At 44.1% G+C, this 72,089-nt stretch overlaps 2 protein-coding genes across 2 annotated transcripts in view; one reads left to right on the top strand and one right to left on the bottom strand.

Moving 5' to 3' along the window:
* Nucleotides 1–13,161: 13,161 nt before the first annotated feature.
* On the bottom strand, nucleotides 13,162–52,870 carry Arhgap19 (Rho GTPase activating protein 19). The gene is made up of 12 exons (XM_038341997.1): nucleotides 52,815–52,870; nucleotides 37,078–37,343; nucleotides 33,382–33,462; nucleotides 31,727–31,936; nucleotides 28,749–28,975; nucleotides 26,990–27,076; nucleotides 25,972–26,037; nucleotides 23,363–23,554; nucleotides 22,114–22,212; nucleotides 18,182–18,292; nucleotides 17,234–17,312; nucleotides 13,162–15,144 (listed from the first exon to the last, which is right to left on the bottom strand). The coding sequence occupies exons 1-12, from the start codon at nucleotides 52,868–52,870 to the stop codon at nucleotides 15,134–15,136; spliced, it is 1,485 nt and encodes a 494-aa protein (XP_038197925.1). The 3' UTR covers nucleotides 13,162–15,133.
* Nucleotides 52,871–71,365: 18,495 nt separating this feature from the next.
* Frat1 (FRAT regulator of WNT signaling pathway 1) overlaps nucleotides 71,366–72,089 on the top strand; it is a 2,420-nt gene continuing 1,696 nt past the window's right edge. The window contains exon 1 of the mRNA XM_038341878.1: nucleotides 71,366–72,089. This exon is cut by the window's right edge and continues 1,696 nt beyond it. Within this exon, the coding sequence (XP_038197806.1) occupies nucleotides 71,446–72,089 (644 nt within the window). The 5' untranslated portion in view covers nucleotides 71,366–71,445.

A 72,089-nucleotide genomic window follows, 5' to 3' on the forward strand; every position in this document is an offset into this window, starting at 1 on the left:
TCACAGGGGTCATCTAAAGACCGTTGGAAAACACAGATATTTACATTACAATTCAAAACAGCAAAGTTATAGTTATGCAGTAGCAAGGAAAATAACTTTATGGTTGGGGGTCACCATAACATGAGGAACTATATTAAAGGGTCTCAGCATTGGGAAGGTTAAAAACTACTGTCTTAGAGGGTGTGCAAATCCTTTGAGATATACTGGAAATTGTCCCTGCGAGCCCTCTGCTGCTTGCCAGTCTTTGCAAGTCCTTTGCCTTCATAAAATTATTTTTGTTGGCCGGGTATAATGATGCACACCTTTAATCCCAGAACTTGGGAGGCAGAGGCAGGAGGATGACAAGTTCCAGGCCAGAGTGGATTACATAATGAGACTTCACTTAAAACATACACAGACACACACACACACACACACACACACACACATCAATATTCTGAGATACAAGGCAGGGAGATGGCTCAGTGGATAAAAGTGTTTGCTATACAGATATGAGATAAAGATATGAGATCAAATCTTTAGCCTCCACATAAAGACCCAGGTATGGAGGCTACATTTGTAATCCCAGCACTGGGGGACAAAAACAAGAGTATCCCAGGAGTTCTCTGCCTGCCAATCCAAATGAAGTGATGAGCTCCAGGTTCAGGGAGAGACTTTGGCAAAAGTGGGTACCATGATTAAAGAAGACAGCCCAACACCCCCTGCCTCCACATGCACATGAATGGGCATAAACGTATACACAGGCATATACCTGCATGCACACACATATACACAAGCGTACACCTGCAGGCATGCACACATATACATAGACATAAACCTCATGCACACATATGTATACACAGGCTAATACCTACACGCTTGCAAATGTATACACAGGCGTATACCTGCGTGCACACACACGTATACACAGGTGTATATGTACACGCGTGCACACACGTATACACAGGCGTACACCTACACGCACACACACATATACACAGGCATATACCTACATGCACACACGTATACACTGCCGTATACTTACACACGCATACACGTATACACAGGCATACACTTACACGCACACACACATTTACACTGGCATAAACCTACATGCACACACACGTATACACAGGCTTATACCTACACGCACGCAAACATATACACAGGCATATACCTCTATGCACACACACGTATACACAGGTGTATACTTACACACACACAAATGTATACACAGGCATGCACTGACTGCACATTAGCTGGGGCCATTGGTTGTAACATGGCTTCTCTCCAGTGGCCAAACTGTCAAAGAGCTTTTTGCAGCTAATTAACAAAAGCAGAATGATCAAATTAGAACAACACCATTTTGAACGCACCAGTTAATTAATGGCTGTAGGCCCTGAGCATCAGCAACTGTGAGCCTCCCTCCCCCACCCCTCCACATGCACAGTAACAAGACAGTATGTCCCTTTTGATTAAAGAGAACACCACCACCTCAAGTTGCAAAAAATAATCAAAACCAGACTCTGATGACGCCTCCAAAAATACAGGCAGAGGACATGTTGAGCTTGCCATTAATAAAACCCAGGATTGGGGACAGCTACCAACCGAAAGACCCACGTTCTCCAAGAGACGTTATAAGTGGGAAGGCAGAGCTTTGCATAATGAGAGGCTTTTACATCAAGCTAAAGCGTATGTGGACGCAAGCCGAGTTCATAGGCACATTCTTCACAAGAGCCCAGAGAAGCCTTGTGTCCCAGAGCCGGTGAATGAAGAAAGAAGTCTGGGAAGCACGCACAGCTTAACGTCATCCCAGCATCACAAAAGCGGGGAACTCTGGCACGTGGTGCACTGTGGACGGTCTCTTAAAGGAACAAAAAACAGAGCTGTGTATGTCGGCTCACACCTGCAATCCCAGCACTCGGGAGGTGGCTCTCTGTGAGTTTGAGAAGGCACTCATGGGTGATAAAATCATAAAAGCCCAGAGGGGAGTTAGTTGGTGTGGAGGAAAAGGAGAGAGCCAGGGAGGCTTCTTAGCTGCCATTTCCTGATCAGGATGCTCCCTGGCCACTGTGATTTCCTGATCAGGATGCTCCCTAGCCACCGTGATTTCCTGATCAGGGTGCTCCTTGGCCACTTTCAGTAACTCAGTAGCTGTGCATGAATCTTCAGCAATTTTTCATATCATCCCAAATGCAATTAAAAAGTAAGAAAAAATAAAACTGAAAAGAAAACACAATAGGCAGGTACAGTGGCCTATGCCTGCAATCCCAGCTCTCAGGAGGAAGAAGCAGAAGAATCAGGAGTTCAAGGTCCTCTTGAGCTACTTAGGAAGTTTGCGGCCAGTCTGGGCTAAATGATTCCCATCTTGACTTAAAGAGGGCATAGAGGGAGCTACTGTGATCCCCTCAACAACCACACTCTGAGGAAACAAGCCATTTATACGGACTAAGAGAGAAGGATTAGGAGTGGGGGACCTGAGGCTGAGTCAGCTACCCCAACCTCTCCCTCTGGGTTCTTACAAAGCCTTCTGCTATACCTTTTCCACCTTGGGCCTGGACCCCAGGTGCCATGAGTACCTGTACAGCCCACCTCCATCTCTAGGGACATTCTCATAGAGCCAGCACAACTGAGCTCTGCCTGGGGTGACCAGAGCATGACAACCCAGGGGCTCACCCACAGGAACACAGCAAAGAATGACTGGGAGGCCTTGTTGCCAGCTGTCAAATCCCATTTTCTGAACCCCAAACTCTCTAATGGGAACTATGTTTTCAGGATAGCTGCCCCATGAAGGTAGAATCATGGCCACCAGAAGCTCTGGTTTCATACCTAATAGCTAGGACTCAAAAAGAATAGGGATTCCCCCACCCCCGCTCCTTTCCCAGCTTGCGGTTCACTGGCCAATCCTGGATCCTATTCTGCCTCCTCTAGCTAACCGCTATAAGTCTGAACTGGGTGCGGCTTCCTGGCTCTGTGACCTGGGCAAGTCAACCTCTCTGTGATCCCTCGTGCCTAACCCCATGAGCCATAGGGACCATGTTTCTACTTCATGGTTCCTTGAGCTCATTCCTTTATTCAGAGAGCGCTCGGTGCATGCTTACTACGTACAGGGCAATATGCTGAGCATCGGTTACAAAACAGAACAAAGAGGCCCGGTTCCTGACCTTGAGGCATGTTCACCCTGGCTCTAACAAGACAGTCAGACAGACATCACAAAAACAAATATGGAGGGGGGGGGGAACAGCTAGTAATGGTGGCTTATGCCTATTAGTCCCAATACTTGAGGAGGGTCCAAGAGTTCAGGGCCAGCCTGGGCTACATGTAGACTTTGTGTAAAACAAAAAGATATGTCAAACCACAATAAGTGCTGTGAAGGAAAAGTGTGTTGAGTGGAGATGAAGAAAGGGGACCAGTTCAGATTTCAATGGGAAACATTTAAAAGCCTAACTGGGCTCTGCAGCAAATGGTCTGTCCTAGAGGCTGATGCTCTGCCTCCCGCCCGCCACTGTCCGCCCCCCCACACCGCCCAACCTTCCCCAACTACCCAGCCTCCCCCCCCACCATCTACCCCACCCCCGAGAGTGATTTCCAGAAAGGAGAACAGGTTGACTCTCCTCCATCCTGGGGATGGTGAAAATGTGTGAGGAACGCACATCTTGAGACAGCAGGCATCTAGCCTGCATGGATCCTAGAACCTTCCCTGGCTCAAGAGTCAAGCCACAAAAGAAAGGGAGAGGGCTCCATGTTGGATGTGGTGGTGCACTCCTTAAATCCCAGCACTCAGGAGGCAGAGGAAGGCAGATCTCCGAGTTTGAGGCAGGTCTGATCACCTGAGCAAGTTCCAGGGCAGCCAGAGCTACACAGAGAAACCTTGTCTCAAAAAACTAAAGAGAAAGAGAGGAGGAAAGGAGGGAGGGAGGGAGGGAGGGAGGGAGGGGGGGAGGGAGGGAGGGAGGGAGAGGAAGAGAGAGGGAGGGGAGAGAGCGCTTGCTTTGGGAAAAATCCAGTGACAAACAGCTTTCTGTACTTTGTCTGCCTTTGCCAAGCTCCCTTCTCCTTGGCAAAGGTCCCCAAACATAGAGACCAGGCCTGGTACCAGATTGGCCCCAGGTGGCCAGACTGTATCATCACTTCCTAGTGACTGCCTCTGGAGGGACCACGGGCAAAACTGAGATGCCAGGATGTGGAATACTCCATCCCCACCAGCCCTCTGGAGATCCCCCCCACCCCCGACAGGAGCCTAGGAGCCACAGTGTTGGACCACTGCCACCAACTCTGATCTTACCCTGTGGCCCCACGCGGACCTCCACTCAAGCCCTCAGGACCCAGTGCGGCCAATCTGGTTGCCACACCCCCATGCCTACCTTCCCACAGAGGGGCTACATGTACTCATGTCCTCTTGTGGGGAACATCAAAAACTCCCTGGGTCTGGGAAATCAAAACCAGTTCCCTGGTGCTGCCACCACGCCTCCACCTACCATTTGCAACCGTGTGTTCTCAGCAAGCCAAGTTTATGATGCAAGGTTTGCCAGTATGTGATACACTTTTGGCAGGCACGCCCCTTCCTGTGCATTCATTTCCCTATGCTGGGCTCTGTGGTGCAATAGCAAGCTGCAGACGCGGTTTCAGCCTTCAGGAAGGTCCTGGCTTAGGAAGCAACTGTAAATGAACGGAACCATTCGCCGGAGTTGCTATTAGCAACCGCAGTGAGGGAAACCTACGGGATGCAGAGGGCAGGTGGCCGCCTTAGCCTGACCTAGGTGAATGTGTGGGTGGAGCATGGGGAGAGCTTCCCCCACAGAGATGCTGAGGCCACAGGGGCCTCTGAACCCAGGGTCTGAAGGCCTGGCTGCAAGGTGGCATACAGAAAGGAGGTGAGTTGGTAGGGTCAGCCAGCAGGCGAGTTTAGCAGTGTGGAGGGACCAAAGCATGCGAGCAGGGACTCAAACGTGGCAGGAGCCCTCTGCAAAGAACGAAGGTCTTGAGAGACATTCTAGGGATTACAGGGTTTCCTACTGAGCTGAAGCCTGGGCAGTGAGCCTCACTAACTTGCCTTTCCTCAGACCTGTTATGGTCCTTACAACGACTTGCTGTCCTCTCACACAGTCAGGACCCCAGAGTGTTAAAAATATAAAAACTGAATAGATGGGTTCCTGAGTTTAGACTGCAGCTTCCTCTTAGTAAGCCGGAAGAATCTACAGTTCTAGAACTTTCTGCCTAGTCTCTAACCAGTCTTTGTCTGTTCAGGTATGACTTCCTAGTAGAGCCTTCTACCCCAGCTTAACAGGGGTAGCATCCTTCTAAGGCCTTCGTCCACTTGCTGGGCCCTCCATGAGCCAGGCCTGGGAGATGGAAAGGCCAGAAGACTCTAATCCTGCCAGAAAGGAGCCCAGCTCTGCAAACACATGCATAGAAGCCAGAGCAAGGTGATCACGGCTCAAAGACAGGTTTGTCCAAGCTGCAGTGGAACCCTACTGGTAGAGCTAATACCTCTGCTTGGAAGAGGGAAGCCTGCTTGGGGAGGAATCTTTTGAGCTAGGTCTTAATGAAACTGGACCTGACACGTTCTTCAGACTCAAGCAGTACTGCCTCTTCCCACATGCTCCTTGCCCATTTCTACCCTTTTCTTTGGATGGGGTTAAGAATCACAGGGTCTTGCTATGTTTGCAAACCCATGACTCTCCTGCCTCAGTCCCCAGCCTGGCCGTTTCCACTTGCATCTCTTCCCTGAAGGAACATCTGCTTAGATCCTTTGCCCACTTTTGTATATTTATTTAGTTTTTTTTTTTATTTTATTTTGGGGGGTTTTTTTGAGACAGGGTTTCTCTGTAGCTTTGGAGCCTGTCCTGAACTAGCTCTTGTAGACCAGGCTGGTCTCAAACTCACAGAGATTATTTTCTGTAATTATTAAATTTATAAGAGTTCTTTGCCCACTCAGGATGCCCTCCTTTGATATATGACTTGCAAACACTTGGTCTGTTTTGTGGGTCTGCATATCCTTTTACATCTTTTCAATCTGGTATATGCATAGATGTTTTAATTTTGCCGATAGCTACAACAAGAAAGTGAATGGACACCTGCACATATATGAACACATGTGCACGCACAAAGAAAGAAACAGGAACAGGTGAAATTTGTTTTAAGGAAGGTATTTCATTTAACCTAATATATCTAAAACTTTATTCTTTCAACATGCAACACGTAGTCAAATTTAAAACTATTTCTTTGGTACTAACTTCAGAAGTAGACACGCAAACATTGCCCACATCAGCTTTCACATCCATCCTCCAGCTTCCACTCAATATACCGCACAGTGCAGCTATCGCTTGTGATGCTCTTCTTCCTCTTTCTCAGAGGGGACCAGACGATGTGCAGAGTCCCCAGAGTAACTGTGTCCCGCTCTGGCAATGGTCGCAGTCTCCAGCTCTGAGGCTTCAGTTGTCACAGACCCCCTTGAAGGCATCTATAAGGTTAACATACAGAGAGCAGAGGGCAAAGGTCCACAAGCCTGGCCCCAAATCCCCAGTTTCCGTCTTCCTTCCAAGCTCCAGGCTCCCCTGCTCCTCCAGCACACCACTGACAGGGCTCGATCCCTAGCTCCACCCTGGCCAGCAGTAGTCTTCCATGACCTGGCACTGTTGTGGAAACTCTGAGCAGTACCCCATCATTGCTGGGCTCTCTCTTCCAACTGTTCAGGGCAGTCTGCCCTTGACTCAGAGGCAGCACGAGTCCGCATGGCTAAGCACAGCCTCCACAGAAATGTGTTGTCCCTGATAGACACCCTCCCCGCAAGACAGCAGAGCTACAAGCTCTCAGGTAGAAGCAATCCACCCAGAGAGTGAGACAGTAACTTAACAGCAAGGGGAGCCCCTCTGAACCCACCCTTTGATTTCTATGGTGGGAACAGTGAGTCTCCAAACACATACTGCATCCTGTAAAACAGAACTCGGCTTTTTCAGGCCAACTGGTACCAGCAGCGACTCTTCCGTCAGTCGTCCCATGGCACCCTCGGGCTGCTTCTGGGATAGGGGCATGTGGTCAAGCTAGTAATCTGCAAAAGCACCAATCTGTTGCTGAATGGGGGCGGCTCTGAAATGAGATCCTCGGTCAGAAACATGTTGTATGGAACAGCATGCTGGTGAGGCACTCCGCAAGTACCCAGATGGGCTGGCAGAAGTATTTCAGACAGGATAGCAAATAAACACCTCTCTCACTAGGACAAACCATGTTCCCTCCATGACGGAAGGGGGCCAGTGTGACCAGCCTGCCAGCAGAGGGCTGGCTGCCTGGCCTCTCTCCACCAGAACAGTAAGCTTCTAAACCACCTGCGAGATACTTTCCTGCCTTCTCCCACCCAGGCAGCTCTTTTTCTGAGGATCTCCTCTGGGCCCAGCAGCGATAGGTAAGTCTTCAGTCTCAAACCAGCTTAGCAAGAGTCAAGCACCCAGGCTCAGAAGTTTGTGTCTATGCTGAGCTGGCTGTAACTGCTGCCACCTCTCAAGAGACACCGAGGCCGGGCTTCCAGCCTCCACTGTTGGACTGGATTCCTCAGACAGGAGAGAACTTTGCCTCTCCGGGCTGCTTCCTCATTATTGATACAGAACGAAAACGCAAGGGGAGCCGAAGCCAGCAACGCTTCATTGCTGTTCTCTTTTTTGTGTTCACCCTCCCCATTGGTGACCTCTGGTCCCTTTGCTCCCCTAAAACAATTCCTCTTCTGTTTTCTACTATTACATCTTAATATGTAAGCTTTAAGTTTGCACATTTAATTTTTTGCCTTTTAGTAAAATGTCTTCTGCGAGGATGTTATCCTGCAGGGCAGGAGGAAACAGGTGCTTTATCCCTAGACTAAAAGTTTTTTCTGTGTGTGTGTGTGTATATATATGTGTGTATATACCAGAGGACATCTTGTGGGAGTTGGTTCACTCCCTCTGCCATGTGGATCCTGGAATGACAGCTCATCTGCTCTAGACTAATTTTTAATGCTTTGGGATCTTTTTTTTTAAATTCTTTTATTATTTATTTCTCTTTATTTTATGTTCATTGGTGTGAAGGTGTCAGATCCCATAGAACTGGATTTTCAAAAAAAAAAAAAAAAAAAAAAAAGAACTGGATTTTCAGACAGTTGTGAGCTGCCATGTGGGTGCTAGGAATTGAACCCCGGTCCTCTGGAAGAGCAGTCAGTGCTCTTAACCGCCGAGCCATTTCTCCAGCCCCTTTGGGATCTTTTTTAATTCACGTCACTTCTGTCTAAAATAAGCCAAAGACAAGAAGATTTAAGGGGCGTTGCCCCGCTTTTTACCGCTTATTGCCTAATGCATTGAGTGAAAGGTCACTTCCGCCATCTTGTGGCTAAAATGGTGATTACAGCCACACAAGACAACTTTATCCCGGAGGCAACATGTAGCCTATTGAGTGAACGCTGGAAATTAAATGTGGGCTTTCTGAATCGAGATATAATGCCTGCGCAAATGTAAGATAGATCTTGAAGACTCAGTATGGGGGAAAAGTTAAAGCATCGAACAATTGTTTCTACTGACTCTAGACATGTTGAGGTGGAGGAAGGAAGCAGACCTGTAAGCCCAGAGTTGACTGCACTAGAGGTCTGCCTGGGGAGTTCTCTAGCCCCCAGGGTAGCCCCTCCTCCGTGACACGGGATATCAAATGCCTCAGGTGCAGTGGGTGCTCAGATTTTTAAAAAGGTGCTATTCCTCCCCTCAGAACTGACAGCTAGCAGGGTCTCGTGGTCTGTACGGCTTACTTCTCTTTTCCTCTTTTAACCCCAACTGATTAGCATCCCTCATAGTTGGAGAGCAGCTCAATCCGGGCCCTGCCCACCCCCTCTCTGTGCCCACTGTGCTTACTGCACAGGACACCGGCTCATAGCTGCTCTTCCTTTGCTGTCCCCACATCACCCTACCCACACTTGCCCCATGACCTTTCTCTCCCTCAGTAGCCTTTAGTAGACCCCGCCACTGCACACAAAAGTACCCATGTACTGCTTCCCCTACATCCACACCTCTCAGTGTGGTCCCTGGAACAATCTGTTCATCTGGGAACTGGTTAAAAATGACCCTTTGGAGCTTCAGACAACCTAGGCCAGGAACTCCTGGAGCTTCGCCCAACCGTGTTTCAGGAAGTGCTTCAGCTGGCGTCTGCTGCATTCAAGCTTGAGAGCTGCAGCTCTGCACCCCTGCGTGCTAGCCCCACCCCTACCACTTCCTGTGTTGCGGGCCTGCTCCCATTCCCTTCTACCACTCACTGTGAAGATTTGCCTGCCCTGATTCCCCTGCACCTTGGCATCCATGGCAACCCTCACCAACTTAGTCAGGAGCTAACTTCTCATGTTTCTGTCACAAATGCAGACTGACTGTTTCTCATGTTTCTCCAGTCATTTCTCAATGCATTTTAAGTGTAGGGTGTTTCTCTTGCATGTATGTTTGTGCACCATGGGCCTGCCTGGTGCCTGTGGAGGCCAGAGAGGACATCAGAGCACCTGGGACTGGAGTTACAGTTGTAAACTGCCATGTGGGTGCTGGGGCTCGAACCAGCATCCTCCAGAAGAGCAGTCAATGCTCTTAACTAATAAAACTAATGAGCCATCTCTCCAGCCTCTTAATTATTTTGACACTAATATAAAACAGTTTATTCTGGTCCTAAACAACCTATAAATTCAAATGTAATACATAAGGCCAGTTTCCACTATACATTCTATGAAGCAGTCCTCTTTCCATTCGTGCTGGACCCCTTTATAGAGCAGTGGCGTTTACTTTCAAGTTGGCATTCCCTCACAGCAGCCACTGCTCACGGGTACAGCACAATATGGGGATGAAACTGGATAGATCTTTAAAAAAAAAAAAAAAAAAAGCCAGGCGATGGTAGCACATGCGCCTTTAATCCCAGCACTCAGGAGCTCACGAGGCAAAGGCAGGTGGACCTCAAGGCCAGACTGGTCTACAGAGTGAGTTCCAAAGCTATACAGAGAACCCATTTCGGGGGGTAAGGGGGGAGGCCACGCTATTTGCACAGTGGAGTCAGTGGAGTTTCCCAGTCACCCATGGGTCAGGTAACATCTCACACACACACACACACAAAAACACACACATACACACAGCATCCATAGGTGTGAAGCACTCCAAAAGCCCATCAGGAATGAAGGAATGGCTGGCCCCTGCTTTTCTCTTGTTTACTGTCCTCAGTGATGCCATCTGGCAGGGCTGAAGCTTCCTGTCTGGACTCATCTTCCCTGTGTATGCTGCATGTGTGTGCACGCGTCAGAAGGTGCCCACATCTGTGCACAAGCAGAGCTAGAGGATGACGTTGGGCATCCTGCTCTAACACTCCACTCTGTGCTTTTGAGGAGGGGCTCTCACTGAGCCTGGACCTCACCGTTTGTCCACCCTGCCTCAGCACTGTGACTGCAGCCGCCCAGTGGACACTGACTTTATGTAGGTGCAGGGATCTGAACTCAGTTCCTCATGCTTGCACAACCAGCGCTCTCACCCACTGAGCCCTCTCCCCGGCTTCTGCTCTTCTGATGCTTACATCCAAGCATCTACATTTATGACCCCTTCTAAACACTAGACGTAATGCTTGTAATGCATGCAGTCACATGCCGTGGGTGACATGAACAAGAGACTGTATGCAAGTGTGGTCCATAGAGTTATCACAGAGCTGAAACCCCACTGTCATCCATAGAGTGGTGTGCTACATATCTGCAATGGTGCTTATGGAAAATGACTGACCTTGCCATCTGCTACAAGTGCAACCCATACAATTATGAACAATACACACTGGGCCCTGGCAGTAAACAGCCACATTACTGCTTTACCACTTACTATGCTATACTTTTTATCATTATTTTAGGGAGGACTCCTCTATTTACAGAAAAAAAAATCTGTAAGGCATCCTCACATCCTGTTTACTGTATCTCCTGAGGCCACATATGTATGTACACTCTATGATGTCACACAACAGCAAAATTGTGTAACAATGCATTTTTCAGAATGTATTCTTGTCAAAAAACAATGCATGTCCGCTTCATATTACCCCCGAGGCACTGCCATAGATACTAGATATTGGTCATAAGCACGATGACCGAGACTGTCTCGAGTACAAACTTAAGTCTGTAACTGCCATAGCTGTCATGTGTCCAGAGATCCCCAGCTGGGTCAGTGTGTGCACCGATGTCTTCCAAGTTAGTCTCAACTAGCTCTTTTCAGCACACTGGCCATGATGGTTTCCTTTCCCTCTTTTACTCACAGATTTGGTTTGCCTGAATTAACCACTCCTTAAAAACAAGCACAAAGAGTAAAAACAATCTATTTCTAGCCATTTAAAAAGGGAGTTGGGTGTACTTTGTAAAACGGAATCTGTTGGGACATACAGTTCAAAGCTACTCTTTCCCCACAATATGGAATATTGTGAGGCAGTAATTTAGAAACCTTGCTCTCCTCAAGGAATAGGCCACCTACCCCAGGGCTCAAAATTTTGTTGTTTTTGGTTTGGTCTGGTTTTTGAGACAAGGTCTCTCTATTATGTAGCCCTGGCTGTCCTGCAGGACCAGGCTGGCCTCAGACTCACACAGATCCACCTGCCTCTGTTTCCCAAGTGCTGGGATTAAAGGTAGGTGCCACCAAGCCTGGCCTCAGCTTTGTTTTGTGTTTAAATGACCTTGCTTATATAATCCAGACTGGCCTCAACTCACAACCTCTTGCCTCTGCCTCCCAAATACCAGGATTAGAGGTGTGTGCCACCTCATCTAGTCAAATCTCTATCACTAAGGACCCACTCCTCCTGAACCCTCCACCCCAGGAAACACACCAAAGAAGAGCACTTTGCAGAGGTTTCATGTCCCTTAGAATAAGAAGCCACCTCTCTTCAAAGTAATGTCAGCCAAGAGACCAGTCAGAACGCACAGATAGGAAACAGAAATTTAATTTCAGAATATTACATGAATATAAAAACAATATATTTGGCTGTTTCTTTATAATTACATATATATATGCAAAATAACCAAAAGTAACAAACAGCTGCAACCTTCTCTTAAGAAACCTTTTGGGGGTCAAGTGAGCGAGCGCATGGCAAGCACAGGCAAGCCTTGCTGAAAGGCCCTGGGTGAGAGAATGCCTTCTCTTCGGCCCACTGGTCCACGCATGTCAGAGGCTCTTTAGCTTGGGCTATGGCCTCATGTACTCCAGTTTCCATGGTGACACAAGCACTCAGGCTATTTATCCTCCATCTCCTTACTAGCTCACCTCCATCAACTGCACACTGCTCTCAGCATTAGCTGTTAGTAAAGCCTGCTTTTGATGATGAGTCTGCCATGGGTGCTTCTTCAGTGGTCCTGACTGCTCTAGGAGGACCTTCCAAGTGAAGCACGTTCTATGTGGAGGGTCAACTGTGGCTTCCCTCAGAACTCATCAGTCAGGACTCCAAAACGTTCTGGAGCTCGGATACAACCAATGTCTCCCAATTCTCGTTTCCTTCACAGTAGGTATGAGCTGAGGAAGGGGAGGTTCAAACCTGATTACTGATTTCAGTGAGAAAATACACTTCTGTGAAAGATTAGGTAAAGGGCCCAGCCTCCACTCATTCACCCAGTGTAGATCCAAATCCAACATGATCTATCTCTTCATTCTTGCGGCCCTCTGACAAATATACTAGCCTATGTTGACACAGCAGCAAAGCCTGTGGTAAAATTAACCCCAGAAAGAAAGGAAAAGTACTTCCAAAGAGATTGCTCCAACATTAAAAAATAAACACAACAAACATTTTTTAAGACACAGGTTAGCTGGGCAGTAGTGGCACGTGTCTTTCCTTTCTTTAATCCCCGGCAGAGGCAGGAGAACTCTGAGGTCAAGGCCAGCCTGGTCTATAGAGCGAGTTCCAGGACAGTCAAGGCTACACAGAGAAACCCTGCCTCAAAAAAAAAAAAAAAAAAAAAAAAAAAAAAAAAAAAAAAAAAAAAAAAAAAAAAACCCAAAAAACAAAACAACAACAACAACAAAAAAGACGTATGTTAAAAACCTTAGTTAAATACTGGCTCAAAAACAGCAAGTGTACGCCCCGTCAGAAGGACAACAGCAATCTTCTGGAGCAACGATGGAGCTTTTGTCTGAGGTTCCCAGAAGACACCACAGGATTATAACAGCCACATAGTACATGACACAGGAGGCTATGCTGTTCCTCAAGTTTATTCTGCATTGGATCACAGCTTCAGAAGAAAAAAATGACCTATAATACCCTTAAAGCAAGAGAATAACTAGCCAATAAATAAATAAAATACACATTCCCGAATACACATGGTAACTGCCCAGGAGGCCAGCTACAGAAAAGCATGTGCATGGGGTAAACTCTCTCACCACCTCACCCAGACCGCCCCAGCACTCACACTCGACGCCTCGTCCTGCTCGCCCTCTAACAGAGCCAAACTCCTGCAGGCACCAAGGCACTGCTCTGCTCCTGCCCAGCGCCACAGTACAGCACGGTGGAACATACTTACAGGAAGCTTCATGCTGGGAAGAACTTCTTTGATTCGGTAACACAAAAGAATTTCTGTTTGACCTTACTATATACCTAACACAAGAAATTTATTTAAAAAGAAATAAACCTTTTCTTAGTAACAACAAAAAGAGTCAAACAGAAACCTAGACAAATAAACTTGCTAATGAAATCTTTAAGGATGACCTAAAACTCCTTTCGAGAAAGGAACTTAAACACCTCCACTGTTCCCAAACTACCCAGCAGGAAAGCCAGTTACCACACTTCCCTTTACCATTGCTGCTACAGCAACAGAATGAACAGAATAGGATGGCAGAGGCTGACAGGCAGACACGAAGTCAGCCTCTGCTGCCCTGAAGGTGGCTCTCATTTCAACAGTGACACAGCATTTTCAACTGTCTATCACTAAGTTGGCAAACCGTATTTTGCTGTGTACCTGGATCCCCACAGTGGGGTGAGGATGGTTGCACAGTTCTAGAGAGTCAGCCCGTACCTCAACATCCTCACCTGCCACCTGATCTCACTGGGCAGTGGCTCCTGTGCCCATCCTGACAAGGAGAGGGGCAGAGAGCAACTGTTCTAGATGACTGGGGGAACACCACAACTGCTCCTGTGGGGACTCTTCTATTCCATATGGGCCCTGCAGAGACTGCTATGTATGTCTTTCCTGGTTCCAAGCTGCTCTCAGGAGATAGTTGAGTGGCATATTTGATACCTAGGGATGTGTGACAGGATCCTACCAAAGCCAACCAGCCCCTCATGGGATGACTTCAGAGTCTCTACCACATGCAGATTGCAGCAAGCTCTATGGATCAGTTTGTGGCTCTTCTCAAGCCCCAGGAGTCTGTCACAGAGGTGGCAGTGGAGCCAGAGGTGTTCGGGTGAGAGGATACTAATTCAGAAAGCAAGTTAACAACCACACAACCATTTTCAGATCACTGAGGGGAAGACAGTGAGGCATGGGGGTGCAGTTCAGTAGCTGAAATCTGTTAAAATATACTGTACAAATTCTTTTCATTGCCAGGTCAAATCCCCTAAATTAGACACAAGAAATAATATACTGTCTAGGAAAGCTGTAAATTCTTTGAACATAATATGATACAGAGGTTTCTCAAGCTCAAAATGAAAAGGGGTCAAAGGCATTTAACTTAAAATCCATGTAGGTTATGAATCTAAATGATAACTTTTAAAACAAGTAAATAAACAGTCATTTACTCACTACTAACAACACAGAGAAAAGTCCCAAATACCAGTTAATATATCAGTCCACTAAGACTGACAGTGCTTTTAAAAAATATTACTAGCTATTAAACATAAAATTTCCTATTCTTAAGAAGAAGAAACAGAACCGACCCGAGCACACTGATTAGGCATAGCTGGGGCCTGCCCACCTACTGCACTGTGTAAGCTGGCAGGTGTCGAGTGGCTTCCTCATATTAAAAGCAAACACAGAGAACAGAGCATTCTCTCAGAGGCACAGCTTCAAAGACATCCAGTGAGTGGGTTAGAGGTATCAGTCAGTCATGGTTTGATTGGCTTTCACAATTCGAAATGCAGGGAGCAAGCTGCAAGCTTCACTGGGAACAAAAGTAACACCTGTCCCACTGAAGAAAACTTCACTGTGGATAACAGGGGAACTCTAGCTGACCCTTCAGAGAAATCCTAGGTTAAAACAGAAATAAGAGGATTAGACATTAATTAAAATATTCATTTTTTTAAAAATACCCCATCTAAAAGCTACAGAATCTACACTTGTATTTTCTCTACACTTAGGATTAAATATGAGAGAATGTGACCCTCTACCAAGTAACCATCATCGAGTCTAATCCCAGTTGTTAGGTCGTCTTAGTGACAGTAGCAGTCATCACTCGGGGGCACGTATGATGACGGCTGTTGCCCCCAGTTCCTGTGTACATTGTCTCGTCTATCCTAACAGCTGCCTAAATGGAGAGGTAGTATGCTGTCATTTCACAGATGCACAACCTGCAGCCCAGGATAAAAAGCCATCAAGCACTAACATGGAGAGCTGACCCAAGTCTAAGTGAACATGGAGCTTGTGCTATTACCAGCACTGCCCTGCACACCAGAGAACATTTACTAAAACCAAGAGCGGCAAGCCACTGACACTACTGAGACAAAGAGAAGAGCAAAAGGACTGAGGGCAGTTGGGTGTGCATGCACATGTGTTCGCAGGACTAGGGCTGAACCCAGGGCACTGTATATTCTAGGAAGGTACTTTAACTGATATTATAGATCCTTAAGTCTGACCCTTGCCTCCTCAGACCAGATGCAGAGATATGACAATACAGATAAAGTAAATACCATAAATCATAGTCAGTGCCCATACTTTAGAAGTGCTGATAAAAGTTCAATGGCTCAGTTAGCCAGACAAGGCCTCAAAGAGGACAGGGAGGGAAGGTTCAGCTGGACTTTAAAGAATTAGAAAGATGGGACTACTAAATATAATGCCCCTTGAAGAGTGGGGGCTCTACCATGTGCTTTCATGGATAATTTTGCCCCCTTATCCCGAAGGGACACTGGTAATAACTGGAGGAATTTTCAGTTATAATTGAGGGCAGGATGCTAGTAGCATCTGCTGAATCAAAGCTGCTAGATATCACCATTGCACAAGGCAGCTCCACACAAGGAATTATGACCCAAAGTGTCAACACTGGCCAGAATAAGAAGTCCTTTGCTAAACAGAAGACACTGCACTATCTTCTTCTGGAGGTGATTTCAGCATCAGTATCAAGAACAGCTAGGATTGTATCCATTGTCCTGTAAGAGAGATACATGGCAGACAGGCCCTGAATTACAAGCGAGGAGACCAGAGAGTTCAAACCTAAAGATGCTTTTTGGGACTAAGCTGTGAAAGCAGATCAAGGAGCTAAAGATGCAAAATGCAAGAGAGAAGAGTGGAGAACTTAATTCAATAGGCCACAAACAAGCCAGATGTGGTGTTATACAATCCTATATAATGCCTAAAATCCCAGCTACTCAGAAGGCAGAAGAAGATCATAAGCTTAAGACCAACCTGGAAAACCTAAAAGAAATCATGTCTGAGATCTCCTGAGTAAATTGGGAGCATGGGGACCTTGGGAGAGGGTTGAAGGGGAGAGGAGAAGCAGGGAGGGGGGCAGAGAAAAATGTAGAGCACAATAAAAATCAATAAAATTTAAAAAAGAAAGAAAAAAAGAAATCTTGTCTCATAAAAGGAAGAAAAGCTGGGTGGTGATGGTGTTCACCTTTAATCCCAACACTTGAGAGGCAGAGGCAGATGGATCTCTGAGTTCAAGGCCAGCCCAGTCTACAGAGTGAGTTCCAGGACAGCCAAGGAAAAAGAAAGAAAGAAAGAAAGAAAGGAAGGAAGGAAGGAAGGAAGGAAGGAAGGAAGGAAGGAAGGAAGGAAGGAAGGAAAGAAAAAGAAAAATTTTGGTGACCAGGTCTAAAGTCTGCACGTAAGAGCAAGGTGACTTGAGCGGACTCCCAGCATGGCCGTTCTCAGCCTCACACAGCATTTGTACTTATTCCACCCAGTTTAACACATATTGATGTGTAGGTCCTGTCTGTCCAGTAAGTCTGTATTTGAAACAGTCCCTCAGTACCTAAGGGCAGTGCTAAGTAGAATAACCATCCAAATTCTCTCTGACTACAGTTACAGCACCTTGGCCATTCCAAACAAGAAACGCTGCTGACAAAAAACAGACAAGAACGGTATTCAGTAAGAGCAGAGGACAACCATGACAATTACCTTTTCTCCCATCTTTCTTCCCCTCAGACCATTTCAATCTTGTTGGTGTCATTGTGACAGTTGGAGAGCCAGAAAAGAACTGTAATGAGAAAACTGTACAGTGGCTTAAATGATCAAATATCAGTGCCTCTTTACAGAGATGTAAGTATACCTCGCTAATCTTAACTGGCTATTCTTAGCTTAATGAAATAGCCTAGGTGCATTTTCTTGATTAATGATTGATGTAGAAGGTTACAGACACTGTGGGGATGTCCCCCTGAACATATAGTCCTAGGTTCTAAAAAAAAAAGAAAGAGAGAGAGAGAGAGAGAGAGAGAGAGAGAGAGAGAGAGAAAACCTTAGAGAGCCATGGGGACAAGCCAATATGCAGTGTTCCTTCATGGCCTCTTGCATTCCTGCAATGACTTCCCTCCATCATGGACTGTAAACTGTAAGCTAAATAAATAAACCCTTTGTTTCCTGAGTTTTGGTCAGTGTTTATCATAGCATCAGAACACACATTAATAATACACATGCTATATCTTTCTTGAACTCAAAACATATCAAATGGCTGAGCGGCGGTGGCGCACGCCTTTAATCCCAGCACTCGGGAGGCAGAGGCAGGTAGATCTCTGTGAGTTCGAGGTCAGCCTGGTCTACAAGAGCTAGTTCCAGGACAGGCTCCAAAGCTACAGAGAAACCTTGTCAAAAAAAAAAAAAAAGAAAGAAAAGAAAGAAAAAGAAAAAAAAGAAAAGAAAAGAAGAAAAGAAAAGAAAAGAAAAGAAAAGAAAAGAAAAGAAAAGAAAAGAAAAGAAAAGAAAAAAACCCACAAAAACATATTGAATGATTTGGTGAAAACCTACAGAAAAGGCCCTAAGCACCGCTGACTGAGCCAGAGACTCAGAACAAGCGCCAGCCTGCTAGCCTCCTCCTTTCCACAAAAGGACAGGGAAAGAACGTGTTCTTACCAAGCTCATATTTTCTTTGCTGACTCTCTTCAGTTCACCCATGGCCACAGCCTCTGGAGTAGGGGACTTGTTTTTCTTTTCTGACATCATCTGATTGCCCAGGACTTTGCGCTGATTTTGAAACAAAAAATATTTTGTTCATGAGCATTTACTCTTTTGTAGCTGTAATGATCTTCAAAACTACAACTTCCTCAATTAAAAAAACTCAGAATCCTGAAAACTTCTGCACAGACCCAGGCCATGTCATACAAGGGAAGGGAAGACTTATAGCAAACAATAAGAACTCTGTTTCTCTGGGTGACTTAACCTACCTAATATTAGCTAATAGTAGTATACCTGTGAGCTTGAAAGAACTAGCCACTCTTGAGGGTTGAGCTTTTTTGGAGGTGTGGGGCTTGTGGAAAATGTGTTCTCCTGGCAGCTGTTAAGGGTCCCTTTCTCTCCCCACTAAGGGAACCACAGACTGGGTCCTCTAGGATTCTGCTTCTCTGTCCTTCCTCACACATGACTAGTAAATGTCCAGAAATTGTCTAAGAGTTTCTAATACAGCCATAAAAGGCCCCAGGCCTTCTCGGGGGGAGGGGGTAGGTCACATGACCACTGACCCACAGTAAGAATACAAGGTCTTCTGAGCAGCCTGGTAGCTGATGTGACCTGCTGCAGCAGCTCATGGTAACAACTCTATCTTAGAGAAGCCCCCCTCTTGCCCAAAGAAGAAATCTGAATTTCAAAACAAGAATATCATCAAAACTAAAGCACCAAAGGAAAAAAATACTAAACAGAACTAAAAAACTAAAGCATTAAACTCTACATTATAATATCAACAGCGGGGTTCAGAATAGTCTGATGTGATCGGTTATTTATGTGACATACCCCAGAGGAAAATTTTCTTCCAAAATAAGAGGCTGATGCAGAACCCACTGCCAGACACACCTCTGTAAAACTAGAAGAAAAGCAAATTTCTACAAGTCTTAAATTTGTTTTAGACTTTATTTTTATTAGTGTGTGTGCATGCACACGCACATGTGAGCTCTCAGCCTGCAGAGAGCAGCAACATCAGATGCCTTGGAGCTGGCATTGTGGGCGGTGGAAAACAGCCCAAGGTGGGTGCTGGGAACTGAGCTCTGGTCCTCTGGAAGTGCAGCAGTTCTCTTATCTGCTGAGCCATCTCTCTAGCCTCCAAAGTTTTAATTTTTAAAAGACTATTAAATATTAAATAGCTATTTTTTAAAGAAACCAAATAGCTAAAGTGTATGTGTGTGTGTGCGCATGCACACACACACACACACACACATGCATGGCGCGTGCGCACTAGAAAAATAAGGCCTGTATATCGTCCCTTCAGAGGGAAGGAATCACCTGAGGATGCTGAACTGGGAATGCCAGGATCCACAGACTAGCTATAAAGCTTCCAGGGAATTTTCAAAAGGGCACTCCAAGTTGGATCTACCATGTGTAACACCCCAGTACCACTCATAAATAAAAATATATAGAGGTCTAGAATCCATTCTCCATCCTCATGGACGGGCCAGTGGCCTGTGGGACGTGACACTTGCTGCTGGCGAGTTTCCTTTGCTCTCCACAGTGGAGTGAAAAGGCAGCTTGTGGGACAGGAGACAGCGTTTGCACATCACCTATCTGGTCAGGAGATAAACTTCACTGCAGAGCTACTGAGCAACTACTGAGTTTCTTCATTTATAATGAAAACACCTTGTCCCTCTGTTTTATAAAATTTACTAGTATAACATCTGTGTTTAAAGCTGTTGTTCTGGGCTTGGAATGTAGCTCAATGACAGAGTGCTTGCTCACATGTATGAGGCCCTGAATCCAGCTGATAGTGCCACCAAAAAAAGAAAAAGAAAAAATAATGTTCTAAAGTGTTTTATCTTAATAACTTATGAAGTTCAAGTACTCCCTTAGTAAAGAGATAAGCAATAGCCAATAACAACACCTACATTTCAGGCAATAACTACCAATACCGTCTCGAAAAGAACTACAATTAAGTTTACGACCTTACCCATTTCAGTGGCATAAAACACAGCCAGCTCACCCATTCGCACACGATTCCTCCTGAACAAAAGATAACGCCTCATTCCCTCTTTACCTCTGGCCACAGGTAGTCACAAATCATTTCCTGTCTCCATGACTTTGACCACTTTAGTACCTCAAATAAGCAGAAATGTACAGCATTGGCCTTTAGTGACTGGCTTATGTAATTCAGTGTCAGGTCCTCAGGGCCCACCACAGTGAGGAGTGCATCAGACTCTCCTTCCAGACTAGGATAAACAACCTTCCACTCTCTCTACACTTTGCATCTTCAGTCCTTCAATGGACAGTGATTCTGCTTCAGCTTATGGCCACTGTAAATGATGCTTCCGTGAACACTGGCATACTGATAACTCCCCAGACCCTGCTTTCAATTCATTATTATATATACACAGATTTGAAATTGCTGGATCAAGAAGTAATTCTGCTGTTGATTTCCCGAGACCGTTGTACTGTTTCCCCAACAGCTTTGCCGCATTATATTCCTAGCAGTAGTGTACAGGGTTTTCATTTCCCCACATCCTCATCAACATTTTTGACTTTCTGTTTGGGGCAGCAGTCATCCAGGGTGTGAAGTGGCACAGCACTGTGCGTTTGCTTTACATGCCCTTAATGATTATGAAGATGAGCAGCTTCTCGTGTCTTTCTTGGTCATGTGTCTCTCTTGAGAGAAATGTCTATTCAGGTTATTTGCCTGCTTTATAATGAGCTTAGATTTTCAGCAATCCTGAGCTACACAAGTTCCTTCTATTTTCTGGATATTATCTCCTGACCAGATGGTGACGTGCAAACGCTGTCTCCTGTCCCACAAGCTGCCTTCTCACTCCATTGTGGAGAGCAAAGGAAACTCGCCAGCAGCAAGTGTCACGTCCCACAGGCCACTGGCCCGTCCATGAGGATGGAGAATGGATTCTAGACCTCTGCAAAATATAAAAAGGATCAAAAGGAGGGCTAAATGAAATTGCAACTGCTAAGGACCAGCAAAAAGGGGAGAAAATTAAATGGCACACATTTGTTAGAGAAAAAAATGTAAGTTTTAGTCAAAAGGCTCCTTTATATTTGTAGAATTATATACTTTAACAATGTTAAAACAATTTTTTCAAGAAAAGTAGAAGTAAGGATAGAGCTAGTGCCCCTGGATTAGCAGCTTTAGTTAGGCATGGAAATCAGAGCCCTGTGACTAGATCACCTACTGCCACCTGATGGCAGCATTCACTAACTGCACCCATGTTCAGTCATCTGCAGACGGGGACAGCAGCAGCAACACAGAAATATATTTTCTGTTTGTCCTAAAAACAAGATTTCTAATAATTCTGACACATGGAAAGAGACTAAAACAGCAATGAAATCATTAAGTTCACCAAAATTAAAGATATCAAAATCCACTGAGGTATTAGAAAATCCGTATGTCCAACAATTTCCTTAGTCCTCAGCTTGCTCACTTCCCCACACATGCAGTAAACTGCATAAAGAAGTGTATAGTGTGGCTGTGCAGTGGTGGTGGCACACGCCTTTAATCCCAGCACTCCTGAGGTAGAGGCAGGTGCGAGGACAGCCTGGTCTACAGAGGGATTCCAGGATGGCCAGGGCTATGACACAGAGAAACCCTATGGGGGGGTGGGCAGGGAGATAAATTGTGAAGCAGGAAGCCAGACTCCCATCCTTAGACACAGGGAGGAAGAGCAGGCTGTTGCTGCTTTCTCTATAGAGTTCCTTTCATTGGAGACACAGTAAAATGCTTTGGAAAAAACCTTCCCAAACTCTGTCCCCTCACCAATGAACCATTTATAGAACTCCAAGAAATAGAATTAAGCACTTTGTGCACAAGAAAATAAGACATAAACTTCCTGAGAATCGATGTGATAGCAGCAGCACAGCAGGCTCACCTTAATAAGCCCACTAAAGGAGCGCGAACGGGCTCTCTTCTGGACTCTGGGAGTAGAAGGCTCTCGCCCTGGTGTTTGAGTCAAAGACTGCTTATGGAACTACAAGAAAATACAGAGTACATTTTACTAATATTGTCCCTTCAAGAAATGACAGTCTAGGGCAAGTAACAGCTAAATGTAGATACCCAGAGAGCCAAAGAGTCTGTGGAGATGGAGAAGGTAGGTTGATAAGCAATCACAAAAGCAGAAGTGACATTCACTATCTCTGTTTACAGATAGGAAACCAAGATCCAGAATATTTATGAACTGGTCTAAAATCTGACAGTAAATACTCTGCATCAATTACCTTGGAAATAGAAAGTTACTAGCACAATCCATGACAGTCCTCAGTTTAACAAACTGTATGTCAGGATTTAGCTTTAGGACAGAATCTCATGTAGCAGAGACTGGTCTCAACTCTATATGGCCAAGGATGACCTTCAACTCCTAATCTTCCTGCCTCCATCTTCCAAGCTACAACATTATAAAACTAGAAGGCTATACCCAGTTTATGAGGTGTCAGGGATCCAGCCCAGGGCCTCGTGAATGTAGAGCAAACACTCTACCAACTAGGCTACATTCCTAAGCCAGAATGTTCCAGAGGTATTAAAGATCTTGTCTGCCAGCGCTGCTGTGAAGGGAAAAAGACTGACTGCAGACTTCCAATGCTGTCAGTTCTTGGTGTAGAGGCAGCTCCAGAAGAACAAGGGAAGAGTGAAGTCAGTGTATAGTCTTTAACCAAAGCTTTCATTCATTATTTAAGGTGTGTGTGTGTGTGTGTGTGTTGGTGTGTGTGTGTGTGTGTGCACACAACATTATGCCCATCCTCTCCACTTTTACAAGTGTGACACATGCATGTTAGCTACTACTGCTGTTTTTACAAACCTGAAAATTGAAATTCAGAAATTAAATTATTTACCTAGAAAACACAAAGCATTTAAATTCTGGACCATTGGAACTGCTGGTTCTCTCCAAGCAAACTTGGTACATGCCAAAATTACAGATATTCTAAGCACAGTTAACTGCAGAAAGTCAAGTACTTCCACACCTCCCTCCAGGACAGGAAGGAGTACACTGCGATTCCATGGACAAGCCTGCTATTTTAGCTGAGCCAAAGCTTGCTCCACATGAGAGTGAAACCTCAGTGAGATTCTTAGCTGTGCTCTCCGGTGACTCCTAGAGCCCACCCAATTTCCCTGCATCCAGGCACCTGTCGAATAAGTTGTTTCTTCTTTGTTGAGTCTGGCATGTTATGAACATGTTGAAAGAGTTCTTTCAGAGCCTCTTCTGTATGTTGCTGGGTCTCCTCCTGCTGAGAACAAGAATCTACCCTATTCCGTTTCTGAGATCTTGACAGCTGGAAGGACATGGCATGACATGAGGTTGTCAAATCAAGATCATCCTACAGAAAAATTTATATAAAAAAACAAATTAATACATCCTACTGGCTTTGTTTTGGGTTCTTACAATAACCTTGATCAAAAGAAGTGGGAAATAGAAACATGACATAAAACTATATCCAAGAACAAGGAAAATCCTAACACAATTACCAGATAAAGGAAAAACAATTAATAAAGGCCTCTGAATAATCTACTTTCATTATCTTCCCAGAAAATCAATGTGCATTTAGAATATTGCCATAGAGAATTATAACTGTTTGATTTCAGTTTTCAAAACACTTTTTAATCTCAAGTAATCCTTGTTGCTATCCAATAGGTAAACTCTAAAGTATTAGTCCCAGCAGACAGAACAGTAACGATATACAAACAAACAAACAAAAACCTAAGGTGAAAGTTAACTTCATCTAGACATTTAAGTGATAAACTTACCCTAGAGCCCATGGCTACTGTGCCTTTGCTCAAACTCTTTTCCATACAAACTACATGGAAGTAGTAAAAGAATAAAGGCTACAGTTCTCCAAGGAAAACAACACTCTAGTTAAACTAGTTTTTAAAACATTGTTCCTGAGGCTGGAGAGATGGCTCAGAGGTTAAGAGCACTGACTACTCTTTCAGAGGACCCTGGTTCAATTCCCAGCACCCACATGGCAACTCACAACTGTGTGCAACTCCACTTCCGGGGGATCTGACACCCTCACACAGACATGCATACTGGCAAAATATCAATGCACATAAAATAAATAAATCTTTTTCTTAAGGCAAAAAATGCTGTTTCTTAGTCACACCAAATATTTGCTGGATGAGAAAAAGAAACAGGAGTAGAAAACACAGCATAAAACACAGTCTCCAAGTCTCTAACACAGGTTAAATACAAGTCAGTCAGGTGCTGGCAGGCCTTTCTCAGCTTCTCACGGCTACAGTCAATACTCTTACATAACTTTCTGTCATAAGCATAATATATTTCTCTAAGCTCATTTGTTCTCAGATGTTGCTGGCTAACTTTCATTGTCAACTTGACACAACCAACAGTCACCTGAGAAGAGGAAACCTCCACTGAGCAATTGCCTTAATCAGACTAGCCTGTGGCCATATCCTAATTGATAACTGCTGTGGGAAGGCCCAGCTCCACTGTAGGGGGCAGCATCTCTAGACAGGTGAGCCTAGACTATCCAAGAAAGCTAGCTAAGCAGAAAGCAGCATCATCCATGGTTTCCATGTCAGGTTTCTGTTTAAGCTACTGGCCTGACTTCTGTCAATGATGGATTGTGACCTGGAAGTAGAAGATGAAATAAACCCTTTTCTCCCCTACGCTGCCTTGATCATAGTGTTTATCACAGCAACATAAAGCAATCTAGAATACATTTTTTCTCCCTTTTATTGAGAAAGAGTGAGAAAAAATTGTGTGTGTGTGCGTATGCGTGTGTGTGTGTGTGTGCATGTGTGCGCACGCACATGTGTCACCTCTCTAGTCCATGGGCTCAAATCTTTTAACTACTTGACAGTTTAACCATACCAATGGACTTGAATAACAATGAATTATATAGGACTAGATATGGGCTGGATATCTGGCCTCTGGTGGCACCCATGCACAAACCCATACACATAAGTAAAAATTAAAAGCTGGGCATGGTGACACATGCCTTTAATCTCAGCACTTAGGAGTCAGAGGCAAGGAAATCTCTTTGAGTTCAAGGCCAGTTTGTTTTATATAACCAGTCCCAAAACAGCCAAGGCCACACTGAGAAACCCTGGGCTTAAACCAAGACCTACCACCACCACCACCACACACACATACATACACACAAAGAAATAAACAAACAAATCAATAAATAAATTTAAATCAGGGTTGGAGAGATGGTTTAGCAATTTAAAACACTGTCTACTCTTCCCGAGCACCCAGATTTGATTCCCAGAACACATGGCAGCTCACAACCACTTGTAACTCAAGTTCCAGAGGATCCAACATCACCTTCTGAATTTCATAAGCTACTGCACACAAGTGGTAAACTTACACACACATAAAATAAATATTTTAATTAAATTAAAATTTTAAAAAAGAATGAATTACAACCTTTGTTATTATAATGTAATTGATATTTACAGGTTGCTTAGATCATAGGCTATAAAAATACAATAGATTTTACAGAAAACTTTAACTATGATCTATGCTGTGACATTTATGTAGAGAATATCATCCACTAGTGAGGACCTCTGAAAGCAAGCAAGCAAGTATATTATACATAGGGGCATTTTAATTCCACAACTGTCTTCTTAGTCTTGGCTCCTGCTAAAACAAATGATTAGGTAAGTTTGAGCTGTAACATTAAAAGCACTGATTTAATGATGATGTTACACCTTGTTTAAAAACTTCACTAATCTTAATCCTTCCCTTGTTTGAAGACCAGTTTCCTGTTCTTACCTTTGACACTTGAGTTCTGGAGCCCAGATAGTACAATCTGGCACATTCCCGAATATAAGCAGGAGCCTGAGGACATTAAAAAAACAAAAAAACAAAAAACAAAACAAAAAACAAACAGGGCTAAGTGATTAATATGACTACAATTCTTTAAGCAACAGAAAAAGAATCATAACATTATCAAATGGGTAGAGTACTGTGCAAAGTCAAACACTTGTACTCACTCATAGGTGGTTTTTAAACATAAAGCAAAGAAAGCCAGCCTACAAACCACAATCCCAGAGAATTTAGACCACTGTGGACACTAAGAGACTTACATAGATCTAATCTACATGGGAAGTAGAAAAAGAAAAGATCTCCTGAGTAAATTGGGAGCATGGGGACCTTGGGAAAGGGCTGAATGTAGGAGGGGAGAGGCAGGGAGGGGAGCAGAGAAAAATGTAGAGCTCAATAAAAATCAATAAAAAAAAAAAAGAAAGAAAGAAAGAGGTGCACTCTAACGACCATTCCTGAATGCTTAGCAACAGCAGTGGGTCAGCGTGAGCAAAGATCTTATCTTGAGGACAGTTGGGATCCTCTCCCTGAAGGGAGTCTTTAGGAAACTCAGACATTGCAGCTCAGATGCTCAGCAGGAGACCAAAGTAGAGGACTTTACTTTCAAAGTTTAGTACAGGTGGCTTTTGTGTAATGAACTAAACTCATGAAATCTACAAAAGACTTAAGAAGTTCTTGAGAAACTTATCCCTCAGAAACACTGCCTGCTTGTGCTGAAAGAGACAGAGTGAGACATGAAAGGCGCTGTCATTGGGTAGGCAGGCAAGAAAAGAGTAGGCAGCCACCAGCTTGTGCTTCCTTCGGTGAAGAAAGCCAGTTAGCCAGAGGACAGAGAAGACTTGGCTTCTATTTCTAGCCCTCTCCACTATCCATTCTGCTTTACAATCTCAAACAGCGCCTCTCATCCAGGATGCCACTCTGCCACCTTCCTTGTCCTGTTACCAGCCAAATGCCATCCCTTACTTACCTTAAAAAGCTTCTGGGAGTGTTTGATCATAAAAGCCATCCCAGTATTTAACTTGGTGATATTCTCCTGAAGGTCATTTGCAGTGACCTAGTTGGTGGGAAGAGACCAAACAAAGGGCATTAAGAACTGGGACGTGTTCACCAGGACATGTCACTTGAAATGACATAATAGCACAGACATATGTCCCTAAAGTGATCAGAAAATCTTTAAGTTTTCTTCATTTCCTACTCTGCTCACAGATACCTAAGCAGAAAATCTAACCTAGGATTCAAACCACACCCAGCAGAAAGGCGAGTCTGTACCAGCTGTCAAGGACACTGGCTCTGCAGAGGTTGGGGCATCCATCCAGAGAACAGGCTACTAACACTACTAGAGCTGACATCTTTCTACAACATCTGTATATGCCACGCCTTCACCCTTGTTATTTTATCTGTTTTCTCTTCCCACGGCCCCTCACACGCTTCTCTTTCTAACCACAGCTTGTTTCTTTTCCATAGCATTGGAGGTTTTGTCTCCATTGGTTGGTTGTTTGGGAGGGGTCAGATCCAGGTTGCAGCACATGCTCTGATGATAAGCCTCATGCCCTGGCCTCTAGAACTTGGTTAGCTAATTCAAAAGCCTTCACAATGAGACTCGAGATCCCTGATGTGGATAAATGTCAGTGTATCTGCTCCTCATTAACCCACTCCAGGCTTTTCCTAGCTCAGAGCAGTCCATTCATTTTGACTTGTTACTTACTAAGATAAAATGTTACATATAATCTCTCTCTTAACTTTCCTTTCCTTATTTTTGTTTGTTTGGTTGGTTGGCTTTGGTTTTTCAAGACAGGGTTTCTCTGTATAATAGCTCTGGCTGTCCTGGAACTTGCTTTATAGACCAGACTGGCCTCAAACTCATGGAGACCTGCTTGCCTCTGACACCCACATGCTGGGATCACAGACATATGTCACACCACTCCACCCCACCACCCCACCACCCCACCACCCGGGCTCCTTATTTCTTTTACTCGCAAACCCTCCCAACAGTCACTATAACAATCTATTGCTATTGTTTTTCTAACAACTTATGAGGTAGCTAGTAACAGCTACTCCATGCCCACTTTACACAGAAAGGACAAAGATACAGGTAACAAATCTATCTGGGTTGTGGTTTCCAACCCAGGTAAGCTACTCATAATCTCATTTCCCATCAAAGCCTATTTTGTGAAGGTAAGCGAACCCGAGCTTCATGTGTCCAGGGCAAACCTTTGTTTAACAACCTTCTTTAAAATGTAAGCCACTAATGAAGCCATAGCCCCAGTAAGAAGCACATTTAGCTTTATAAAAGAAAACTGAATATATGGGAGTAAAACTGCTGGGACAGGTTAGACTGCTCTGTCAGCTCAGAATATTATCTCACACAATCACACTACTTTGTTCTAAACCTTTAGAAATTGATTTGTATTAATCCTTCAATTATTAGAAATCAATTTGATTTGCCAAGGAGCATCCCTATTAAGATGTCTAGTCAAAACAAATAATTCTAGCTTCTTTAGCAGCTAGAATATTCCAGAAAGAAGTGGTCATGCAGGATTCCTAGAGACTGACTTATCAGCGAGGTTACAGGAACCAGGCCCCTCAGCTTTGATGACTCCTAAGCTCCTAACATCATAAATATGAAGGCTGGACCTTGGATCCTTGATAATCTTACCAATGTACAACCACAGGAGGGGCCCAGCCTGAGAAAACCAAGCCCTGAAGATCTTTCCCTCAATACTAACATTTTTGGGCCACAGGACATGAGGTGCAAACATAAGGGCAAGGTTATAGGCAGACATCTTATTCTTGTCTTGCTTCTTCGCTGTTTGATACAGGAGATCAAGCAGTAACTTGAGCAAGTTACGATTGGCTGGAGGGAGAATGAGGAAAAGCAGCTGCAGGGCCTCAATCTGCCGCTCCTTGTCGGGTATGTTGGTCTTATTTCCTTTATCATCAAACTGCATCAAATCTTGAAAAAAAATTATTGAAAAGGAAGGAATAAATAACCAGCAAGAAAAATCAATAATATTATTGATTATTATTTCCCACTAAATTCCACTAAAGAAAGAGAAGGAATAAAAGAATCAATCATAAAGGAAATTCAAAACTGCTAATATCTTAGGAAGGTCCTAGATTCAAATACCAATACTATAAAAAGAAAAGAAAATAGGCAATGGGCTTTGCAAAGTATTTCCCGTGTGACTATGAACATGTTAGCAGGCATAGCATGAGCCCTGGCACCACAAGAAAGAAAACACAAAACACAAAAAAATAAAGTCACTCTAATTTAACTAAAGACAATCCAATTTTAAAATGTGGGAAAGATTTAAGTAGAAGATTAGGTGTGACGATGTATACTTATGTGCCTAGCACTCAGGAGGCTGAGAGGCAGCCTGAATCATATAATGGCACCTTATCTCAAAAGAAAAAACCAAACTGAATAGACATCCCTTCCAAGGAAATAACATACATAAGCCAGGCACAGTGACACACACCTATAGTTCTAGCTACTTGGGAGGCTGATATAGTAGGATTGTTTGAGGCAATGTAGCAAGCCGTGTCAATTTAAAAAAAAAAAAAAAGAAAGAAAGAAAGAAAGAAAGGACGGGGAGGAAGAGAAAGGAAAGAAGGGAGATGTTATACGAGAGGTCAGTAATCCTGAGCGTGCTTGAATCATCTATCAGTAAAACCACAAGATACCACTTCACCTCTACTAGGATGATCTGAACAAAAGTACTGACAATACAAATATTAGAACATGAGCAATAAACCTTCTACTGCAGGCAAGAGTTTTAAAGGGTGTAATAATTTTGAGTCTTTTTTTTAATCTGTATGGGTCTTTTGCCTGCATGTATGTCTGTGCACCTTGTGTGTGCACTGCCCACTGAGGTCAGAAGAGCACATCAGATCCCCTGGAACTGGAGTTACAGATAGTTGTAAGCCACCAAGCAGATGCTGGGAATCGAACCAGGGTCCTCTGGAAAAACAGCCAGTACTCAACCACTGAGCCATCTCTCCAACCCCAGTGTAACCACTTTGGGAAACATTTGGGCAGTGCCTCAAAAAGTTAGTTACAGCTATGTCTCAGCAATACCCAACAGAATTAAAATCAAGAGGTCCACACACCTCTAACAATGTTAGCCCTTCTTCTCTTCCCTAGTCAGATAGGTTGTGGCTAAAGGATAAACCAGAGGGAATCACTCACAGGATGACTCTCCAACTGTGCCACACCTTCATATGTTCTCAAGAGCAGTGAGTCACCGGACAGCACAGTGGAGGATGCCAGATAATGGACCAAATGAAGAGCGCAAAAGAAAAGTAAATAAAACAAACACATATCATAACATTTATACTTTCCAATCTTTTTTAAGGTTCTAAAACTTTATTTCTCTGAAATGTAACTGCAAAATTCCATGCATATTAGTAATGTATCCTTATTTGTATTATCAAAGTCACCAGTGAATGTGACTTTTAAAGTCTCAGCTGAAGGGCTGGAGAGAGTTCAGAGGTTAAGAGCACTTATCTCACAGAGGGGGTAGTGAGAAAGAGAGGGAGAAAAGGAAAGAGAGAGGGAGGCAGAGAAGGTGAAGGGTGGAGGAAAGGGGTGGGAAGAGAGAGAAGCAATGCCATGGGTGGAAAACTACACATGGATTTTGTCACTGTGTGCACTTAGAGCCTACTGTAGCATAATAGCTGTGCAATTTAAGAATGAGTTCTCTAGCACATAGACACAAAGAAAGAAAAAAACTATGAGCTAAGAATAGAACAGTCTCTAAGATACAGTAAGTAAAAAAGCAAACACAGAATAATGTGTATAATATTCTGCCTTTACATAAACAGAGGAAGAAAAGAATATATATACATAGTGCACAAAACACCTCTGGAAGGCTACATTAGACATCACAGCACTGGTTGCCTCTGGAAGGAACTGGTGCTAGGGAACAGGGTGAGAAAGAAGCTTTTCCATATTGATCATGAAGGTAGACTGCCTACTCCATAAGCAAATAAAGGCAGAGGTGACCTCAGTTTAGGCATGGAAATACCTGAAAAACCTCCAAACCAAGGCAAAAGCACAGAACCAGCAACCATCTGAAAGGTATAAACCCAGTGACACACCCAACCCCATGGGAAGGCACACTTTTATTGAGCAATTAAAATGTTCTAAGTACTATGGTGGACTACATCTGAGATACGAAAATCAACAGGAAATTTATCAAAAACATTTATGGGAATTTAGAGATGACTCAGATGTTAAGAGCACTTTGTTACTCTTGCAGACAAAACACCCACACATATAAAATAAAAATAAATAAAAGTTTACAAAATATTTTTTAAAAGGAAAATATTTAAAGTCAGTAAAATGTCTCAAAAGGTAAAGATGCTTGCTGTCAAGTCTAGTGACCTGAGATGAATCTTCAAGACCACACGGTAGGAGAAAACTCCCAAAAACTGTCCTCTGACCTCCACATGCATGTCATGTCATGTACACATGAACACACAAAATACTTGTAATTTTTTAAAAAATGTTTTAAAAGGAGAAGAATGAAGAGAAAGAAGACAAGTGATCAAATCAAACTTAACTAGTCAAGATTTATAAGTACATTAGGATCATGAAGTCCGAGGCATCAGCACCACAGTGAATAACAAACAATAGGAGATCACAAAGGACTTCACTAAATTGAAAAAATATTTTCATCTCTTTCTTACTTCTTATACCCACCAGCAATTTTGAGGTGTACATGGAAATGTTTATGGGTCAGCAGAGGCTCTGGTAACTCTCCTAGAAACATCTTCAGTAGCGTGGCAACATCATTTGAGTGAAACTCTCCTGAATCCAAGTCAATATCGGTTCCATTATTGAGAGCATCCCTCAAAAGCTGCTGACGGACACTGTTGCCTGGTACTCTGAACAAGCCTTCTACTCGCAAGTCTGCTTACCATGGATGTCCAAAAGGAAACAGAGGAGAATCGTGGTTAGTGTGCACAGTATAAACATGAGTTCCCTTTAAAGACCTTCCACAGCACTCCTGCTAAACAAGATTTTGTCAATATTTCTAGAGAAACTTGAAATTTCCCAAGCACCTAGAGATGACTCAAACTGAAAAGAGGTCCTGCAAAGGTCATTCATCCTCCTAAGGTACCACTGGATACTGAATTTAACACAATCAATGGTCAAAAAAAAAAAAAAAAGCTTGAAAAATAAAATGAAAGAAAGCAAATCTCAAGATCCCTTTATCCTTGTTCCTCACAGACTCTCAAGGAGTTGAGCTCATCTATGGGCATTTGTGGCTCCTATAAAGTGTTTCTTTCAGCCAAGAATAAACCTAGAATCTCTGCATTATTGTGTGACTCAGAATTCTAAGAGATCACTCTGCAGCTAAGAGACTCCTGAAAGCTTAGGTCATTCCAAATATGCTGCTCCCATCCAACTAGGCGCTAAGCTTGTATAAGATTTCAAAGGAGAGGTAGACAGACACATTGTTTGATCGGGAAGAAGCCTGTCCATGTTTCTCCATCTTTGTGCATCCCCCATTTCAGAGCTAGGCAAAGGAATAAAGGGGACTCACAACAAGCTGCACAACACATCCCTGTGCTCCAGTAGGGCACATCCACACGGCAGCTGGGCTGAAGGAAGCCAGGAATTCTTATCATACAAATATACTGAAAACCTACAATCTCCCCATTCTAAAATCCTGATGGGTGGTTATGCTTTTAATCACATCTCTTGCCAAAATAAAACACTTAAAAACTTAAAACACACACACACACACAAATCCAGACGCCTCCAACCCTTTCAAGACATAAGTCCACAATCTCTTTTGTGCTCCTCCTGCACAGCATCTCACACCCAGTAAGTCAGAAGGTATGCCTGATTGGTAAACAACTGGCATATCAAGTCATTCAAAAACCCCACATTTTATATGTTCTTGGCTATGCTGAGCTCTTAGAACAATGACATGACTCGCAGGACTACTAAAAACTCAATGTCTCGAAAAAAAATAAAAAAAATAAAATAAATGAGAATTAACTGATGAGTATATGTTAATCACAGAATTCTGGTGATGGAACTATGATGCTTCTTGAATAAATCTCATAATTCTTTAGGCACAAGGAATTCTTCAGAATTCTCTAAGAGGTACTTATGGTTTCATAGACATTATCTAATTTATCTACATCTTTGAAAGCAAAACAAATCAACAATTGACATGAAATTCAAAAGGAAGTATATTTTTAAAATCTACCACCTGAAAATCAGTGGTTCAATTCTTTGTTGCTGAGTAGTAGTTGGCATCTACTAACCCATCAGTCAACTCTCAAAGGAAAACTGGCGATTCTTCCTTAAACACAGACTATTGAAGCTTTGAGTAGTCTTACTTTTGTGCAGATATTCAATCAGTTGGTATATCTGGGCAATGCCTTCCTCTGTCAGTGGAGATCCAAATACCACTCCTTTTTCTAAAAAAAAGATATCATAGGACAGGGCAGTATTACATAAAGAGTACAAGGCAATCAATGTAATGATTCTTTTTAAGCATATGTATTTATTTGGGGGCGGGGAGATGACAAACGTGGTGTTCAGAGGACAACTTATGGAAGATGGTTCTTCCCTTCCACTCTGTGGGTCCTGGAACTCAAACTCAAGGTCATCAGGCTGGCAGTGGATGCCTTTACCTGCTGAGCCTTCTCACCAGCCCAAATACCATGATTTTAAAGCATTCTACTTTCATTTAATGTTTTCACAAGATTGGTAAACAAAAATTTTTAAAAAAAAAAGACTAAATGATGTAGGATTCCCCTCTGCATGCTGTGAATATGTTTTATTACCATTGCTTAATAAAGAAGCTACTTTGGCCTATGGCAGTGCAGAATAGAGCTAGGCCAGAAAACTAAACTGAATGCAGGAAGAAGGTGAAGTCAGGAGACGCATGTAGCCGCCCAAGAAGCAAGATGTGAGGTAACAAACCGTGAGCCTCACAGTAAAATATAAATAATATAGGTTAGCTTAAGATATAAGAGCTAGTTAGCAATATCTGAGCCATTGGCCAAACAGTGTTGTTATTAATATAGTTTTTGTGTAATTTTTGGGGTATAGGCAGCCAAGAAACCAAAGTGCAGTCCTCATTTACAAATAAAAACTAGAAACACACCCAAAAATGCTGTCAGAGCAACTATCAAGTCAATTCTCTCTAAATTCAGTATCGGATCATAAATTCCTGGTAAACAAGACTTTCATTATTTAAAAAACAATACCTAGCACATTGAGATTTTATTTAAAAACTAACAAAATAAAAACCTGAACCATGACTGTGAAGTCATGACAATTACTCTCTAGAGTTGGCACAGGATATGATTAATATTTAAATGTTTCATCCTGCCTTAATGATTTTCTTAATACTTAATAAAATAAAACAAAACAGGACCTCTTTAATATCTTATCAAAAGTAGTGCTCCAGGGCTGGAGAGATGGCTGTTCTTCCAGAGGATCCAGGTTCAATTCCCAGCACCCAAATGACAGCTCACTATTATCTGTGACTCCAATTCCAGGGGATCCAACACCCTCATACAGACATACATGCAGGCAAAACACCAATGTACATTAAAATAAAATAAATGAATCATTAAAAAGAGTAGAAAAGAGAATGTATACCTGGTACTGTAAGCCTGGTCCAAAGCCCGTTGCTGGGGAGGCCTACAGGCCTTCAGAAGCAACCTATTATTGCTTTGCTAAATTGCGAAACTGTCTTTAAATGTTTATGCTACAGATGTGAGCTGCTCCCAACTTCAGTCAGAACACCTTTCTTTCTGACTGGGCCTCAGTTAATGTAAAGACTCACAATGGTCACAGAGCTTTGAATAGTTGGTTGTGAGTACTCAACCCTAAATGGGATGTCAGTATCAAAATTCTTCCCCCAAAAGTTCAAAGAACATGAAATAGAAGGGGATTTTTTTAAAAAAAGTAGGAATCAGGGGGTGGAGGGGAAGGTTGTGACATGCTCTCTTCTAGACATGAAACAGCCATCGTACCTATGAAGTCCCAGCAAGTATGGTTACCTGCAGAAAACCTGCACAGAATCAAGCCAGTCAGCTTTACAGGCTCCACCCTAGCTGAGCAGCTACTGCAGTTGATGGCTGCTGTGTAGCCACTGGGAAATCCCTCATGTTCCCAAACCAGTGTGCACACAGGGAGCACAAATTAGTCTCTGTGGGTTATTAAAAAGGAAAAAGAACAAGACAGTGGTGGTGCACGCCTTTAACCCCAGCACTCATGAGGTAGAGGCAGGCAGAGCTCTTGAGTTCAGGCTACCCAGATCTACAGAATGAGTTCCAAAACAGCTAGGGCTACACAGAGAAAAAGTCTGGGGGGGAGGGGTAATTGGGCAAGGTGGCACACACCTTTAATCTCAATGCTGGGAAACAGAGGCAGGTAGATCTCTGGTGAGTTCAAAGCTACCCTTGTCTAGGTAGTATGTTCCAGGCCAGTCAGGGCTACACAGGTGATCATCTAAAAATAAACAAACTGAAAGAAAAGAAGGAAAGAGAACATGAAGCTCAGATGGGGATATACATGAGGGAGGCCAGGGGAAGTTGGAGGGATGGAGGCAGACAGGATCAAAATACAATTGTATACATGTATGAAATTCTCAAAAACATACATATGCATACACACAGAGCAGGGCTACCACTTACTGCTAGACAAGCGTTTTTGGAAGGTGATTATAGGACCGTACTTTATCAAAGCAGTCCATAAATGAAAACATTTGCAAACTACTGTAGTTTTTTTTCATTTCATTTATTTATTTTGATTTTTGAGACTGGGTCTCTTTATGAGGTTTTGGCTATCCTGGAGCTTGCTGTGTAGACCAGGCTGACCTCAAAGTCACAGAGATCATCCTGCCTCTGTCTCGTGAGTGCTGGGACTAAAGGTGTATGCCAGCTATAGTTTTTTGGTTTTGGGTTTTTTTGTTTTGTTTTGTTTTGTTTTTGTTTTTTTAGGTTTTTTTTTTGTAGGGGTAAACTATGTAACTCAGTGGTAAAAAGATTGCCTAGTATAGATGTAGCCCTGAGTTCATCTTCAGTAGAACAACAACAACAACAATGTTCAGGCTTCCTTGTTGACTGCACTATCCTGCTATGTCACTTTATTTTCTCTACTACCATTTTAACTTACTAGAACAGTACATTCCTGTAGTCCCAGCTACTGTAAAGCCTAAGGCAAGACAATCATTTGAGCCTCGTGGGATCTGTGTAGGCAACAGAATGAGAGAACAACTCAGAGAGAGGGACACACACACACACACACACACACACACACAGAGAGGGGGGGAAGAGGAGAGAGAGAGGAAAGAATGGAAGAACAGAAGGTCACTGAAAAACAATATTTTTGAACAATATTCATACCCTTCATAGGGCATGAAAATTAAGATGCCCTTGATAACTACCTAAACTAATCATATTCTCTCTCAGACACTGAATATATATATTATATATATATATATATATATATATATATTTACTATCTTCTCTCCTCTCTTTTCTTCCCCTCCCCTTCCCTTCTCTCCTCCTCTTCTTCCTCTCTCTCTGACAGCATTTCACAATGTGCCAAGTTGCCCTCAAATTTCAGATCCTCTTGCCTCAGCCACCCAAATGCTGCAATTACAAGATTTGCATCACCATGCCAGGTTTAAGTATTTCTTCATCTAAACAGTTTTATAATTTTTATTATTACTGTTTAAAGTTCCAATGAAAATGAGAGAAAAAGACCAACAAATGCTTTAGGCTAATTACAACTTCCCAGTAAGAGTGCAAATGTAAGGGGATAAAGCACAGTGCGGAAGCTCTCTTCAGCAGTTAAGAGCACTGTTACTCTTGCAGAGGACATGACATGGCAGCTCAGAGCTGCCTATAACTCCAGTTCCAGGGTATCTGACATCATGCTCTGGCTTTCATGGGTGTCAGCATATACCTGGCATACATACAAACAAACAGGCACAAATAGATAACATAAATTTAAAATGAGAGTAAAGCCCACTCAGCAGCTAAAACTGTGCCCTTCACAGACATAAGACCTACCCTTCCGTTTGAGCGACATTAGAGACCTGAAGAACCCTGCGGCTGAGCCAGCCCCACCAGGCAACTTAAGGTCCACTTCCCCCATCAGCTGAGCCAGCTCAGTTCCAGGCAAATCAATAAGTCTTGTGATGTTGCTGACCACCAACTCGGTGAACATCTCTGGTTTCTCATGTCGGAGTTTCTCCACAAAAAAGTCAGGATTGAAGATAATAGGCTGACCTCGAAGGGGAGAATCATTGCAAATGACAAAATTGCAGATGGCATCACTGGAAGAAAAAAAAAAATCAAACAGAAGGCTTTTTGTGTTTTTTACTTCCTACCCCAAGGGTTCTGCAGTTCTTGAGTCTAAACACAGCAGAGGGTTCCTAACAGGCTGCTTCCTCTAACAGAAGCAGCTGACCTTGGAATCTGATCTTCAAAGCCAAAGCATTCATAGAATGGAAGAGGTTTATGGCTACATAAAGCTATGCATTAGTCCAGCTTCGCCGACGCCCACAGACAGGTTTTAGTTGTTTATTCATTTAGCTAGTGGTTCTTTGTGCATGCTAGTCAAGTGCTCTCTGACATCGCACTACTATATCTCAAACCCACTTTTACTTTTAAATCTTTCTGTTCAGGGAGGCCTCTAACTCACGAGTTATCTAACTCTTGCTCAGAAGGTTTTTCTCTACAAGGCCCTGATCTTCATATTTAAGAACTCAATTGTTGGGACAGTGAAACAGCCGAGCCTGATAGCCTGAGTTTAACCCCTGACTCCTACCAGTTGTTCTCTGATCGCCACATCCGTGCTCTGGTGCACACTCACAAACACACACAAAACAAGTAAGTGTCAAAAATGTTTTTAAATGTTAAATTAAAAGAAAATAACTATTGTTGGGCATGGTGGCACATGACTGTAATCGCAGCATTCTCCATGAGGCTGAGGGAAGACTGGGAGCTGAAGATCAGCCTATGCGATGAGATACTGACTCAAAATGCAGTTAATTTCTAGAGGGACGGCTCAGCAGTTTAAAAGCATTTGCTACTCTTCCAGAGACCTGAGTTTGGTTACCAGCACCCATGCCAGGTAGCTCACAAATGCCTGTAACTGCAGTTCCAGGGGGATCTGAAACAAATTTTCACAAGACTTCTAAAAAATTATAATTATTATTATTATTAAATTAAAGTAATAAAAATAAGAACTATACTAATCCACTTCCTATAGCACACATATCATTGATTGCACTTACCATCTATTATCTCTAATAGCTCGTTCAATCCTTATCCTATACATATACAGTCATCAATTATATAGCAGATGAATATAGGACAACATATCATATTTCAGTAAAGTCAAGTTCGCCTGACTCATACAAATACTTCCACAATAAAATGTCTACTACACCCAGTCTATCAAGTGCTGTTCCAGGAAAAGTAATGCCTATAAATATTAAGCAGATCTGATCAACAACATATCTTTCTAGCATGACTGACATGATCTTCCTTTCTGGTGCTTCGATTTTGCATTCTAGATAAGTACTCTTTCCAGCAACATCCCCAATTTTGGTTTGTTGGTTAGTTGGTTGGTTTGGTTTGGTTTGGTGTGTTGATTTTTGAGATAGTCTCATTCTCTAGACCAAGCTGCTCTGAAACCCATTTTGTAGCCCTACTGCATCAACCTCCCAAATACTGAGATTACAGGTGTAAACTATCATACCCAGGTAATAAATTTTGTTTGTGGTACTGGACATTAAAGCCATGTGTAGAGCTAGACATGCTCTACTACTGAGCCACCTCCTCAACCTGGCTGATAATTTTTAATAACAGCACAATGAAAACAAGATGCAGATAAGTAAACTTCAAAGTTCATCTGTACTTCCTTGAAAAATAACATTGCACAATTTTAACAGCCCCAACCTTCAGTCGGTAGTTACTAAATGTCTTTTACTATATCACGTAGGAATTTAGGGCCAGCAAGATGGTTCAGCCAGTAAAAGCACTTGTCACCATGACTAACAACCTGAGTTTGATCCCTAGGAACTACAAGAAAGGAAAGAATCAACTCCCACAAATTGTCTTCTGACCTACACACATACACATATACACATACACACACACACACAATAAAAATTTTTAAGGAAATCGAATCAAAATTTAAATCTCTGTGTTCTCAAGTCACTGACTACAACACTTAGAAGCTCATCCCCTCAGCCTTTTACACTAGCTTTGACTTTTCCTGTGTACACTCAGACACTCAAAAACTGTACAACTATAATCAGAAGCAACTTCTGTTTTGTTTTTTGGGTTTTTTGTTGTTGTTGTTTGGTTTCTTTTGGTTTTGGTTTTAAGAGGTTTTTTTCTGGGTAGCCCTGGCTGTCCTGGAACTCACTCTGTATGTAGCCCAGGCTGACCTTGAACTCAGAGATTTGTTTGCCTCTGCCTCCCCTGTGCTTGGCAGTAAAGGCAGGAGAAGCAACTTCATTTTAATCGTTTGTCAACAGCTCCTTTTTTTTCAGTGTCAATTATTACAGGAAAGAAACAAGAGTCACTATGGAACTAATGTTTATAATCCCTGCCAATAAGAAGTAACCACAGCAACAACAAATCAAGAAATGCAGAAGCACAAGAAAAATAACCTTATGATTGTCTAATCAATGTAACTCACATCCCTTTAAAAGGGAATAACTGGTTTCAGACCAAATTATCTCTAGCATTAATATATATATATATTAACATTATATATATAATAACATTATAGTCCTTAAGTAGAAACATGTACACATGTAAAAGCTTACAGATTCAAGAGCATGACTGTTTAGGACTAAGATTTCTCCCACTGCTGACTCTCCCAGCACTAAATTGAATCAAACATACACACTTGAAAAAAGATTAGAAATGCAAAGCCCTCCTCCTTTTTAAACACCCTGAAAAAAATGCTTCCACCTAAACAGCCTTGAGCAGGTTCAAGGCTGCCTAAAAAAAAAAAAAAAACAAACTGGCTGGAGAGATGGTTCAGAGGTTAAGAGCACTGACTGCTCTTCAGAGGTCCTGAGTTCAATTTCCAGCAACCATATGATGGCTCACACCCATCTGTAATGAGCTCTGGTACCCTCTTTTGGCAGGCACGTATGCAGGAGAACACTGTATACATTTTTTTAAAAAATGGCTTTAAAAAAAGATCCACTGGAAGTCCTAATCACCTCACTCACTTTACCCTCTGTGCCCACCCCACTCTCCTCTCATGTTCATTCACTTTCACTATGCCACACTTTTCTTTAAGCAAATTATTTTTTAGCCTCTTCCTCACCTTTTCCGAATGGAGCACCTGGTACAAGGTCTTTGGAGACAAAAATAATTTAAGAAGGAAGAAAGTTGAAGACATGGAAGATAGTTGTAAGAGGCTCCCCACATTACAAAGCCCACTAATCACTTCTTCCACAACCAAAGCTAACAGTATCAAAGAATGTGTTTATCATAAGACATTTCTAGTACTAAGAAAGACAACATCCTAGTCGACAAAATTGTAAAACTAAGTAAACCCAAGTTCAAGAAAAATTAAACTTCTTACATAAACGCTGAAAGCTTCTGATGAGGCATTGCTAAGTGCAGGAGAGAGGACAAAGCTTTCTCCTGCTGTGACAAAGAACTCTCCTTTCTGGCCCCTGTGCAGCCTACACAAATTCCAGGCATGTACGAGGCACAAGGACATATTATGGGGCCTGAAAGGCAGTACTTACTGAGACTCTGAGCACTGTTCTGTAAGGAGGAACAAACCAGAATTAAAAACTAGACTAGCTAATTGTACTTGCCAGTCTCTAAGTGAAGTCAACAGCAGTTCCCCTTCACTTCTACATTGCAGGTTATAGTGAATGAAATATCATCACATAATATAAGCACATAAAATGGTGTGTTTATAATATGGAGGAGGGATAATCTCTACATCATACATAAAAAATAAATTCCAGCTTCCAGAAGCCACAGTTTTTAAAGATTTTTTTCATGTGTGTATATGTGTGTGCTTGTGTGAGTCTCTACTCTATATGCACGTGGTTGCCCAGAGGCCACAGTCACTAGAATCCTCTGGAACTGGAATTATAGGTGGTTGTGTGTCACCTGACATGGGTACTGGGAACCAAACTTTCTTAACTATCTCTCTAGTCCAGCACAGGTTATTAAATGAAAACCCCAGAGCCAGATGTGGGATACTTCCCACTGGTCAGAGAGACACCAGAGGCCACAGAACAATAAAAGCTATTGCTAATAGATTGTTTTGTTAGACACCACACACCTTGATTGTAAGACTTAAGAGACAATAGGTTGGAACTGGGCTGGAAGCTTCTTCCCTGCAGCTAGATTTCATACTGCTCAGAAGGTGTATGTAGGCTGATGGGGAAGAAAAATCACCAGCATCTTAACCTATGACCCTGCATGCTCCAATGCTGACATGCCAGGCAAGATATGACCCTGGGAACACAGCAACATGACTTTAAGGAAGTAGACAACTGCCTTCTGATTTGAACCCTTTTCCACATAGGAAGGTCACAGGCCCTAGGAGGAACCTACTGCTGCTGCTTTGCTAAATGAACATGCTGTCCTGTTGCCTTCTAACTATTTATGTCCATTTCCATAGATTGTGCTGCTCTTAGCCTTGGTCAGAGAAGCTTCTTTTGCAGTGGACAGTTCTTCAGTGCTGTAGTCAATGCAAGTGGCCCATGCTCTGGTAAATAAATCCTCACGCATGCTCACACTAACAGCCCTAATTAAACTCAGTAGGTCACAGAGAGAAAGGGGTAGAAAAGTGAGGGGACTTTGGTGAGAAATAAGAGGTTCAGGAGGAATGGGATAAATTGAGGGTAATGAGGATAGATATGATCAAAATTATATAAATATATGAAGCAGTTAACAAATAATATTTTTAATTTGAGAAATATGGATCTAAACATGAAGCAACAAATGCTAAAAAAAAAAAAGAAAGAGAGGTTGTGGGGAAAAGGGAACACTTCTGCACTGCTGGTGGGAATGCAAGCTGGTACAACCCCTTTGGACGTCAGTGTGGCAATTTCTCAGAAAATTAGGAAACAACCTTCCTGAAGACTCAGTAATACCACTTTTGGGTATATATCCAAAGGATGCTCAACCATGCCACAAGGACATGTGTTCAACAATGTTCATAGCAGCTTTATTTGTCATAGCCAGAACCTGGAAACAACCTAAATGCCCCTCAACCAAAGAATGGATAAGGAAAATGTGGTACATTTATACAATGGAGTACTACATAGCAGGAAAAAAATAACATTGAATTTTGCAGGAAAATGGATGGAGCTAGAAAACATTATTTTGAGTGAGTAATGATGGGAGAGGGTCATCTGTCTATGTGTTACTTTCATTGGTTAATAAAGAAACTTCCTTGGCCCTTTAATAGGACAGAAAATTAGGTAGGCGGAGTAGACAGAACAGAATTCTGGGAGGAAGAAAGCAGAGTCAGACAGACGCCATGGAGCCAGCCGCCAGGTCAGACATGTAGAATCTTTCCTGGTAAGCCACCACCTTATGATGGTACACAGATTATTAGATATGGGTTAATCAAGATGTGAGAGTTAGCCAATAAGAGGCTAGAAACTAACAGGCCAGGCAGTGTTTAAATGAATACAATTTGTGTGTTATTATTTCGGGTGTAAAGCTAGCCATGTGGGAGCCGGACGGGACGAAAAGCAGGCCTGCTCGCCTCCTCACTACAGTAACCCAGACACAGACAATTATCACATGTACTCACTCATAGGTGGTTTTTAAACATAAAGCAAAGAAAGCCAGCCTACAAACCACAATCCCAGAGAACTTAGACAACAATGAGGACACTAAGAGAGACTTCCATAGATCTAATCTATATGGGAAGTAGAAAGTAGAAAAAGACAAGATCTCCTGAGTAAATTGGGAGCATGGGGACCTTGGGAGAGAGCTGAATGGGGGAGGGGAGAGGCAGAGAGGGGAGCAGAGAAAAATGTAGAGCTCAATACATATAAAAAAAAAACTAGAAGGCAAGTGGTACACACAATTAAGCAGTCTAAGACAAGGTGTAGTCCCACCCATCACCATTGTCCAGGCTCCAATCTCCCCCACAAGGTGATCTGACAAGTTGATAAGGACTTATGCTCCCCTCTAGCTGGCACCATGGCCTCAGCACTTCCTTCTTCCCAACAGGAGATTCCAGGGGAAATTCCAATTTCATGGGGTTCATTTTTATCTCAGTGTCTGATAGCTAAAGGTAAAGGAATATCTTCATCTTAATTACTGTCCTATTGCTGTGATAAGACACCATGACCAAAGCAACTCTTATTTAAAAGAAAGAAAGAAAGAAAGAAAGAAAGAAAGAAAGAAAGAAAGAAAGAAAAAAGAGAGAAAGAAAGAAAGAAAAGGCATTTACAGGGGATAGAGAGATAGCTCAGCAGTGAGAGCACTGCCTATTCTTCCAGAGGACCCAGGTTCAATTCCCAGAACCCACAACTGTCAACTCACAACCATCTATAACTCCAAGATCTGACCTTCACACAGACATTCATGCAGGCAAAACACCAATGAACATAAAATAAAAGTAAATAAATTGTATTTTTTTAAAAAGAAGAAAGTATTGACTTGGGGCCTTGCTTCAGTTTCAGAGAGTTAGTTCATCATCATCATGATAGAAAGCAGACAAGCATGGACTAGAACACTACCTGACAGTTTTACATCCTAATCCACAAGCAGCATGCAGAGAAAGACACTGAGCCTGGCATAGGCTTTTGAAATCTTAAAGCCCACTCCCCGTAACAATACCGCCTTCAATAAGGCTGCAGCAGCTACTTGAACAAGGCCATACCTCCTAATCCTTCCCTAAACAGTCCACCAGCTAGGCACTAGATATTCAAATATATGAGCCTATGGGGGCTATTCTCATTCAAACCACAATATTCATTCCTGTAAGACACGGAACTCGAACCAAGGGAAACATCCTACTAACCGACACTCACACTTTGAATTTTTAAGGGATTGTTTTGGTTCGTTGGTGAGTGGGGGTGTTCCTATGAGGCAGGATCTCCTTGTGCAGCCCAAGGTTGACTATGACCTCAAGATCTCCCTGCCTCTACCTCCCAAGTGCAGGGGATTCCAGTCATGTACCATCAAACCCAGTTTCTTTAATTTGTTTTATTTTGTGTGGGGAGCAGGCACATATGTGTGCACAGGTGCATTTGCCCATGTACACACATGTGGGGTCCAGGGGTTAACTACTGGTATCCTCCTCTATCACTCTCTCTCCACAAAAAAACAAAACAAAACAAAACAAAACAAACAACAACAAAAAAAAAAAACAATCAAGGGTCTCACTGAACCTGGAGCTCACCAATTCAGCAAAAATGGCTGGCCAGTGAGTACAAGGATCCAGCTATCTCTCCCAGTGCTGAGATAATAAAGCATATCAGTAACCCCAACACTTGGGAGGAGGAAACCTGAAGATCATCCTTTCCAGGCGCTAATGCTGCCATTATAAATCACTGAGCTATGAAAAGTGAGGAGGGTTTGAAGCTAATATGGCAAAATGTTAAGATCTGCTGGGCTGAGGGGTAAAGCATCACTCTACACATAAAGCAACATTTCATGACAAAGTTGGAGGGTTCTTGTGGATTTGTGGGAGATTTTTGTTGTTTTGCTTTTTAACTGATGTGTGATTCTCCTCTGTATGCTATTAGTATGTTTTATTACCAATGGTTAATAAAGAAGCTGCTTTGGCCTATAGCAGGGTTGAATATAGCTAGGTGGGAAAACTAAACTGAATGCAAGGAAAAAGAAGGCAGAGTCAGGAGACACCATGTAGTTGCCCAAGAAGCAAGATGTGAAGTAACAAACCATGAGTCTCATGGTAAAATATAAAATAATAGAAAAGGGTTAATTTAAGATGTAAGAGCTAGCTAGGAATATGCCTGAGCCATTGGCCAAACTATGTTGTAATTAATATTGTTTCTGTGTGATTATTCAGGTCTGGGTGGCCAGAAACAAAAGTGCAGTTATCTACAGATAACAAAGTAATTTGGGTTTAAATTTTGCTACAAGTGACATAAATATCATAATGGGTTGGGAATGAAGCTCCAAGGTAAAGGATGTATCAGGCCCTGGCTTTAACACCCAATGCAAAAATAAATAAATAAATAAATAAATAAATAAAATATGACAGAAAATCAAACTACATAATTTCCTCCTTTTTCTGGGGGGGGGGGGGTTGTTTTGTTGTGTTGCTTTTAGAGACAAGGTTTCTCTGTGTAGCCCTGACCTGTCCCAGAACTTACTCTGTAGACCAGGCTGGCTTCAAACTCACAGAGATCCATCTATCTCTGCTTCCCAAGTGCTGGGATTAAAGGCATTCACCACTATGCCTGGTTCCATTGTTTTCCTAAACCTGAATGGTTTAGTTGACAAAAACGGCGGACCTTCCATCACTCTTGCAAACCTTTTCTGGTATTCTGAAAACACGCCTTAGTTTTCAGGCTTTGTAGAACGTCAGAATTCAAAAATCCCTTCTTCAGTGCTAGAATGAACACCAAACCTGAAGTGTGTACCACTAACACCCCACACAATGTAAAAATAAGGAAATTATACAGGTAGTGGTGGTACACACCTTTAATCCCAGCACTCAGGAGGCGGAGGCAGAGACAGGCAGATCTCTGTGAGTTCAAGGACAGCCTGGTTTACAGAGTGAGTTCCAGGACAGGCAGGGCTACTGCAGAGAAACCTTGTCTAAACAAAGAACAAAAAAATATAAACATTATAACAAGTTGTGCAAGGAGAGGGCGAGAAGATAACTCAATGGCTTGCCTCACAAGCATGAGGACCTGAATTAAAAAGCACAGATATGGTTAGAAGCAGGAAAACGAATAATTGGGTGTGTACACAAACAGATAAGCAGCTATCTCTAAGAATGGCAGCGCCCAAAGTCATTCTACATCCTGGTTGCAGTCTATAGTGATTTCTTTTGCCACTAGATGGTACTCTGCCTGCAAAAGGATACGCTCGGAATGGGCTGGAAAGAGGATCCACCTTTGAAAAATCAATTAAAGAAAAATGAAATGCAAGTACTTGTGAGGGCACTGAAGCCATGAACCCACACAGCTCCAGGGAACAAACTGCAGCATCCTGTAGCTGGATCTTCTGGCTGACTCTTGTCGAAACTATAAACCCACAAAACTAAATGTTTCCTCCCTGGTGAATTGCTTAACTTGATTTGTTCTCTAAGAACAACCTTGGCAGCATTTCTCAAAATACAAGCTGTATTTAAAGTTGTCCAAGCCTGACTTACCACCCTGTGAGAAGTATATACTCTCTTGATGCATTTTCAACCTTAAGAGGCTCTGAAATGCAGTGTTAAGTTTATCACTTTATTTGGGACCTATCAGAAAAGAAATAAAGTACCAAACTCCTCTTTTTTTTTTCTTTTTTCTTTCTTTCTTTGAGACAGAGTTTCTCTGTGTAGCTTTGTTGTCTGTCCCGGAACTAGCTCTTGTAGACCAGGCTGACCTCGAACTCACAGAGATCCGCCTGCCTTTGCCTTCTGAGTCCTGGGATTAAAGGCTTGCACCACCACCACCACCCAGCTCTTACTCTTTTCTAATAAATTAAAAAGGGAATGTTTGCATCCAGGCCCACCTGGTCCAGCCCCTTGGGGACCTGGCAGAGTGCACCGTCCCTGAGTCACCCCTGTGTTAGGAAATATTATTTTAAGGTGTATTACTTTTGTTTATGCTGTGGAACATTTGTTTAATGATGTAAAGATATGTTGCTTTTGTTTATGCTGCATTTGTTTAACTCTATGAAGCTGTGTTACTGTGCCTGTCTAAAACCCCTGATGGTTGAAAGAGCTAAACAGCCAATAACGAGGCAGGAACAAGAATAGGTGGGGCTGGCAGGCAGAGAGTATAAATAGAAGGAGAACCAAGGAAGAGAGAACAAGGGGAGGAAGACATCAGGGGTCCGCCACCCAGCAAGCCACAGAGAAAGAAGTAAAGTAAAATATATAGAAATAGAGAAAGATAAAAGCCCAGAGGCAAGTGGTAGTCAAGATAATTTAAGAAAAGCTGGCAAGAAAAAAAAGCCAAGCTACAGCTGGGCATTTCTAACTAAGAATAAGCCTCCATGTATGATTTATTTGGGAGCTGGGTGGTGGGCCCTCCAAACAGTCAAAAGAGTAAAATATCACACAACACCCCTGCATGCATGGCAGGCAGTACCCTGTCCCTTTAACAGGCAAAACTCTGCCTACCTCTTCCTCTCTCTGCATCTGTCTCTCCTTCCCTCCCTTCCTCTCCCTCTCCTTCTCCCTTCCCCCTCTCTCTTTCCAGGAGGCCTCTCTGTACTCCCTTTCTCTCTCTCCCCTCTCCATTCACTTCCCCCAATAAAACTCCCCACTAAGCTCTGCCTGCATGGCGTGTTTGTCCCTCAACACCATCTGTCTCTACCAGCCATGGTTTGGACCTACCTGCCAATATCCAATCTCTTGTCATATCATAACACTATAGCTACAAGAAATAGTCCAGTGCAATAAGCAGCACCACACAGCTTCGCAGAACAGTAGTAAACTATTAGAACATTTAAACCCTAAAGTCTGCCCTTAAGAGACACTGCCCTGTCAAGGTGAACCTCTTACTGTAGTGTGAAAGAAAAGGCCAAGGGAAAACACCCTGATCCTGATGACCCCAGGACCGAGCTTGAAATCGCACCTGAGCTTGCCAGAGTCAGGCTGCAGAATCCCAACAATCCCTGATTTTGCTCCAGAATCAGACCACAAAAAAAATCCATTAATCCCAAACCACCCTGGAAAGTTCCCCCTCAAGAACTCAAGAAATCCTGTATAGTATAAACTCTGTACAATGTTTTGCTTGCTACTCCCTCATCCTAGAGGCAGCCACCCTCCTGGATTCGTTCTTCCCAATAAATCTGGAGTGAAGTCTGTTGTGAGGTATGACATCTTTGACAGAGCAGAACTGTAACACTTTCTCTGGGGAAACTTTCCCCTGTCAGAGCAGAGTTGTTACATTGTGAAACCTTTCCCTAGAGCAGTGCTGTAAGCTGTTAGTGGTGACTTTGTGGTATTCCTTGGCTCCCAACCGCCAGGATACCTTTCCATCTGAGTCACAACACACACACCTATCTCCTAGGCTACAACCATTTGCAAAATGTATATCCCCTATATTTAATCTCAACATAAACTAATTTGAAGCTACAAGAACAACTTAACAAAAACTGACAAACCAGAGGTGAAAGAATTCAGGGTTAAGCTTACCTTCTTACCCTTACACTGGAATCTAATGGAAGGGTGTGTTCTCTTCAATGACAATGTAATATTCTCAATTCAGACACTGAGCTATACTTCTCAGAGCATCCCACCACTTTATGGCTTATTGGTAATGTTTTTTGAGTGTCAGAAGAATTGGCATTACTCTTGTAGTTGACATCTCTCATAATTTCCTTCCCCAAAACAATGTAAAATGAGAAGGAAGCTAATTGCATTACAAAAATAACATCGACATGCCAGTGAAATGGCTTAGTGGGTAAAGGTGCTTGCTGTCAAGCATGACAACCTGTGATCCCTAGGACACATATGATGAAAAGAATGAACCAACTCCTGAAAGCTGTCTTCTAGCCTCTACCGGTGTGCCACGGCACAAACACTTAATAATGAGGTGTGGGTGTTGTTGTTCTTTTAAAGTAACATCAGGGACTGGCAAGACAGCTCAGTGATTAAGTGTGCTTGCTGATCTTCCAGAGGACCAGGAATGCAATTCTTAGCACACACATCAAACAGCTTAAAACCACCTATAACTACAGCTTGAGGACCCAATACCCTCTTCTGTCCTATTATGGGCACCTGTACACATGTGGCATATACTCACACAGGCATACACATGTACACATAAATAAAACTCATCTTTTTAAAGTAACATTAAAATTCTCTATTTGAGGAATGTTCTATGGGACAGTTCTTTAACAGGCTCCCCTCACTATCCAGTTCTGTCTAAATCTCTCACTCCTCAAACAAGGAAAGTCAAAGATTTGCAAGTTTGTTTTCTTTTTTCTGGGAGGGGGGTTGGTTTCTTTGAGACAGGGTCTTCCTGTGTAGCCCTGACTATCCTTGAACTCATACTGCTGACCAGACTGGCCTTGAACTCACAGAGACCCTCCTGTCTCTGCCTCCTGAGAGCTGGGACTACTACCCAGTGCAAGTTTATTTTCTATAGACTTTAAATGGCAAGAGCTCCAGGCAATTAATGCTAGAAGCAATTCTATGTCTACATCTGTCTGTTCCAAAACTCAGAGTAATGAATATTGTCCAAGGATCAGTCAGTGCTTTTGCTCTGGAGGATTTCAATGAAAATTTATAGTTTGGAGAGATTTTTTAATTTGCTTTATTCTGGTTTTTTTTTTTTTTTTTTTTGATGATTTGTTTTGTTTTTTGAGACAGGTCTCACTAACTTTAGCCCAAGTTGATCCTGAACTCACCATCCTCCTGCCTCAGCTGCCCTAGTGCTGAGATTTACAGGTATGTGTATACCTGGTCTTCAATTCTTTAAAATTTTAATTTTATTATTGTTAGATAGTCATTACACAGAAATTATTATATGGTATATATTCATTGTCCAAGATGATGGACTTTGGTTTTGGTTTCTTTGTTTTGTTTTTGAGACAGAGTCTCGTGTAGCCCGGGCTGGCTTCAAACTCTCTACCTAAGATGAGACTGACTTTGAACTCCTGCTTCTCCAACCTCTACCTCACTAGTGCTAGGGTTACAAGTGTTAACCACCACACCTACCTAAACTATTTTGATTTTAAAGCAAAAAATGACAGGGATGGGTACATAGTTCAGCACCACAAAAGAGAGAGGTGGGGGTAATAAGCATGGGAGGAGCACAGGGTAGAAGCACACAATGGGGTCAAGTTCCTGGTGACATAGACCTTAGGAGGGAGGGAGGCTCACAGTGCTCTTTACACCTCTGGGCTCATATCTAGTAGTTTTTGTGTATGTTTATCTACCAAATAGATTAAAAACAGAAAACAAAATGGACAAGGAAAACAGAGAGCCCAGAAACAAGCTCACATAGTACCTGAAACTGTGATATACAGTATCAACTACGTCACAAATGTAAATACAGTATTAGGTTCTAGAAAAAGAAAAACAATATGTAATAACAATTTTCTTTAAATGGCCCCTACCAAATAACAAACTAAACTCCAAAGATGAGATTTTAATTCTAGTCTCTTCTAAATTGAAAGGAATCATCAAAATCCCATTTGGGGACTTCAGTTAATAAATGAACATTCAACCTCCCCCCCACCACCAGATCAACTTTGTCTCTTTTCTAAATCTCCTAATCCCAGAACACAGTTATAATTTTACACCTAACTATTTTTAAAGGTTTTTAAATAACAGCACTTTATAAATTCAAATTTTTATGCTAGTATTTACTAAGCAGACTGTTAAGTCATTGATATTTGAAACAGAGAAATACAGATTGAAGGAGAATTTAGATTCATGATATATGTTCTTAATGAGTTTGCTCAGTAAAATGGCATGAAGCTCAACTTTTCCAGATTATAGCAGTGAAGACAACCCAAATGCAGGGGACGCCCAACTCAAGCCAGTACTACTGAGGCTCAACGTGAGAAAATCCTGCTAACCGATCCTGAACACGTCCATGTCTAACAGACAGCTGTCATCCCTTTTTCTCTCCTTTTCCTAGGCTTTCCTTCCTACAACAAGCACCTTTAGTCCCCACAGACATTAACTATACACATTACTGTCCAGGACTGAATCTACAGCTGCTCCTGTACCCACTGCTACAACACGTTGATCTCACGGAGCTGTTCTCATACAGTAAATGCCTCCTCCGGGTCTAGCTGAGACACCAGAAAGAAAGAGGTATGCACCATAGCTGTGAGTGCTAACCCAGGCGGTCAGCCAGTGAGGTGGCTCAAGAAGGCACTCACTGCCAAGCCTGACAATCCAAGTTTGCTCCTCAGGTCCACCTGCTGGAAGAAGAGAACTCCTATGAGCTGTCTTCTGACCTCCTCAGGCATGCAATGTGGCACCTGTGCGCGCACACACACACATGATAGATAATAGATTAAAAAATATTAAGCCCCCATTAATTAAATGGGGTTGGGAATACAGCTCAGTCAGAATGAAGTCCTGGGTTTGACTCCTAGCACCACATAAAACTGGGCTTGGTGGCATATGCCTGTAATCCCAGCACTTGGGAGGTAGAAGTAGAGACAGGAGATTCACTAGTTTAAGATTGGGGTCAACCTGGGTTACATGAGACTCTCTCTCAAAGAAATAAATAAGCAGGACAGTGGTGGCACATTCCTTTAATCCCGGCACTCAAGCAGAGGCAGAGGCAGGCAGATCTCTCAGTTCAAGGCCAGACTGGTCTACAAAGCAAGTTCCAGAACAGCCAGGGCTACACAGAGAAACCCTGTCTTGAAAAACAAAAAACAAACCAACCAAACACACACACACACACACACACACACCAAAGTAAATAAATAAATAAGCTCGCAAGAACCGCAAATATGCAATATGCAATAACCAGTACTGGGGAAAGCTGAAGCAGGATTGGGAGTTCCAATCCAGCCTAGCTACTTAGCAAGAACCTGTCTCAATAACAGCAATAGAAGGTTTCAGAGTCAGATAAAACTGTGTTGTGTTGACCATGTAGTAAACAGTTTAAATTTTTGATTCAATTGGCAGTAGCCTTGCAGAGGAATTCACAGTCCTCTGGCTGGAGAACAGTATTTCATTTGTCCTCGTTTTCATTACAATTCAGGACTTTCAGAGTTGGGTGACAGTGATCTAATGACATTTATGAACCCACAGCACAGTTTGGGGCAGGGTGAGGGTATCGACCATTTATGGGTAGGTCAAAGAGTAGGAAACTCCTCCAGATACCCAAACAAACCCATGTATGCTCAGGAAGAACCAGGCTCACAAACCCAGATTCTCAAAATCCCTGGACTCTTACGTTCCTTACCATCAGTACCAAAGCATGGCACAGATCATTGCTGAGACAATATAAATAACCTCATTTTGTTGGAGCGAATCGGTCCCCAATATCTGTAATCAATAAGGGCAGACTCGGCTTTCCTAAAAGAAGAAATGAAGTCACAATTTCATGGACAGCAGAACCCACGATGTGTTGTTCTTAGCTGTTCTCCAAGGAAACGCAAAATCTATCACATTTCAAATAGTATTTGCCAGGCTGGGTGCCAGGCGCTTTGAAGGGACTGTTTCGTTCCATCCAGGTTCTGAAATAGGCATTGCTCTGTCCATTTACAGACGAAGACTGAAGCCTAGAGAGGTCAGCCAGCCTGGGGACACGTCACTCAAGTCCCTGCTGGGACTTTAAATGTCCCCGGAGGGCGTTTAAAGCTCCAGTGACGGGGGGAGGGGGGTCCGCTGACCCACTCTAGGCTTCAGCTTCCACTCAAAACGCTCGGCGCCAGGGCAGGTACCGGTCGTCACGGACCGGGCGTCTGCAGCCAGAGGCGGGCAGGCTCCACGCGCGGCCGGGAGCACAGACCGCAGCGACGCGACTCAGCCCCCGCAGGCGCGACGGCGCTGATACCACGGGAGAGAGGAACAAAGCCCGGCCCTGTGGGCCACGGTGACTCAAGGGCAGGGCGGCGACATCGCCAGCCCACAGCCCTGTCTCCTAGGCAGCGGGACTGAAAACTTGGCTCACCTCCGGCCGGAGTTGCAAGCCGGTGCCTCCCCTCCACTCAGCGCCTCAGCCGCCATCTTCCGCGGCACTTCGGTCCGCGGCCCCGCCTCAGGCTCCGCCCCCGAAACCTTAGATTGGCTAGGGTATTTCTTCGAGCCCCCTACGATTGGATGAACCTATGGCCCCGCCTACAAATGAGCAGTTTCGTTCTATTATTGGTCTATTCAAATATCTAACTGTCATTGGTGGTGTACAGCAAAAGAAAGGGTGGGAACACTGTCCCGAGCGTGCCGGGAGCTGTAGTTTTTCCGTTTCGATTAACCCGTGTAATGCCAATGCCTTTTAGGATATAGTCAGGAATCCCAGTCTGCACTTTCCACACACACCCCAATAAGTAAATCTAAGACATACGAAACTGTAAATTTTGAAAGTGATTTTAGGAGTCGTTTAAATGGGCTTGTGAGGCCCCGCCAATCCCTGAGTTCTGTAGGCAGTTAACAGTTGGTAGGGGGAAAGGCTCATGACCCCTCATACTTACCCGGGATCCGTAGATTGTAAGAGAGACAGAAAGACATTTTCTTCAATGGTGTTTAGTCACTGGTAAACTGCATATGTTTCTTAACCTTAAGTAAACTCATTGAGACACACACACTCACACACTCACACACACAAATGTTACTCTATGAAATGAAAGATAGAGGCCAAGAATGTCAGGCAAGAACTTCGTATCTAGAGCCCCCCCACAGCAGGTCTAAAACTTCCAGGGGAGAAGTTAAGGAGAGTCTATACCGAACGTATACACACCTTTTCTTCTTGTTATTCCCTTAGCAATGCATTTAAAAAGCTCATTAGGTAGCCTTAGGTATTATAACCTAGATATGATTTAACTATAAAGAAGGAATGAGTAGGTTTTAAGGAAAAATCTATGTCTTAGTTAGGATTACTATTGCCGTAATGAAGCACCATGACCAAAGCAACTAATGAAGGAAAGGGTTTATTTGGTTTACACTTCCACATGGCTGTTCATCATTGAAGGATGAGGACAGGAACTCAAACAGGGAACAAACCTGGAGTTAAGAGTGTTGGCAATTCACTCCAACTCAAAACCATAGGAAAGACTGTCCCTGGGTTCCTTGGTGAATTTTGTTATGCTTCCTGAGCTGTGTAAGGCCCCAGGACCACAGGCTTCCCTAAGGGCACTAACAACCATTTTCTACGAGCTATAACAACCTTTCCCAGACCTGGCCCAGAGTGGTCAGGCCCTGCCTTACAAGAGAACTCGCCTCAATTTCAGGCCACATAATCCCTCCAATCCCAGGCCATCCTGGAAAGCGCTCCCCAACCCCCCTCCCAAACACACACACACACACACACACACACACACACACACTCCCTCCGAGAAACCCTATAGAAACCTTGTGCTCTGCTCAGGTTTCTGTTTCTCAACCAAACAGAGGCAGCTACTGTCTTGGGTTCACCCTTCTTAATAAATCCCATGTGAAGTTGGCTGTGCGGTGTGACTTTGTTGTATTCCTTGGCTCCCAACTGCCAGCATACCTTCCCATCTGAGCTGCTGAAAAAAAACGGATGAAGAGCCCATGGTGTTTTTTACTGGCTTACTCCTCACGACTTACTTGCTCAGCCTGCTTTCCAATAGAATCCTGGACCACCAGCCATAATGGGCTAGACTCTCCCACAGTAATCACTAATTAAGAAAATGCCTTACAGGCTTGCCTATAGGTAGCGCTTGTGAAGGCATTTTCTCAAGTGAGGCTCCCTCCTCTTAAAAATGACTAGTTTATGTCATATTAATATAAAACAAGCAAGTAAAAATTACTTCATTCTATATCATTTCTATTCTATAATTGTTCTTTTTTTTAAAGATTTTTTTATTATGTATACAACATTCTGCCTCCATGTATGCCCACACGCCAGAAGAGGGCGCCAGATCTCATTACAGATAGTTGTGAGCCACCATGTGGTTGCTGGGAATTGAACTCAGGACCTCTGGAAGTGCTCTTAACCACTGAGCCATCTCTCCAGCACTCTATAATTGTTCTTATGGGTAGTCTGCTTGATGTGAGCGTTCCAAAGCCCTGTGGGCAAAAACTGCATCTGCTCTGTTCCCCATCACATCTGCCACTTTGTAGCCATGCAGGAAAACAAAAACTTTTGAACAAATACAAGCAACTCCTCAAACTACCATATCCAGATAGTTACATGTTCTAATAGAGTTTTTCAGTTGGTGAATTCCTGTTAAAAGTCTTTTGACTATGGAGCAGGGGGCGGGGACGACTCCATGGCCAAGCTCCTGCTGTGCAAACCTGAGGTCCTGAGTTCAGAGCCCCAGATCCCAGGAAAGCCAGGCATGGCGGTCTGTGTCTGGAGCCCCACCACCTCTGCAGCTAGAGCAGTGGAAAGCAGAGATCGGAGGAAGCTTGTGGGCCACCTAGTCTGGAGTCCCCGGAGGAAAATCAGCAAGAGACCTTCTCTCCAGGTGAAAGATAAGCACCAAGACTCAAAGCTGTCCTCTGACCTCTGTAAGTCCACTGTGCTATATGTGTGTCCACACTCATACAAATGAACACATACACACATAAAAGATTTTTAAGTTTGATATAAAAATTCCAAGTTGTGGAGGCCCATAAAAGTGGCTCTGCTCCATCTTGACATAAGGTCAGAGAGTTCGAGCCTATTATTGCTCCTACAAGGTCAAGCAATAGGATGTTTTGCCTAAGATGAAGTTTCTGTATGTCATGCCTAGATAACAGGGTGTTTGGTCTAAGGTGTAGTGACTGGATTTTTGCTCCAAATAACAGGATGTTTGACTTAGGGCATAGCTATTAGATGTTTTTAATATTAATGAAGTAATCACTCTTGTTTGTTCCTTGTATCATGATTTTTAAAAAGTTCTTTCACCCTGTACTACAATATCCTATATCTATATGGAAAACTCATTCTCCCCTTCTTTGATAATTAACTATTATGACAAACTCCTTTTTTTGTATTTTCAAGATTTAATAGTACTGTTGTCCAGTAACTTGCTTTGTAGACCAGGTTGGCCTTGAACTCACAAGATCTGCCTGCCTCTGACTCCCAAGTGCAAGGAGTAAAGGCATGTGCCACCACCACCTGACATGACAAACCCTTTGACATATCCTTCTAAGGGTTTTCTTATTGCCTATAATGTTTACCTCGTTATACATTGTCCATCTATACAAATAACGCACCAAATATGTTTCTTGCTAAAACATTCCTTGGTATACGCATGTAATTCCAGCATTTGGGAAGTAAAGGCTGGAGAATCAGGAGTTCCAGACTGCCTTTGGCTATATGATACCTTATCTCAAAAATGAAATAAAATGATAAAAATTTAAGTAAGCTGGGCATCATGATGAATTCCTGTAGTCCGTCACTTGGAAGGTAGAGGCAGGAGGCTCAGGAACTTCAAGTCAGTTTTGGTTACATGTAGAATTTGAAGCTAGCCTAAGCTATATGAGACCCTGCCTCAAAAAAAAAAATCCAGGGCTGGAGAGATGGCTCAGAGGCTAAGAGCACTGACTGCTCTTCCAGAGGTCCCCAGTTCAATTCCCAGCAACCACATGGTAGCTCACAACCATCTGTAATGAGATCTGGTGCCCTCTTCAGGCCTGCAGGCATACATGCAGACAGAACACTATATACATAATAAATAAATAAATCTTTTTTAAAAATCCATAATAAGTCAGACATAACATATACTTGCAACCTCAGCACTTGGGAAGTGGGGGCAGGATGATCAGGAATTCAAGGTCATTCTAGCCTACATAGTGAGCTTGCAGTCAGTCTGGGCTACATGAGACCCTGCCTCAAATGTAAAGCAACAAAATGCTGTTTTACATTTAGAAAGAGTTGTTATTATCTCATCCCCGTGTCTTAAAGATCAGACCTGATGAATCAAAAGGGAAAAGAGCCAATCCTTTACAACTAAAAATAACCAAAAACAGAGCTGGAGCACCAGAATGCCATGTCAGGGGTCATTTTCCTACCACAGCTGGGAACCGCCAGGTCCTAGGCAAAGGCCAGCAGGGACAAGGCCTGGAAGCATCCCACACTTCCCAGGGCCAAGCTCAGGGTGGACACTAGCAGCCAAGCGAGCCCTGCCTGCCCCTTGCCCCAGAAAGCTCATACACTGACCCCTGACTGGAGCACCCTGCCATTAGGACTATCACAGAAGAGGTGAGAGCTAAATTCCAGAAGCCAGAGCTCTGCTAAGCAGCCACGCCAGATCCAAGGGAGGACGGGGTGATGGGCACTGTCCTAGATTGCTTTCTAATGCTATGATAAAGACCATGACCAAAAGCAGCTCAGGGAGGTAAGAGTTTATTTGGCCTACATATCCGAGGTCACAGTCCATTGACAGAAGCCAAGGCAGGAACTCAGGGCCGGAACTGAGGCAGAAACCATGGAGCAGCTGTTGCTTACTGGCTTGCTCCTTGGGACAAACTTCCGTTACCTCCCGGGAACACCTGCCGAACGGTGATGTGGCCCACGATGTCTGTGCCCTCCCTCCCACATCAATCACTAATCAAGAAAATGCCACAGAGACTCGGAATGATGGAGGCATTTTCTCAGTTAAGGTTCCTATCCCAGTAACTCTAGCTTGTGTTAACAGACAAACAAACAAACAAAAACCTACCCAAACACAAACACAGCACCTTTCAGTAGCTGCAAAAGCCTGCAGCAGACCAGACCCTTTAAATCAGATTTCTATGCTCTCCCATCAAAAATTGGCAGGAGGCCCTGCGTGCTGCCGGTGACTTCCAAGGCTCCAGAATGGACTGGGCTATGGCGATGTCTCTAGAGGTGTGCCTCTAAAAGGTAGATCTTGCCATGGGACCTTCTCCCTCCCTCTCTCCCTCCCTCCCTCTCTCCCTCCCTCCCGCCCTCCCTCCCTCCCTCCTTTTCCATCCCTCATTTCCTCTCTACCACCTTGTTCTACCATGTACTCCCTGCCAGGGCTTCTTGCCCCACCCCAGACCCAGATCTTTGGAAGTTCAAGCCAAAATCAAGCCCTGTCCCTTTAAGTCAATTTGCTCAGAGTCTTATCATGAGACGAACAGAGACACACAGCTCAGTGGTAGAATGTTTTAGTCAGTGTTCTGTTGCTGTGAAGAGACACCATGACCAAAGCAACTTACAAAAAGAAATATTTCCCACCCACTGTGACGGTGGGGCCGATCTGATGGGAACTCACCAAGGACAGCTGGACTGGGTCTGATGGAGCATGTGATCAAACCGGACTCTCTGAACGTGGCTTATGTGGAGGGCTGACTGAGAAGCCAAGGACAATGGCATTGGGTTTTGATTCTACTCCATGTACTGGCTTTGTGGGAACCTAGTCTGTTTTGGATGCTCATCTTCCTAGACCTGGATGGAGGGGGGAGGACCTTGGACTTCCCACAGAGCAGGGAACCCTGACTGCTCTTTGGACTAGAGAGGGAGGGGAAGGGAAAATGGGGGGAGGGGGGAAATGGGAGGAGGGGAGGAGGTGAAAATTTGGAAGAAGAAGAAGAAGAAGAAGAAGAAGAAGAAGAAGAAGAAGAAGAAGAAGAAGAAGAAGAAGAAGAAGAAGAAGAAGAAGAAGAAGAAGAAGGAAGAAGAAATATTTGGGGGTTTTGCTGACAGTTTCAGGAGGTTAGAATATATGATCATCATGGCAGGGAGCAGGGCAGCAGGCAGTAGGCATGGCGCTGGAGCAGTATCTGAAAGCATACATCTATCTGATCCATAAGTTGCAGGCAGAGAGAGAGAGAGAGAGAGAGAGAGAGAGAGAGAGAGAGAGAGAGAGAGAGAGAGAGAGAGAGAGAGAGAGAGAGAGAGAGAGAGAGAGAGAGAGAGAGAGAGAAAGAGAGAGAGAGAGGCTGGGCCTGGTGAGGGCTTTTAAAACCTCAAAGCCCACACTCTAGTGACATACCTCCTCCAACAAGGCCATACCTCCTGATCCTTCCTGAACAGTTTCCACCACTGGGAATCAAACATTCAAATATCTGAGCCAATGAAGACTATTCTCATTCAAACTTTGTCTAGCATATACAAGGCCTTAGATATGATCCTCCAACATCACAAAAATAAAGAGAAGGGAAGAGGGTGCAGAGGAGCTGACTCAGTGGCTAAGAGTGTTTGCCACAAAAGAAAACAATTTGGGCCTGGAAAGATAGCTCAGTGGTTAAGAACTCTGGCTGCTTTTCCAGAAATCCTGAGTTCAGTTCCCAGCAACCACGTGATGGCTCACAACCATCTGGAATGAGATCTGGCGCCCTCTTCTGGCCTGCAGGCAAACATGCAGACAGAGCACTCAGACCAAAACAAAACTAAACAAGAATCTGGATTTAAATCTGGGAAGGCCACACACGCTGGTAACCCCAGGGTTGAGGGATGACAACCTTCAGTTTTACTGAGAAACTCTGTCTCAGGAAGAAAAAAAAAGCAATTTAGGAAGATATCCAATTTATTGCTCTGGTTTTGCATGCAATCTCACACACACACACACACACACACACACACACACACACACATTTTAAAAGAAGAGGGGGACAGGGAAAGGAGGGGAAAGGGTAACGCACCCCCTACCTCACCCCATGCGCTGGGAGATTGCCCTCCCAGCCCCCTAGGCTCACACATTCCCATTCATGAGATTTGTCCTCTTTCAAAGGGGTGAGAAGAGAGAGGGCCTTGCTCCTTTGTTCACACTTCAGTGCAAATCAAGTCCAAAAGGGCCTCCTGGAAACAAGGGAATTTAAAGGAACATCCTAACTATGAAGGAAAAAGCCGTGTCCCGGTGGCAGTCATTCATATTCGGAAACACGAACACTTTCTAGACACCCTGTCTTTGACTCCCAGGCTTTCATTTTACATTTATTGTAATTCTATATCTGTTTTATGACTGTCTGATTAATGTTACTGTCTTGCTAGGTTAAAGACCAAGTTGTGTTTGGCTCACTCAAGCATTTTTTTTTTTTAATTGAACAAGTAAATTAAATCAAAGAACTTAACAAGCACTTGTCTAGCATTCATGAGACTCTGGCTTGACTCTCTAGCAATGAAAAGAAAAAAAGTTAACAAAACAAAGCAATGCTTTTACTCAGGCCTTATGGGAAAACATCATCCCATCCACCATATTAGATATGGTTCTGTCGATGCACCCACCATCTCTCTGGGCATCCTCTGACCCTCTAACCTCAAAGCCTGAATTCTGGATGGGAGTGAAGCAAATGACTCAAGCTGAGCCAATCATAAGACTGCCCCTTAGTTGAAGGAGCCTACAGGCTAGAGGAGCCCCGAGTCACTAGGCAAAGGAAGAGAGCCTGGGAAGTTAAGTAGAGCAGGGGAGGGGGCAGAGGTCCAGGAAATGATTGGCTGCTGGCAAGAGCAGAGCCAGCTTCACGGAGAATTTGTAGCCAGAATGGGTAGGATTTCATTCTCTGGAGACTGGGCAAAGGCATTTTCAACACAAAGAACAAGGCCATGCACATAGGGACATGAACATGTCAGAGACACTGAAAGCTGGCATGGGCCCAGCATAACAGGAGTAAAGGGATTCTGTGGGGGTGGAAGACAGATAGGCCCAAAACTATGGGATGCCGTGTGAAGGGCCGAAGGGGCGCCCAGGAAACAGTCTAAACCTGTCCTACATAGAAGTGGTGTGGGTAACCTGAGCAGATCTGGGCAGCTTGAGCTGATCTGTCACCACTGGATTAAAGGAGAAGTCTGAGTTTAGACACAAATGGCCCACGGCTGGCCAAGGGAGTGCAAAGGGTATAGGCAATGAGACAGAAATAGGGCACGGCTGCTGGCCAGGGCGCCTGAGGAAACCATCATCAGGCCTTGGCGAGCTCTGCCGGGTGTGCAAGACCCTGGGATCTCTAGCACAGAAAGGGAGGGAAGGAGAAAGGGAAGGAGGGAGGGAAGGAAGGAGGGAGGGATGGAAGAAGGAAGGAAGGAAGGAAGGAAGGAAGGAAGGAAGGAAGGAAGGAAGGAAGGAAAAAAGAAAACTTTTTGGCGACTTCCAATCCCAGGTAATAGCATGGCATCTGAATTCTGGGAAGCAGTTTGAGAAGTCCAGGCTTTGGCACGGGCTAAAACTAAATTTAAACTGGGCGTGATGGTACACACCTGTAATCCCTGCACTCAGGAAGTGGAAGGCAGGAGGATCAGGAGTTAAAGATCATCTTCAACCATAGAGAGTTCAAGGCCAACCTGAATAATGAGAGATGGTCAATAAAAAGCAGCTGGGTGGTGACCCATGCCTTTAATCCCAGCACTAAGGAGGTAGGCAGATCTCTGAATTCAAAGCCAGTTTGGTCTACAGAGTGAGTTCCAGAACAGCCAAGGCTACACAAAGAAACTCTGTCTTGAAAAACCAAAACCTATGCCTCTTCTAGCCTCTATGGGCACCAGACACACATACAGTGCACAAACATGCAAACAGGCAAAATAGCCATATACATTAAATTTAAAGAATAAATATATCAAATAAGTATAATCTGAGCCTAAATCCCAGCTTCAGCACTAAGAGTTAGTGTGGGGATGAAGAAGAGCATGCAGTTCAAACGCTTAAGAATATTACTGTTTTTTTTTTTTTTTGCAGAGGACTTGGGTTGGGTTCCCAGCCACGATACGGTGGTTGCACTCATCCATAACTCCAGGCCCAGGGGACTCCTTTCCCAGCGCCCACACTGTGGAGGACTCCCTTCCCAGCGCCCACACTGTGGAGGACTCCCTTCCCAGCGCCCACACAGTGGAGGACTCCCTTCCCAGCGCCCACACTGTGGAGGACTCCCTTCCCAGCGCCCACACTGTGGAGGACTCCCTTCCCAGCGCCCACACTGTGGAGGACTCCCTTCCCAGCGTCCACACTGTGGAGGACTCCCTTCCCAGCGCCCACACTGTGGAGGACTCCCTTCCCAGCGCCCACACTGTGGAGGACTCCCTTCCCAGCGCCCACACTGTGCGGTTCACAACTCGCTTGTCACTCGAGTTACAGAGGATTCAGTGGGCTCCTTAAACATCTGCACCGTGCTCAAAAACCCACAGAGACATATCTATATGCATAATTCACAATTTTTTTAAAAAATTAATCTTTAAAAAAAGGAAGAAAAAGAGACACAACAGTACCAAACTCAAAGGTCACTGAAAGACTAACGGCAATGGCTGAGGTAAGGCACTTTCCAGGATGTTGGGAAGAGAATAACTAACACAGATAAATGGGTAAAACGTTTCCTTTCGGGAAATGCAAATATTCTAAAATTAGGTTACGGTAAGTGGCTGTATAGCTCTAAGCATCTAACAGCACTGACCTGCAGACTTTAAATGAGGGAAACTTCTAGCATGCAAATTATGTCTCAAGAAAACTACTAAAAATAATGTGTTTGGTAGTGACAGTTATTGTCTGTGTCCTACTCTGGCACTCTGCGGGTGATGTCAAACCACCCCGCGGATTTCCTGATAATGGCACTGCCTTTTGAAAGGTTCTGGTTGGCCAAGGCAAGACAGGTTGCCTCTGCCTCACACAGACACGACCCACAGGCAGTCACTATGGGCTTGGTGTCTTTGAGACACTGCATTCACTGCCATTTCATCTCAGATTTCGCCAGGACTGCAAGAGCTTAGCCATCACGTCCACATTCCAGACAAGAAAATGAAAGAAAACCTCTGGGTGTGGTGGTGCACCCTGTAATTCACAGACTAAGACAGCGGGATGCAAAGTTCAACACCAGCCTGAGCAATTTAGTGAGACTTGGTTTAAACTGTGAAAATAAAATCAGAAGAGCAAAAAGAGAAAGAGAAAGGCTTGCCTTTTAGAGGGAGATGTCCCTAAGGGATGACATGATATTTTTTACTTATATCTCATTGTCCAGAGCTTAATCACATTTTTGCAAAAGAAATTGCTATCTACAGTCTTTTTACATTTTTTGTCTTAAATTTTTATTTTATGTGTATGAATATTTGTCCTATATGCAAATGCAGCACTGTGTGTGTGCTGCCCACAGCGGCCAGAAGTGGCTATCAGATCCCCTGGAACTGAAGTTGCTGTTTTGTGAGCTGCCGGGTGGGCAATGGGGAACCTGGGTCCTCTGGAAAAGGAGCCAGTGCTCTTACCCATGCAGCCATCTCTCCAGCCCTGACACAGGCAACCTTGTCGTTGAGAGCAACCACAGCTCAGCACTTATTAAAGGCAGAGATGGTTATCGGAGATAAACAGCAGCCCTACTCCAGCTGCTACTTGTCTGACACAGAGAGACAGGACACAAACAATAAACACAAAAACAAATAACTGAATGAACAAAATTCATAAAATATCCTTGAAAGAAACGAACCACAAATACTACAGTTGGCCTTTTGAGTCGTGTTGTTGTTTTATGTATTTAAATTAGTATAATAACGAATTTGAAAGTAGATACTGGGGCTGGAGAGATGGCTCAGCGGTTAAGAGCACTGACTGCTCTTCCAGAGGACCCGGGTTCAGTTCCCAGCAACCACATGGCAGCTCACAACTGTCTGAAAATGCAGTTCCACGAGATCTGACACCTTCACACCAATGAACATAAAGTTAAATAAATCATTAAAAAAAAAATAAAAAGAAAGTAGATACTGAACCATACTGTGTGTTTCCTAACTTTCAGTGCTGTCAGTACCACAGCCAGCCAGGGCATCCAGACGGGCACTAAACCTCTGCACACTGAGACTGCCTCCCCTCAACAGCGACATCCAATCAGGCTGCACATCACAGCCTTGGCATCATGGCTGCTTCTGTAGTAACATAGTACAATCCCATGTACCTCAGCCTGTCGTCCTCATGATCCCTGAGCCGGGATCCCTGTGTGGCTATTCTTGCCTAGGATTGGCATGTCAACAGAGAGGTACTGCTCCTCTGTCTTCCGATCTCTTCATCCTGGTCCCTGTTCTCAGGGGAGGCCTGGAAGGCCTGGTGTGATCCAAGGCCCACTGCCGAAGCTGTGAAACCCTGAGCTGCCGATCTGAGAGGTAACCATGACAACAATCCAGTATCTGGGGTTTCTCCATGTGTCTCTGTCCACATTCTCCTCATTCTATGAACACGCCAGTCACAGTAGTAGGGGCCCACAGTCACCCAGTGTGGAGGTCAAGTGTATGAAGTCCTGGATTTTGGGAATTCGAAAAGATGCTGTTCATTCCAGTTCTGGTAAGTTTCCCACCGCAGAGAGCAGCCCTCTGGACCTCCCGCCTGAGTACTTTCTCCTTCTGCTCATGAGGAAATGTTCTACACCGCTGTGGCTGGGTCAGCCCAAAGCCATGTGGCCATTTTAACCTCTGTGCTTGAGATCCAGGGGCTCAGGCACCTGTTTGCCCAGTGGCTGCTCCTCTTTCCCACCCCAACAGCAGCTTCCAGTGGTCAGGACGTCAGCCTTCCCCTGCCTCCTCAGCAGCTCCACTGAGAGGCCTTCAAAACCTCCCTCAGACCTCTCAGCAACTGTTCAAATCCCCTGATCTCTTGCATTCTCATCTTTGTACAAATCCCTGCTCCTCAGGGCTGGCTCTTCCGATGTCTGCGCCTGGGGAGTTGGTTGGCCACCAAGGGAGCAGTGGAAACCACCCTTTGTCTGTCTTGCAGCTTCTCATGCAATTCTACGACCCTGTGGCTTTTGCAAGAGACTCCTCACCTCATTTGCTGGTGACCACCCACAGTTGGGAAGAACTTGATCAACTAACAGCAGGCTAAGGAAATTCTTTCATCCTTGGGATGCAAATTTACACATTTCCCCTGTGTGCCTGCCAACCTCGGAGTAGGTGTTCGATTCCCCATCCCCTCTACTCCCTTCCCTCAGCCCCCAGCCCTATCCCTGCCTGCAATGGGCACACTATGCTCTCCACTTTTCTAAAGCTGATGATCCTAAAGTTCTTTTTTTGTTTGTTTGGGGGGGGGGGTTGATTTTTTTCTCTCCACACAGGGTTCTATGTGTAGCCCTGGCTGTTCTGGAACTCATTCTGTAGACAGGATAGCCTCAAACTTGGAGATCCACCTGCCACTGCCTCTCAAGTGCTGGGATTAAAGGCATGCTCCATCACTGTGGTGCAATCCTGAAATTCTTAACACCAAAGAAACCTGAAAACTTGGACAGTGAACAATACCCTATTATCCTATATCTACACCCCCCCCCATTTTTGTTTTTTCTTAGACAGCTTGTCACTATGTTGCCCTGGCTGACCTTGAACTCATAGAGATTAAAGATTAGCCTACCTCTGCTTCCCGAAATGCTTTATGTTTTGAGACTGAGGCTAGGTCTGTATTAGAATTCATCTAACACACAGCATATGCAAGGCCTTGGAGTCCAACAGCAGCAACAAAGGTGAAGAAGGGGTGAAAGAGACTCACAACATAAAAACCACCATTCTAAAGCACGCGCTTCAGCATTTTCTGGGGTTTTGTTTGCTTGGCTTAGGTCTGGAGATGGGACCCATGGTCTCTTACGTGCTAGACAAGCCCTTTGCTAACTGAACCACATCCCCAGGCCCCCACGCCCCTTTCCTTTCTACTTCTTTAGTGGTAGTTTTACTGGAGGGTGGGGGGATTGCTTGTTTTTTGAGACAGGGTCCCATGTAGCCCAGACTTGCCTTAAACTCCCTCTGTAGCTGCAGAGGACCTTCAATCTTCCTACTTCCACCTCCCAAGCTCAGGGACTGTAGGGATGTGCCACCATGCCCGGCTTTCCAAGTTCAGAGACTGTAGGGATGTGCCACCATGCCTAGCTTTCCTAGCTCAGGGAGTATAGGGATGTGCCACCATGCCCAGCTTTCCAGTGATGTCTGGTGTATTGTATTTTATGAACATCACCTAATTCCAGAACACTTTCATCACTTCTTAAGTCCTTATTTCCTTTCCCTTCACACGGCCTGGCAACACTCAGGCACTATTCTGCTTTGTGTTTCTATGGAGTCTCAGACTTTTGGGTTTGTTTTTTTGTTTGTCTTGTTTTTGTTTTGAGAGGGTCTCACTATGTAACTCTGATCTGGAACTCCCTATGTAAGCCAAGACCAGGCTGGCCCCAAACTTAAGAGATCTACCTGCCTCTGCCTCCCACGTGCTGGGATTTTCCAGCCCCCGGCTTCTTTCACTTAGCATCACGTTTTTAAGTCTCACTTCTGCTGTATCAACACGTCACTCCAGCAGAGTGGTAACAATTCAAAGAATGGGGCATACACGCCTTTCATCGGTCGCTAAACACTTGAGCTAGGCTGCTGTTAATGTTTGTAGACAGTTCTTGAGTAGACATAATTTTTTCACTATTTTTGGTACACACCTGAGAGCAGCTCGCCCACACGTGGGTCATATAGTAACTAACCGTCTCTGTTATTTTATCACATACCCATCTGTCTAGCAATCCTTCTGCCCTACATTAACCCATCTCACATTTCAGTGCACTGCAGATGTGCCAGCATCAGCCTGCCTCACCTCTAAACTCATCGGCTTGCCTGTTAGTAACCAAAATGCAGTCTTTTGTTGTCGTTTTTACTTATTGCATAAAATTTTCAGTGAATCCTGAAATACACCATTTGTTAAATTCCTTCAGAAGCCTAGACCTGTGAGATCCACAACAAAGGATAGAGAAGAGCATTGCCCCCACCCTCCAAGTTTCCTTCCTGCCTCTTCAGACTTCTCCAATGATATCAATTCTCTCACCTGTCCCCACTGAAAATGACTTTGATGGGCATAGTGTTGCATGCCTTTAATCCCAGAATTTGAGTGTAGGCAGGAGTTTCTGTCCCACTAGCCACTCCCAAATAACTTCACAAAGACTTATTATCATTAATTATAAATGCTCAGCCAATAGCATAGGCTTATTGCTAACTAGCTTTTAAACTTGAATAAACCCATATTTCTTATCTAAGCTCTCCCATGTGGTGGTACCATTTTTTCAGCATGGCAAATTCATCTCCTGCTTCCTCTGCCTCTCCTGGCAACTGGGCCCTCCTCCTTCCCAGTGTTCTCTTAGTCTGGCTCTCCCTCCTAATCTCTTCCTGCCTAGCTATTGGCCAGTTGGCTCTGAGAGTAATACATACAAAAGGATTATTCCACAGCACTTGGGAGGCAAAAAGCAGACAGATCTCTGTGGGTTCAAGGCCAACCTGGTCTATATAATACATATAGACAACCAGAGCTACATAGTTGGACCCTATCTCAAAAAAGGAAAGAAAGTTACTTTGTCTGTTCTGACACTTCACTATGGCATGACTCTTTTCTCTGGATTCTTTCACTTAGCATATTGTTTGGGAGCTTCATTCTGCCACATCATGATTTGAATGTACTTTAGGTTGGTTTTCCATTTCCTGTAGAGGGCCACTTGGGCAGATCGAATTTGGGACTGTGATCAATAAGGCTGCTATGATTGGCCTTGACGTGGCCTGGGTATTTGTTTCACGTGGGTAAATACTGATTGGAACTGAGCTACAAGTGTATGTGTTTAGTTGTGCCAGAAACTAGCTGCCAGACTTTTCCCCAAAATAGCTGTACCATTTCTCATTTTCATACAATAATATATCAGGCTTATGAATTTTATATATTTATTTGTTTGATTTTATGTGTGGGTGTTTTGTCTTCATGTATGTATGTGTACTACATGCATGCTTGGAGCCCATGGAGGTCAGACAAGGCCATCAGATTCCATGGTACTGAATCACAAATGTGTGAACCACTATGTGGGTGCTGGAAACTAAACCCGGTCTTCTGGAGAAGCAACAAGGGCTCTTAACCATTGAGCTCTGTGGACATATATTTTAAGTTGAAAAAAAAAACATAAATTACAAACTGCTACTATTTAAATTGTTTCATGTCTCATTTTATTTTTTTTTTTTTGAGACAGTATCTCATACAGCCCAGTCTGGTCTCTAACTTACTCTGTAGCAGACCCTGCCCTTGAACTTCTGACCCTTCCACCTGTCTCCCAGGTGCCAGGACTATGAGCTCGTAGACCATGCCTGGTTCTCTATCTCACCTTAAAACTTTAAATAATCAAGTGAATGAATAACACAGCTAGTAAAGACCTACCTTGACAATACTTTCATTTAAACAATGAGTTAAAATGAGAAAACTTATCACCAATTGTGTTTATACAGAGTCTAAGTAGAGCAATAAATAAATAAAATAAATGGCATCTAAATTACAAAGGAAAAAATGCTTGGAGTATGCCAAGCGCTTGCAATCCCAACACTCAGGGAACCAAAGGAACCAAGACAGAAGAATCATCAGAAATTCTAGGCCAGTCTGGACTACATAGTAAGATCCTGCCTGGTGGGGATGTGGGGATGGCAAGCAGACTATCTGCTAACAATTTTAATTTTATAATACTGTAGAAGTCCATATTACCTAGATTTAGAAGTTCAATTACTTTCTCCAAACTGCTCTATTACAAGCAGGGAACTGTGGCAAGAACCTGTAATCCCAGTACCTGGGAGGCAGAGGCAGGAGGATCAGGAGTTCAAGACCATCTTCAGCTCCAGAGTGAATTCTAGGCCAGCTGAGAGGCTGGGCAGTGGTGGCGCACGCCTTTAATCCCAGCACGCAGGAGGCAGAGGCAGGTAGATCTCTGTAAATTCAAGGCCAGCCTGGTCTACAGAGCAAGTTCCAGGACAGGCCCCAAAGCTACAGAGAAACTCTGTCTCAAGAAAACAAAAAAGTGTGGGGAGGGGAACGAGACTGACTTTTCCTCTGTTCTTTCCTCTACACTTGACAAAAATGAACATAACTTGCTTTCAAAATGTTTAAAGTTACATTTATTTGTCTAGTTGGGGCGAGTTTGAAGGACAGTGTAAAGGACAGTGTAAAGTTTTCTGTCCTGCTAGCCGGCTCCAAAATAACCACACAGAGACATTAATTATAAACGCTCAGCCAATAGCTAAGGCTTATTACTAACTAGCTCTTACAACTTGAATTAATCCATTTCCTATTCACTTATGCGCTGCTATGAGGCTCATGGTTTGTTATCTCATCTTCCACACATCCTGCTCTGTAGACAGAAGTTTCTGTCCCACACAGTCCAGCAGACATTCAATCCCAAATGAACACACAGAGGTTTATATTAATTATAAACTATTTGGCCTATTGCTCAAGTGTATTACTAACTAGCTCTAACGAATTAAATTCACCCATAATTCTTGTCTATGTTTAGCCACATGGCTTGGTACCTTTCCTCAATAAGACATTCTCATCTTGCTTCCTCTACATCTGGCAGGTGACTGCGTATCTTCCTAGAATTCTCCTAGTCTGGTTGCCCCGCCTATACTTCCTGCCTGGTTACTGGCCAATCAGTTAGTTTTAAACTAACACAAGTGACAAATCTTTATAATGTACAAGAGCATTATCCCTCAGCACTGCTCCCTCTGTGTGAGGCTGGCAATCCCGCCCTCCTTCTACCCAGCAGTTCTCTGAATCTGGCTCTCCTGACTAACCTCTTTCTGCCTAGCCATTGGCCAGTTGGCTCTTTATTAAACCAATGAGAACAGAACACCTTCACAGTGTACAAAAAGACTATTCCACAGCAGGACAACTTGTGGGAATCAGTTCTTTCCTCCACGCCTGGGTCCTGAGGGCTGGACTCAGGCAGTCTTAGCCGCAAACCTTAGTCATCTCACCAGCCACCAATTCTTTCTTTTAATGTTTTAGATGAGCCAGGTAGTGGTGGCACATACCTTTAATCCCAGCACTCGGGAGGCAGAGTCAGGCAGATCTCTATGAGTTCGAGGTCAGCCTGGTCTACAACGCTAGTTCTAGGACAGTTAGTGCTGTTACACAGAGAAATCCTGTCTCAAACAAACAAACAAAGTTTTAAAAATGTATGGGTGTTTTTGTCTGCATATATGCCTATGTACTCCGTGCGTCCCTGGTGCACATAGAGGCCAGAAGAGGCAGGTAGCTCCCTGGAACTGGAGTTACAGATGGGTGTAGACCTAGGTCCTCTAGAAGGGCAGCCAGTGCTCTTAAATTATGAGCTGTTTTTCTCATTTACTTTCTTTTGAGTTCAGCCTCAATCTAAAACTCACGGGTTTGAGTAATCTTCACACCTCTTCCTCCACAAAGGAGTGCAAGCCCTGGCTTTGGCTTGGCTCTTGCTAAATACTAGAAAGTACCTGCCTGCACACTGCCAAACTCTGCATTGGCTTCTGTGTGTCTGTGTGCAAATGCTTTATGACTAATTTTAAAACAGCTTTATGTTGTACAATTTACATATTACAAAATCCACTCGTTTAGACTCAGTATTTTCCCCCAGGAGTGGACTAGAAACTAAGGTTGTTCAAAGGTAGGAACACCGAGTTTCATGCAGCCAGTCTGGCTTCAAATTTGCTATTTTGCCAGAAATGATCTTGAACCTGTGACAGTCCTGCCTCCACCACCTTCTCGGTGTTGGAATTACAGATGTGTGTCACCACACAGATGTCTGCTGCAGTCGATTTGAAGGTCATCGATCTTCTAACGGCTCAGAAGTAAAGCACTCCTGTCATGTGCAAGGCCCTAGATGTAATTCCCCAACACTTCAAAATAAATCGTTAAGCAAATTTGACCTAGTGCCACAATTGCAAGAAGCCGGTAAGAGGATCAGAAGTTCAAGGTTATCTTCAGCTACACAGTCAATCCAAGGAGAGATACAAGGTCCTGCCGCGAAATAAATAAATATTAAAAAATAAATAATAAAGACATGGTTAACCATTAATTTAACAATGTTATCTAGAAGGGTTAAGATGGCCAGGCCTCTGCTTTTATATAAACAGCTCATCCTGTGCCCGCCTTATAGGGGACTATTCTCCATTAGACTGGCGAATTACTCTAAAACACACACACACACACACACACACACACACACACACACACTTACTTTCCATATTACAGCCCCTCGCAAATGGCCTGTTGGGACGGGGGAGAGGGGATGCCAGTCGAGAAACACTAATCTGTGGCAGTTTTTTGCGCAGTTTCCAACCCAGCCATTCATATCAGACAACAGGATCTTTTTTCCATCTTTGACAACGTCCTTTCCTTAATCGCCACATCGATTCCTAACCTCGCCCCTCTTCTTTCCCTGCTCGCCTGACGCTGGCACCTGAACCTTAGAAAAAAAAAAAAAGCCACCGCCTAAACCAAACCACTTGACGTGCTGAGGGGAGTGTGTGGAGGTGTAAGTGTGTGGAAGTGACTGTGTGTGGAAGAAACCAATCAAGTCCCCCAAGGTGTCCATCTTGTGGAATGCCAATTAGGCCCGGCTGAGCGAACCAGAATCAGCTTCCCAATACATCCCCGCACACAGCAGACACGGCCATGAGGCTTCGGGGCAGCCGGGCTCCACTCTGTCTTCTGGCCCAGTAGGCTCCCGGCTACCAAGGACACAGCATCCCCCGGCCGCACGCAGTGGTAGGAGCCGCGCGACGTCACCCATTGTTTACAAATCAACCCGAGCCGGCAGCGTTCCGGCTCCCGCGGCTGGGAGGCGCGCGGCGCGACTGCCCGGTGGCCCCGGCTTCCGCGTCCCAGGCCCGGCCCCAGCCCCGGCCTCCGCCCCGCTCCCGCGCCAGCCGCGGCCCGCCGAGCCCGCGGGCAACCGAGCCGCCAGCGACGCCCGCACAGCCGCGGGGGCCCGGGCGGGGGGCAATGCCGTGTCGGAGGGAGGAGGAGGAGGAAGCCGGCGACGAGGCGGAGGGGGAGGACGACGACGACAGCTTCCTCCTGCTGCAGCAGTCGGTGACTTTGGGCGGCTCAGCCGACGTGGACCAGCTCATCGCCCAGATCGGCGAGACGCTGCAGCTGGACGCGGCGCACGACGACCCGGCCTCGCCGTGTGCTGTCCCGGGTCCCCCGCCCCCTCCTCCGCCCCCGCGAGTCGTGGCGGCGCTGCAGGCGGACAAGGCCCGGGCCCCGGCGAGGCGGCTGCTGCGAGCGGCCGCGCCTGCGGAGGCCGGGGACCCGTCGCCCCCGGGGGCGGTGCGCTGCGTGCTAGGAGAGCGCGGGCGCGTGCGGGGCCGGGCGGCTCCATACTGCGTGGCGGAGCTCGCCGGGGGTGCCAGCGCTCTGTGCCCTCAGCCCCCGCAGCCCGGCCTTGAGGGACCCTCGGGGACCGGCAAGCCAAGCATCCCGCAGCCTCTTTCGGGCCCGTGCCGGCGGGGTTGGCTCCGAAGCGCAGCCGCGTCCCGCCGCCTGCAACAACGACGCGGATCTCAACCCGAGATCCGCACCGGCGACGACGATCCGCACAGGCTCCTGCAGCAGCTCGTGCTCTCGGGAAACCTTATCAAGGA

The sequence above is a fragment of the Arvicola amphibius genome, chromosome 1, assembly GCF_903992535.2.
Source record: "Arvicola amphibius chromosome 1, mArvAmp1.2, whole genome shotgun sequence".
Classification (NCBI taxonomy): domain Eukaryota; kingdom Metazoa; phylum Chordata; class Mammalia; order Rodentia; family Cricetidae; genus Arvicola; species Arvicola amphibius.

What these genes read in the sequence shown, in the direction of transcription:
- Arhgap19 (XM_038341997.1), bottom strand. Translation starts at nt 52,870, where the DNA reads ATGGCGGCTGAGGCGCTGAGTGGAGGGGAGGCACCGGCTTGCAACTCC. An exon ending in ACTCCCAGAAGCTTTTTAAG is followed by an intron (nt 26,038 to 26,989) that starts GTAAGTAAGGGA and finishes TAATGTCCTCAG; the next exon opens with GCTCCTGCTTATATTCGGGA. An exon ending in CCTTTAGTGGGCTTATTAAG is followed by an intron (nt 18,293 to 22,113) that starts GTGAGCCTGCTG and finishes TTTCAAAATCAG; the next exon opens with CGCAAAGTCCTGGGCAATCA.